Here is a 72,089-nt window from a genome sequence, read left to right as displayed (position 1 = left end):
CATATATAGTTGACGATTGACCAACACCAGGTTTGAACTAGTCTGGGTCTATTTATACATAGATTATCTTCAATAAACACATAACAATAGTATTACACAATCTATGTTTGGTTGAATCCTGTAGATACTGAAATTTCAAACTGGCTGCACCAGTCTACATTCTCACCAACAGTGTGTGAACTTTCCCTTTTTCCCACATGCTCACCAACACTAGTTATTTGATGATAGCCATTATAACAGGAGTCTTCTAAACATTCTAAAGGAACTTCCCTATACCTCAGATGGTAAAGAATCTGCCTGAAATGCAGGAGACCTTGGTTCAATCCCTGGGTCAGGAAGATCCCCTGGAGAAGGAAATGGCAATACACTCCAGTATTCTTGCCTGGAGAATCCCATGGACAGAGGAGCCTGGTGGGTTACAGTCTGTGAGGTCACAAAAAGTCTGGCATGACTAAGTGACTAACACAACATACACACACACGTTCTAACAGGTGTGAGAAGATACTTCATTTTGGTTTTGACTTGTGTCTTCCTGGTGATTATAGATGTTGTGCATCTCTTAACGTCTATGTCTTTGGAAAAATTCTATTCAGGTCTTCAGCCCATTTTAAAATCAGGTTGCTTGTTTTATTGCTAATGGGGTATGTGTGTGCATATGGTCAGTCATGTCTGATTGTGACTCCATGGACTGTAGCCCATGAGGCTCCTCTGTCCATGGAATTTTCTAGGCAAGAATACTGGAGTGAGTTCACATTTCCTACTCCAGGGGATCTTGCCAACCCAGGGATCGAACGTGTGTTTCTTGTGTCTCTTTATCACTGTGCCACCTGGGAAGCCCATTGGAGTATGAGTTCTTTATATATTTTTGAATATTAACTCCTTATTGGAGATACCATTTGCAAATATCTTCTTTAATTCAGTAGGTTGCCTTTTCATTTTATTGATGGCTTCCTCTGTGCAAAAGCTTTTAAGTTTGACTAGGTAGCATATTAAAAAGCAGAAACATTACTTTGCCAACAAAGGTCCATCTAGTCTAGGCTATGGTTTTTCCAGTGGTCATGTATGGATGAGAGAGTTGGACTGTGAAGAAAGCTGAGCACCGAAGAACTGATGCTTTTGAACTGTGGTGTTGGAGAAGACTCTTGAGAGTCCCTTGGACTGCAAGGAGATCCAGCCAGTCCATTCTAAAGGAGATCAGTCCTGGGTGTTCATTGGAAGGACTGATGCTGAAGCTGAAATTCCAATACTTTGGCCACCTCATGGGAAAGATTGAGGGCAAGAGAGGAAGCAGGAGACAGGATGAGATGTTGGATGACATCATTGACTCAATGAACATGAGTTTGAACAAACTCAGAGAGATAATGAAGGACAAGGAAGTCTGGTGTGCTGTAGTCCATGGGGTCACAAAGAATAGGACACAACTTAGCAACTGAACAACAGCAGCAACAACAACATACAAATCTCAGTGTTATTTGTTCTAATTCTGCCAAAAAAAAAAAAAAAAAAAAAGGACTATAGCCTTCCAGGCTCCTCTGTCCATGGGATTCTCCAGACAAGAATACTGGAGTGAGTTGCCATGCCTTCGTCCAGGAAGTCTTCTTGACCCAGGGATCAAACGCAGGTCTCTTATATCTCCTATATTGGCAGGACTGCAATGCAGGAGACCCAAGTTTGTTTCCTGGGTTGGGAAGATCTGCTAGGGAAGGGATAGCCTACCCACTCCAGTATTCTTGGACTTTCCCTTTTGGCTCAGCTGGTAAAGAATCTGCCTGCAATGAGGAGACCTGGGTTTGATTCCTGGGTTTGAAAGATCACCTGGAGAAAGGAAAGGCTACCCAATCCAATATTCTGGCCTAGAGAATTGCATGGGGTCACAAAGAGACACAACTGAGAAACTTTCACTTCCACTTTCTTTATCACTAGGACCACCTGGAAACTTTAGATAATATTGATACTTGCGATCCATGTCTCAATCATGTAGAATATCTTTCCATTTATTTGTACTATCTTCAGTTACATTCATCGATATAGTTTTCAGAGTATAGGTATTTTATTTATTAAGTTTGTTCCTATATATTTTATTCTTCTTAATGCAATTACAAATAAGATTGTTTCTTGCCTTATCTTTTTGAAGGTTCATTTTGAGTATATATAAATGAAACAGTTTTCTGTATATTAATCTTGTGTCCTTCAAATGTACTAAATTTATTTATTAGTTTGAATAGATTTTTGGTTGCGACTCTATGGTTTCTACATATAATACCCTATCATCAATAAATAGGAAGTTTTAGTTTTCTCTTCCTGTTTGGATGCCTTTTATTTATTTATTTTTGTAATATTACTGTGGATAGGACTTTCAGTAATATGTTAAATAGAAGTGGCAGAGTGGGCATCCTTGTCTTGCTCCTGCTTTTAGAGGAAAAACTTTCAACTTTTGGCCATTGAGTATGATGCTAGCTTTGGGTTTATCATAAATGGTCATTATGCTGAAATACATTTCCACTATTCCAACTATTCTGAGAGTTTTTTAAACATGAATGGTTGCTGAATTTTGTTGATTTTTATCCATCATTTTGTTAATGTAGTCTATCATATTTGTTGACTTACAGATATGGAATCATGTTGGATTAAATCCCACATGGTCATGATGTATGATTCTTTTTGTATATTGTTGAATTAGATTTTATAATATTTGCTGAGAATTTTTGCATTTATATTTATCAAAAATACTGGCCTGCAATTTTCCTTTTTTGTAGTGTCCTTTTCTGATTTGTGTATCAGAGTAATGATGTCCTGATAGAGTGAATTTGGGAGTGTTTCATTGTCTTCAATATTTTGGGGAATAATTTGAGAAAGATAGGCATTGACTTTCCTTTAAAAATTTGGTAGAATTCCCCTGTGAAACAATCTAGTCCTGGACTTTGTTTGTTTGAAGATTTTTTTCTAATTATTGATTCAATTTCAATACTAGCAGTCTGTTCAGAATATTTATTTCTTTCTGATTTACTCTTTTGTTTTAAGAATTTATCCATTTCTTCTGGGTTGTTCAATTTGTTGGAATATTACTGTTTGTTATGTTCTCTTATGATTATTGTACTCCTGTGCTATAGTTTGCAGTTTCAGTTTCTCCTTTCATTTCTGGCTTTGTTTATTTGAGCTCTTTCCTTTTTTTTTTTTTTTTCTTTATGAGTCTGACTAAAGGCTTGTCAATTTTGTTTATCTTTTTACAAAACCAGCTCTTGGTTCTATTAATCTTTTTTATTGATTGTATCATCTCTATTTTATTTATTTCTTTTCTGAGCTTTATTATTTCCTTCTGCTGACTTCGGGCTTTGCCCATTCTCTTTTCCTAATTCCTTTAGATGGTAGGTTAGGCTGTTTATTTGAATTTTTGTTGTTTGTTGAAGTAGGCCTGCAATGCTAAAATTTCCCTCTTAGAACTGTTTTTGTTGCATATCATAGATTTTGAAAAGATGTGTTTTTACTTTAATTTGTTTCAATATGTTTTCTGATTTCTTCTTTGATTTATTCATAGACCCATTGGTTTTTTTTCATTTTTTTTTAATTTAAAATTTTATTTTATTTTTAAACTTTACAAAATTGTATTAGTTTTGCCAAATATCAAAATGAATCCGCCACAGGTATACATTTGTTCCCCATCCTGAACCCTCCTCCCTCCTCCCTCTGCATATCATCCCTCTGGGTCATCCCAGTGCACTAGCCCCAAGCATCCAGTATCGTGCATCGAACCTGGTCTGACAACTCGTTTCATACATGATATTATACATGTTTCAATACCATTCTCCCAAATCTTCCCACCCTCTCCCTCTCCAACAGAGTCCGTAAGACTGTTCTTACATCAGTGTCTCTTTTGCTGGTTTTTAAATAACATGTTGTTTAGTCTCTACATGTTTGTGTGGTCCTAACTGGGTTGATTTTCTTCCCTTCCTACTAGATTCTGTGTCATTCCTTCTTTACAACCTCAGTTGTAGAAGAGCCATTCTGCAAGACTTTAGGTCAATTTTAGGGAAAGTTGTTCTATATATATTTGTAATTTTGATGTGCTTGTGAGGGGAAAGGAGCTCAGTATCTTCCTACTCCACCATTTTGATCCCTACTTTATTTCCTTTACATTTTTTTGTGTGTACCTGACCTCACAGAAATTAATTGATAAGTTCTGAGTCAATATTTAAAATATTTATTAAGATTTTATTCTTCTGGTTTATATAAACAACTTGTGGTGATTAGCACTGTGTTCAAATTTCACTATGCCTAAAACTACTTCTTCCCTACGGAAATTCTCTACTTCCACTGAATGGATGAATCTACTGAAGAATGTATTGCACAAAAATGTTTTACAATCTCGATTTCAGGATAGGAAATTCTACTTCACTTTTCCCTGCTACAGTAAGACTTCAGCACTAGCATAGACATTAGATGTATATGCTCCATGATGTCTATTGTATTCTGTATAACAACCACATGTAATGTTTTGTAAAAAGAAGCTTCTTATTTCTTGGATCTTTAATTATATGATAATTTCAACTTAAAAAATTCTATTCTGTTAGAATACGGCAAATATACTCCCTTAAATAGTGTTAGTTACTCAGTCATGTCTGACCCTTTGCAACCCATGGACTGTAGCCCAGCAGGCTCCTCTGTTCATGGGATTTTCCAGGCAAGAATACTGGAATGGGTTGCCATTTCCTCCTCCAGGGAATCTTCCCAACCCAGGGATCAAACTAGTGTCTCCTGTGTCTCCTGCATTGCAGGTGGATTCTTTACCTGCTAAGCCATCTGGGAAGCCCCCTTAAATGGACTATACGCTTTATGAGAGAAAGAACTTTTATGTCTTATTCACCATTGACTTCTCAGTGCCTAGAATAATGTCCAGCACTTAGTTGCTCTTCAGTAAAGTGCTGCTAACTAAATGAATATTGTTCGACTATTGTATTACTATTTTGAGAGGGATCATGATTTCAAGGAAAGAGCAGTTTTTAACTGTGTAACATAATGAATAATGAGTTATTTATAATAGTCATTTACTTTCTCAAATTCTCAATATCTTCGTCTTTAAAACACTAATGCTATTTATTTCATTTCATTTGATAAGGTATTTGAGGTAGCTTTAAACATCTATGGTGTTACTCATCATAAGTAAATGTAAAAATTAAGGAAAAGAAATAAACATAAATGGGTTGAATGCCCCAACCAAAAGACAAAGACTGGCTGAATGGATACAAAAACAAGACCCCTACATATGTTGTCTACAAGAGACCCACCTCAAAACAGGGGACACACACAGACTGAAAGTGAAGGGCTGGAAAAAGATTTTCCATGCAAATAGGGACCAAAAGAAAGCAGGAGTAGCAATACTCATATCAGATAAAATAGACTTTAAAACAAAGGCTGTGAAAAGAGACAAAGAAGGTCACTACATAATGATCAAAGGATCAATCCAAGAAGAAGATATAACAATTATAAATATATATGCACCCAACATAGGAGCACCGCAATATGTAAGACAAATGCTAACAAGTATGAAAGGAGAAATTAACAATAACACAATAATAGTGGGAGACTTTAATACCCCACCCACAACTATGGATAAATCAACTAAACAGAAAATTAACAAAGAAACACAAATTTTAAATGATACAATAGACCAATTAGACCTAATTGATATCTATAGGACATTTCATCCCAAAACAATGAATTTCACCTTTTTCTCAAGTGCACACGGAACCTTCTCCAGGATAGATCACATCCTGGGCCATAAATCTAGCCTTGGTAAATTCAAAAAAATTGAAATCATTCCAAGCATCTTTTCTGACCACAATGCAGTAAGATTAGATTTCAATTACAGGAGAAAAACTAAAAATTCCAACATATGGAGGCTGAAAAACACGCTGCTGAATAACCAACAAATCACAGAAGAAATCAAAAAAGAAATCAAAATTTGCATAGAAACGAATGAAAATGAAAACACAACAACCCAAAACCTGTGGGACACTGTAAAAGCAGTCCTACAGGGAAAGTTCATAGCAATACAGGCATACCTCAAGAAACAAGAAAAAAGTCAAATAAATAATCTAACTCTACACCTAAAGCAACTAGAAAAGGAAGAAATGAAGAACCCCAGGGTTAGTAGAAGGAAAGAAATCTTAAAAATTAGGGCAGAAATAAATGCAAAAGAAACAAAAGAGACCATAGCAAAAATCAACAAAGCCAAAAGCTGGTTCTTTGAAAGGATAAATAAAATTGACAAACCATTAGCCAGACTCATCAAGAAACAAAGGGAGAAAAATCAAATCAATAAAATTAGAAATGAAAATGGAGAGATCACAACAGACAACACAGAAACACAAAGGATCATAAGAGACTACTATCAGCAATTATATGCCAATAAAATGGACAATGTGGAAGAAATGGACAAATTCTTAGAAAAGTACAACTTTCCAAAAGTGGACCAGGAAGAAATATAAAATCTTAACAGACCCATCACGAGCATGGAAATTGAAACTGTAATCAGAAATCTTCCAGCAAACAAAAGCCCAGGTCCAGACGGCTTCACAGCTGAATTCTACCAAAAATTTAGAGAAGAGCTAACACCTATCCTGCTCAAACTCTTCCAGAAAATTGCAGAGGAAGGTAAACTTCCAAACTCATTCTATGAGGCCACCATCACCCTAATACCAAAACCTGACAAAGATCCCACAAAAAAAGAAAACTACAGGCCAATATCACTGATGAACATAGATGCAAAAATCCTTAACAAAATTCTAGCAATCAGAATCCAACAACACATTAAAAAGATCATACACCATGACCAAGTGGGCTTTATCCCAGGGATGCAAGGATTCTTCAATATCCACAAATCAATCAATGTAACACACCACATTAACAAATTGAAAAATAAAAACCATATGATTATCTCAATAGATGCAGAGAAAGCCTTTGACAAAATTCAACATCCATTTATGATGAAAACTCTCCAGAAAGCAGGAATAGAAGGAACATACCTCAACATAATAAAAGCTATATATGACAAACCCACAGCAAACATTATCCTCAATGGTGAAAAATTGAAAGCATTTCCTCTAAAGTCAGGAACAAGACAAGGGTGCCCATTTTCACCATTACTATTCAACATAGTTTTGGAAGTTTTGGCCACAGCAATCAGAGCAGAAAAAGAAATAAACGGAATCCAAATTGGAAAAGAAGAAGTAAAACTCTCACTGTTTGCAGATGACATGATCCTCTACAAAGAAAACCCTAAAGACTCCACCAGAAAATTACTAGAACTAATCAATGATTATAGTAAAGTTGCAGGATATAAAATCAACACACAGAAATCCCTTGCATTCCTATACACTAATAATGAGAAAATAGAAAGAGAAATTAAGGAAACAATTCCATTCACCATTGCAATGGAAAGAATAAAATACTTAGGAATATATCTACCTAAAGAAACTAAAGACCTATATATAGCAAACTATAAAACACTGGTGAAAGAAATCAAAGAGGACACTAATAGATGGAGAAATATACCATGTTCATGGATTGGAAGAATCAATATAGTGAAAATGAGTATACTACCCAAAGCAATTTATAGATTCAATGCAATCCCTATCAGGCTACCAACGGTATTCTTCACAGAGCTAGAAAAAATAATTTCACAATTTGTATGGAAATACAAAAAACCTCGAATAGCCAAAGCTATCTTGAGAAAGAAGAATGGAACTGGAGGAATCAACCTGCCTGACTTCAGGCTCTGCTACAAAGCCACAGTCATCAAGACAGTATGGTACTGGCACAAAGGCAGAAATATAGATCAATGGAACAAAATAGAAAGCCCAGAGATAAATCCACGCACATATGGACACCTTATCTTTGACAAAGGGGGCAAGAATATACAATGGATTAAAGACAATCTCTTTAACAAGTAGTACTGGGAAAACTGGTCAACCACTTTAAAAGAATGAAACTAGAACACTTTCTAACACCATACACAAAAATAAACTCAAAACGGATTAAAGATCTAAACGTAAGACCAGACTATAAAACTCATGGAGGAGAACATAGGCAAAACACTCTTTGACATACATCACAGCAGGATCCTCTATGACCCACCTCCCAGAATATTGGAAATAAAAGCAAAAATAAACAAATGGGACCTAACTAAACTTAAAAGCTTCTGCACAACAAAGAAAACTATAAGCACGGTGAAAAGACAGCCTTCAGAATGGGAGAAAATAGCAAGTGAAGCAACTGACAAACAACTAATCTCAAAAATATACAAGCAACTTCTACAGCTCAATTCCAGAAAAATAAATGACCTAATCAAAAACTGGGCCAAAGAACTAGACATTTCTCCAAAGAAGACATACAGATGGCTAACAAACACATGAAAAGATGCTCAACATCACTCATTATCAGAGAAATGCAAATCAAAACCACTATGAGGTACCATTACACGCCAGTCAGAATGACTGCGATCCAAAAGTCTACAAGCAATAAATGCTGGAGAGGGTGTGGAGAAAAGGGAACCCTCTTACACTGTTGGTGGGAATGCAAACTAGTACAGCCACTATGGAGAACAGTGTGGAAATTCCTTAAAAAACTGAAAATAGAACTGCCTTATGATCCAGCAATCCCACTGCTGGGCATACACACTGAGGAAACCATAACTGAAAGAGACATGTGTACCCCAATGTTCATCACATCACTGTGTATAATAGCCAGGACATGGAAGCAACCTAGATGTCCATCAGCAGATGAATGGATAAGAAAGCTGTGGTACATATACACAATGGAGTATTCAAATCAGATCAGATCAGATCAGTCGCTCAGTCGTGTCCAACTCTTTGTGACCCCATGAATCGCAGCACGCCAGGCCTCCCTGTTCATCACCAACTCCCGGAGTTCACCCAGACTCATGTCTATCGAGTCAGTGATACCATCCAGCCATCTCACCCTCTGTTGTCCCCTTCTCCTCTTGCCCCCAATCCCTCCCAGCATCAGAGTCTTTTCCAATGAGTCAATTCTTCACATGAGGTGGCCAAAGTACTGGAATTTCAGCTTTAGCATCATTCCTTCCAAAGAAATCCCAGGGCTGATCTCCTTCAGAATGGACTGGTTGGATCTCCTTGCAGTCCAAGGGACTCTCAAGAGTCTTCTCCAACACCACACTTCAAAAACATCAATTCTTCGGCGCTCAGCCTTCTTCACAGTCCAACTCTCACATCCATACATGACCACAGGAAAAACCATAGCCTTGACTAGACAGACCTTTGTTGGCAAAGTAATGTCTCTGCTGTTGAATATGCTATCTAGGTTGGTCATAACTTTCCTTCCAAGGAGTAAGCGTCTTTTAATTTCATGGCTGCACTCACCATCTGCAGTGATTTTGGAGCCCAGAAAAATAAAGTCTGACACTGTTTCCACTGTTTCCCCATCTATTTCCCATGAAGTGGTGGGACTGGATGCCATGATCTTCATTTTCTGAATGTTGAGCTTTAAGTCAACTTTTTCACTCTCCACTTTCACTTTCATCAAGAGGCTTTTGAGTTCCTCTTCACTTTCTGCCTTAAGGGTGGTGTCATCTGCATATCTGAGGTTATTGATATTTCTCCTGGCAATCTTGACTCCAGCTTGTGTTTCTTCCAGTCCAGCATTTCTCATGATGTAGTCTGCATATAAGTTAAACAAGCAGGGTGCCAATATACAGCCTTGACGAACTCCTTTTCCTATTTGGAACCAGTCTATTGTTCCATGTCCAGTTCAAACTGTTGCTTCCTGACCTGCATACAGATTTCTCAAGAGGCAGATCAGGTGGTCTGGTATTCCCATCTCTTTCAGAATTTTCCACAGTTTATTGTGATCCACACAATCAAAGGCTTTGGCATAGTCAATAAAGCAGAAATAGATGTTTTTCTGGAACTCTCTTGCTTTTTTCATGATCCAGTGGATGTTGGCAATTTGATCTCTGGTCCCTCTGCCTTTTCTAAAACCAGTTTGAATATCAGGAAGTTGACGGTTCGCATACTGCTGAAGCCTGGCTTGGAGAATTTTGAGCATTACTTTACTAGTGTGTGAGATGAGTGCAATTGTGCAGTAGTTTGAGCATTCTTTGGCATTGCCTTTCTTTGGGATTGGAATGAAAACGGACCTTTTCCAGTCCTGTGGCCACTGCTGAGTTTTCCAAATTTGCTGGCATATTGAGTGCAGCACTTTCACAGCATCATCTTTCAGAATTTGGAATAGCTCAACTGGAATTCCATCACCTCCACTAGCTTTGTTGGTAATGATGCTTTCTAAGGCCCACTTGTTTTCACATTCCGGGATGTCTGGCTCTAGGTCAGTGATCACACCATTGTGATTATCTGGGTCGTGAAGATCTTTTTGTACAGTTCTTCTGTGTATTCTTGCCATCTCTTCTTACTCAGCCATTAAAAGGAATACATTTGAATCAGTTCTAATGAGGTGGATGAAACCGGAGCCTATTATACAGAGTGAAGTAAGCCAAAAAGAAAAACACCAATACAGTATACTAATGCATATATATGGAATTTAGAAAGATGGTAACAATAACCCTGTATACGAGACAGCAAAAGAGACACTGATGTATAGAACAGTCTTTTGGACTCTGTGGGAGAGGGAGAGGGTGGGATGATTTGGGAGAATGGCATTGAAATATGTATAATATCATATATGAAACGAGTCGCCAGTCCAGGTTCGATGCACGATACTGGATGCTTGGGGCTGGTGCACTGGGACGACCCAGAGGGATGGTATGGGGAGGGAGGAGGGAGGAGAGTTCAGAATGGGGAACACATGCATACCTGTGGGAGATTCATTTTGATATATGGCAAAACCAATACATTATTGTAAAGTTAAATAAAATTAAATTAAAAAAAAAGAAATAAAACATGCAATCTAGGAAGAGGTAAAATGAAGATAAATTTGGAAAATTCTAAGTTTAGTAACTACTTAAAAAATATATTTTTAAAAAACTCATTTTATTTTTGTCTTTAAAATACCTCACATATATATGTGTGTGTGTGTGTATACATACATATATATATATATATATATATATGTTAAACTAAATAACAGTAGTAATCTATCCCATGATATTCATAGGTTTTGGGGGTGAGTGAGTCAGTGAGGAAAACTGAAAAATTCATTTATTTGAACGGGCTCTGCAAACAATGAATATACATTTACTATTATTCAGTCAGTTCAGTTCAGTCGCTCAGTCATGTCCTACTCTTTGCAACCCCATGGACTGCAGCATGCCAGGCTTTCCTGTCCAACACAACTCCCAGAGATTGCTTAAACTCATGTCCATCGAGTTGGTGATGCCATCCAACCATCTCATCCTCCGTCATCCCCTTCTCCTCCTGCCTTCAAACTTTCCCATCATGGAGGTCTTTTCCAGTGAGTCAGTTCTTCACATCAGGTGACCAAAGTATTGGAGTTTCAGCTTTAGCGTCAGACCTTCCAATGAATGTTCAGGATTGATTTACTTTAGCATTGACTGGTTGGATCTTCTTGTAGTCCAAGGGACTCTCAAGATTGTTCTCCAACATCACAATTCAAAAGCACCAACTCTTCAACGCCCAGCTTTCTTTATAGTTCAACTCTCACATCCATACAGGACTACTGGAAAAACCATAGCTTTGACTATAAGGACCTTTGTTGGCAAAGTAATGTCTTTGCTTTTTAATATGCTGTCTAGGTTGGTCATAACTTTTCTTCCAAGGAGCAAGCATCTTAATGTCATGGCTGTGGTCACCATCTGCAGTGATTTTGGAGCCCCCCAAAACAAAGTCTCTCACTCTTTCCATTATTTCCCCATCTATTTTCTTTGAAGTGATGGAACTGGATGCCATGATCTTAGTTTTCTGAATGTTGGGTTTCAAGCCAACTTTTCACTCTTCTCTTTCATTTTCATCAAGGCTTTTTAGTTCTTCTTCACTTTCTGCCATAAGGTTGGTATCACCTGCATATCTGAGGTTATTGATATTTCTCCTGGCAATCTTGATTTCAGCTTGTGCTTCACCCAACCTGGCATTTGACATGATGTACTCTATATATAAGTTAAATAAACAGGGTAACAATATACAGTCGCGATGTACTCCTTTCCTGATTTGGAACCAGTCTGTTGTTCCATGTCCAGTTCTAACTGTTGCTTCTTGAGCTGCATACAGGTCTCTCAGGAGGAAGGTAAGGTGGTCTGTTATTCCCACCTCTTTAAGAATTTCCCACAGTTTGTTGTGATGCACATAATAAAAGGCTTTGGCATAGTCAATAGAGCAGAAGTATATGTATTTCTGGTACTCTTTTTCTTTTTCGATGATCCAACAGATGTTGGCAGTTTGATCTCTGGTTCCTGGTTACTATTACTAGTATTACTTATATTCTTTTGTATACCCTTCTCCCTAAACATTTTCTTACTTTATGTTACTTTAAATATTTTATTATTTTATTTTAGCCATAATCTCTTTTTCATATCTGGTTGTGCTATCTCCCTAAGGAGATTATAAGATGCTTGAAAACAGGGTTCCTTTTTTTTTGTTTGTTTGTTTTTAACTTGCTGCAAATGTTTTCTGTACCACAGTTTTCTTTTCTGAGCCAAACTTCATGCTAACCATGTAATAGATAAAACCTGGGAGCTGGTGGTTTAAGAGCTAAGTGGCACACTTAGAACTCAAAATGCCTAAAAACTAAAGAGACATTGTATGTTTTTAAATACAAAAGACAGATTTTACAGCCTTGAGAGAATCCTTCACTTTTCAGAACTGACTTTTCTGGTTTGTTGCAGTATACTGATTTTTATCTTGCTTTTAATGAGCTCTTTAGATGTTACTAATGATGAGTGTGTGGTTTCCTAGGTGGCTCAGTGGGTAAAGAATCTGTGTTCAGTACAGGAGAAGTGAGTTCAGTCTCTGGGCTGGGAAGACCTCCTGGAGAAGAGCATGGCGACCGCTCCAGTATTCCTGCCTGGAGAATCCCATGGACAGAGGAGCCTGACAGGCTACAGTTCATGGCAAAGAGTTGGACCTGACCAAGAGATAGTAAATGTGTACCCTGAACTTCAGCCAAGACTGCTGAATAATTGGATAAAACATGAGGAATTTTTTAAACATTTAAAGATTACTTTTTTAATATTAAAATAAAGAACTACTGAAAACAAATCAGAGTTATCTAACTTGTTAAAAATATAAGAAAGTATGTCAGTGTCTTTTAGTTCAAGGTCAGGGTCACAAACATTCTAATATGACTGAAATGACTGAGCACTCAGGCACACACATGATGAGCACAAAGCTGTGTCCATAGAAATATCCTCCTGCCACAATGAGATAATTTTTGCACAGTCTCCCCCTCTAGAATTGGTTTGCTATCTCATGACTCAGAGGCTATCATCAATATAAGACCAAAAAACTTGAAACATGTATCCATGTGTTTAACACATAACACACAGCACATTTAATGTGACTTATCTGATTTAAAGGAAAGGAAGGAAAATCTATCATGAAATTTCACAATATAACAAATGAATTTATCATATCTGCAAATGATAGAGGTAAAAATAATGTGTAAGTAAATAAAATGTATAAGTAAAGAAATCTTGTCTATATTAGTGAGAAAAGTAAAGTTCATCTCATACTAAAAACTAAGAAGAAAAATTTGGGATAATAAGTAAGAAAGACAGTTCTGATATTTTGTATGTGACTGGAAAGTGACATTATGAATGCAAACCATGGATTTTTTTCTGTCACCCCCGCCTTGGCAACTAATCTTCAGTGAACAAATGGAGATATCTTCATGGAATTTCTTCCAATATTTTCCAGAAGAAAACATTTTTCTCTATAGATATAGCAGTTAATTAAGAAAAACTATTATAATGTTTAACAAAGTATACCTAGTAAAAGAACCAAAGTTTAAAAAACACGAACAATTTGACATATTACAGCAGCATAAACAGAACCTTAAAAACACTAGCAAAAAAATTTTTTTTTGTATAAATGTTATAAACAGGAAAAAGGCCCAGTCTATTTGGAGTAATTATGGGAATACACATTTAAAACTAACAACATTAAAATCAACTAACAATCTATAAAGAATTTATAGCTGCATTTAACATAATAGATCTTTTTAGTCTTCCAAAACTGTTTCTTTATTGGATTACTTTTGGATAAGCTGTTAGAAAAAACAATCCAAATTAAACTTTATATTAAAGACAAATGTCTCAACTATTTTTAATTGTTTTTATTATGGGTAAAAGAGAACTTTGGTGTACTTTGAAAGGACTTTGAAGGTTATTGTTAGAAAAGAGTTACCACTGTGAACAAGATGATTTTAAGCTGAGATTCTTCTTTAAAAAAGTCCCATGAAATTCTTTCTTTGAAATAATGAAAATTACTTTGCGGTTGTGAAAAGCTATAATTCTTCTGTGAGAAATCAAAGTAAATATCTGATGGCAAAATTCAGAAAACAATAATTTTTCGTGCATTTCCCTTGACTTCACACTTTGTTTATATAGTAGTGTGACGGTTTCAGTTATTTTTCTATCTGTGTTTAGACTTTTTTCAGGGGGTGTGAGAACTTTTAAGATCTACTATTTTAACAACTTTCAAGTGTATAATGCAATATTGTTACTTATATTCATCATGTTGTACATTAGATTCCCATAACTTAATCATCTTGTTACCTGAAGTTTGTATGCTTTGTTCAACATTTCCCCACTCCTTCTAATTATAGAACAATGGTTATATGCAAAGGTAATAATAATGAAATATTTTATATAAGTAAACATTTCCAAAAATGTTATTTTAATTTCTGTATATAGCAAATACATTTGGCATAAAATTCAGATATATGCATATATACTCTTGCTGTTTAGTTGCTAAGTCATGTCTGACTCTTTGTGACCCCTTGGTTTATAGCTTGCCAGGCTCCTCTGTCCATGGGATTTCCCAGGCAAGAATACTGGAATAGGTTCTCATTTCCTTCTCTAATATATATATGTGTGTGTGTGTATGTGTGTGTGTTTGTGTGTGTGTGTGTGTACATACACAAAAATGTACTTTTTATATCATGTTTAAAGGAAAATTGAGTAAAAAGTGTAGTTTCTGCCTGTGGCTTGCTCTCTATTTCTCCTATTATTAACATTTTTGTATTAGTAGGGTAAATGTCTTAGAACTAACCAGCCGATACTGATATAATATCAGTAACTAAAATCCATAGAAAATTCTTCAAGTGATTGGAATACTAGACCACCTGACAGGCATCCTGAGAAATCTGCATGCAGGTCAAGAAGCAACAGTTAGAACTGTACATGGAACAACAGACTGGTTCCAAATCAGGAAAGGAGTACGTCAAGGCTGCATATTGTCACCCTGCTTATTTAACTTGTATACAGAGTACATCATGCGAAATGCCAGGTTGAGTGAAGCACAAGCTGAAATCAAGATTGCCAGGAGAAATATCAATAACCTCAGATATGCAGATAATACCACCCTTATGGCAGAAAGTGAAGAAGAGCTAAAGAGCCTTTTGAAGAAAGTAAAAGAGGAGAGTGAAAAAGTTGGCTTAAAACTCAGCCAAAAACTAAGATCATAGCATCCTGTCCCATCATTTCATGGCAAATAGTTGGGGAAACAAAGGAAACAGTGAGAGACTTTATTTTTTAAAAGATGCTTGCTCCTTGGAAGAAAAGTTATGACCAACCTAGACAGCATATTAAAAATCAGAGACATTACTTTGCCAACAAAGGGAAATCTAGTCAAAGCTATGGTTTTTCCAGTAGTCCTATATGGATGTGAGAGTTGGACTATAAAGAAAGCTGGGTGCTGAAGAATTGATGTTTTTGAACTGTGGTGCTAGAGAAGACTCTTGAGAGTCCCTTGGTCTGCAGGGAGATCCAACCAGTCAATTCTAAAGGAAATTGGTCCTAAATATTCATTGGAAGGTCTGATGCGGAAGTTGAAACTCTAATACTTTGGCCACCTAGTGTGAAGAACTGACTCACTGGAAAAGACCCTGATTCTGGGAAAGACTGAAGGTGGGAGGAGAAGGAGACAACAGAGGATGAGATGGTTGGATGGCATCACTAACTCTATGGACATGAGTTTGAGTAAGCTCTGGAAGTTGGTTGATGGACAGGGAAGCCTGGCGTGCTGCAGACCATGGGGTCACAAAGAGTAGGACATGATTGAGCAACTGAACTGAACTGAAAATCCATAGGCTACATTAGGGTTGACTTTTTGTGCTGTACATTCTAGAGTCTTGACAAATATTTAAAGACACATAACCACCATTACAGGAGAAGGCAATGGCACCCCACTCCAGTACTCTTGCCTGGAAAATCCCATGGATGGAGGAGCCTGGTAGGCTGCGGTCCATGGGATCGCTAGGAGTCGGACACAACTGATTGACTTCACTATCACTTTTCACTTTCATGCATTGGAGAAGGAAATGGCAACCCACTCCAGTGTTCTTGCCTGGAGAATCCCAGGGATGGGGGAGCGTGGTAGGCTGCCATCTATGGGGTTGCACAGAGTTGGACACGACTGAAGCGACTTAGCAGCAGCAGCAACCACCATTACAAGGCTTCTCTGGTGGCTTAGTGGCAAAGAATCTGCCTGCCAAGCAGAAGACACCAGTTCAATCCCTGGAGAAGGAAATGGCAATCCACTCTCCTAGTCTTGCCTGGGAAATTCCATGGACAGAGAGCCTGAGGAGCTAAAGTCCATAGGGTTGCAAGAGTCAGACTTGACTTAGCGATTAAAACAACAAACGAACCACCATTACACCATCAGACAGAATAGTTTCACTGTCTTCTATTTGCCCAAACTGTTGAGAGTGAGATTACTATATATATGTTAATGGTTTACTAATTTATAACTGTAGTCCAGACTTCTCCTTCATCATGTAGATTCATATATTCAACTACTCCTTTGATGTCTCAACTTGGATATTTAATAGACATTTTAAATTAAAATGATAAATGTTGTTCATCCTGTTGTTCATCTCTTTCCAGTGTTTTACCAATTCAGTTAGATGGGCAATCCATTCTACTGACTGATCAGTCCAAAAAGTTTGCAGTCATTCTTGATTCTTCCATTCCATCATATCCTACATTCAATTCATTTGGAAATCTTACCAGTTTTAACTTTAAAATACATCCAGAATTCAATCAATTTTGACTTCCTTTGTTCCTATCACCTTGGTCTGAGCCACCAGAGTACGTAGACTAAATTATTGCAGAAACCTTATAACCGTCCCACCCCCCACCTGAGCTTTACATGGTTGTTGCCAAACTGTCTTTTATTATAGAAGTACCAAAATAATTCTTTTTAAAAACATGACTAGATATTTTTAAGCTTATGTAGGAATCCAGTGATATTTGGTTACTTATTTTTAAATAGATACAAAAAGTTAGCTAAGTTTATAAATTATGTCTTCAAACAGCCTGGTTGAATATTACAAACTCTTAATTTAATTAGATATTCTGCTTCTTCAGCTTACTGAAAAGAGGTAAAAAACTTCAAATCATTCTACTCTACTAAACAGCAGGTATCAGCTCCAATTGCCTCTGAAAATATTTAATATACTCAATCAAATTCTTTAGAGAAAGTTACAATTCTGTTCATTTGTCCTTGTAGTAGATTTTCTTCTTTATTTACTGTGCTCCTTTACATTCCATAATAAAATTATATTTCAGATTTTTCTGGATTCCTGGTAAACTTTGTTTTAGACTTCTTTAGCCTTTCAATCACGGAAAAGGCAATGGCAACCCACTCCAGTTCTCTTGCCTGGAAAATCCTATGGACAGAGGAGGCTGGTAGGCTGCAGTCCGTGAGGTCATGAAGAGTCAGACACCACTGAGCGACTTCACTTTCACTTTTCACTTTCACGCATTGGAGAAGGAAATGGTAACCCACTCCAGTGTTCTTGCCTGGAGAATCCCAGGGACAGCAGAGCCTGGTGGGCTGCCGTCTATGGGGTCACACAGAGTCAGACACGACTGAAGCGACTTAGCAGCAGCAGCAGCAACCTTTCAATCAATAAACTGAGCATCCCATTAGCTCCATATCCTGACTTCTAGAAACACAGATTTTCATTCTAAGAATCCTAAGACGAACTCCGCAGTTTTGGAAATTTTAGTTATCTCAAATTAACAGACAGTATGCTGTGATTCATGGGGTTGCAAAGAGTCGGACATGACTGAGCGACTGATCTGATCTGATCTGATTGTCAAATATCTTAAAGTTCCATACATTGGTATACATCAAAACAAGTAATTTTTTTTTTCATAAGGCTATGCAGTAGTTTGAAATTCTTCCACTGGAGAAAGTGCTACGGGTTACAGAATTTGGTCTGTGTCAGTATTTAATTGAACAGTTAGAGGCAAGTGGTCAACTTTTTTTATGCTTGCAAGCCCAGTTAGGCAGATTCAATTTGAGATAATTTATTTAAAGAGTGTTTTGTACTTAGTGTTATCTTATATCACATTTTTTAGTTTTTCTATGAGAAGTCATGTTGTTCAACAGTCGTAAAATGTGAATCAGTTCTTTTCTTGAAGGTAGCCACCATGGGGCAACTAAGCGCATGCACCACAACTATTGAGCCTGTGCTCTAGAGCCCGGGTGGAAAGAGAAATTTTTATTTCTTTATTATTGCTAGGAAAATCACATGGACAGAGGAGCCTGGTAGGTTACAGTTCATGGAGTCGCAAAAGAGTTGTACACAATTGAGTGACTGAGTATGCTAGAATCCAGGAGTAGCAATTATTGAGCCCGTGTGCCACAACTACCGAAGCCCTTGCACCCTAGAGCCTGTGCTCCACAACTACTAGAGAAACCATCTCCATAAGAAACCAGTGAACCGCAACTAGAGAGTAGTCCCCACTAACCACAGTTAGGGAAAAGCCTTCACAGCAATGAAGACCAAGCACAGCCAGAAATAAATAAATAAATAAAACGGGGGTAGTGGTGGTTTCATTTAGCAGATTTCATTTACTAGAGTTGAGCTTTAATAATTTTGGTGGTCATTCATGAAGTTACTTACCTAGAGTGTAAGTGAGCTGGTTTGCCCAACTAACAAAATCTGGATGGACATAGTTTTCTATTCCTTCTTGGACCTTTTTACTAGGAGAGAATTTGTTCAGTCAATTAATAAACAGAGTTAAAAGCTACCTGGGAGAAATCAGTATCTAAAGGAAGACCAAAATTTTTCTCTAAAAATAATCTGATGTCATTTATAATATTCATGAACAGGTATATCAGATTTTTGTATGCAAGCCTGAGTTTTGTCCCAATAAAAAGACTTTGGAATAGTCCTAGGAATTGTTTGATGAAGTCACCTAGTGAAGGTGAAGAAAGTCGGGAGAGCTGGAGTCAACAAAGTCCATGACTTTTCAGTGGCTGAGTCCTTCTCAAGAAAACTGAAGTCTCTTCTTCCTGTTGGGCTCTGCTGTCATTGCAGGGTATAAAAGTTTTCTCTTCTGGTCTCCACACTTTATTTAATTAAGATTTCTGTGTATTAATTTTTCATATGAGAAACATAATTTAAGATGTATGGTATATTTATGTTAGTCAAGAAAAAAAGCAGTTTCATATATCTAAGTATAATGCAAATGGAACACATTCATGAAAAAATAAACTTTTCATAAATCATCATTCCAAAAATAATTAAGCAATTTTTGTCTTTTGTTTTCTTTTCACTGAGATTTGAAAACTCTTATAATTCAAATTCTAAGTGAATCTTCCCATTTTAATTAATTGATAATATGTTCAAGCTGGCAAAGATTTGTTTAACATATATTCAATCAAAATACTAATTGATTTGGATATATGTGAGTGTGATATGTTTGCTGTATGTGTGTTTGTTTAAATATTGTAATGAGGAACAGTTGGAGGTCAAATCTTAGTGCTGAAAAAATTAGGTTCAGAGAAATATTATAAATACTAAACATCATTTTGTTTTACAAAGTAAAAAAAAATATTGGCAAGTTATTTTAATTAATTCACTTATTTCCACCATAGTATACAACTTAATTGTGACTGGGTCTTAAATTTCTCAGTAAATATTTTTGTTGTTTTTGTTATATTTTACCTTGCTATAATACTTTCCATTTTATTCTGCAGAAATTTTATAATTGATTACAGTGATCAATAAGTATTATATAAACTAAGTAGCAAGAAAATATACAACAGCAGTTTGAATATTTTCCTATACATATTCTGCATCTCACCCTTTATGTACATTTCTATTTCTAATATGCTAGACGATTAAATGCTAGAAGCGTCACTATGAACAAAGCTAGTGGAGGTGACTGAATTATAGTTGAGCTATTTCAAATCCTAAAAGGTGATGCTGTGAAAATGCTGCACTCAACATGCCAGCAAATTTGGAAAACTCAACAGTGGTATTGGATTGGAAAAGGTCAGTTTTCATTCCAATCCCAAAGAAAAGCAACACCAAATGTTCACACTACCACAAATTGCACTCATTTCACATGCTAGCTAGTCAGCCAGTTCAGTCACTCAGTTGTGTCCAACTCATTGCAACCCCATGAAATGCAGCATGCCAGGCATCCCTGTCCATCACCAACTCCCGGAGTTCACCCAGACTGTGTCCATCGAGTCAGTGATGCCATCCAGCCATCTCATCCTCTGTCGTCCCCTTCTCCTCCTGCCCTCAATCTTTCCCAGCATCAGGGTCTTTTCAAATGAGTGAGTTCTCTGCATCAGGTGGCCAAAGTATTGGAATTTCAGCTTTAGCATCAGTCCTTACCGTGAACACCCACGACTGATCTCCTTTAGGATGCACTGGTTGGATCTCCTTGCAATCCAAGGGACTCTCAAGAGGCTTCTCCAACACCACAGTTCAAAAGCATCAATTCTCCAGAGCTCAGCTTTCTTTATAGTCCAACTCTCACATCCATACATGACTACTGGAAAAACCATAGCCTTGACTAGACGGACCTTTGTTGACAAAGTAATGTCTCTGTTTTTTAATATGCTGTCTAGGTTGGTCATAACTTTCCTTCCAAGGAGTGAGCGTCTTTTAATTTCATGGCTCCAATCACCATCTGGAGTGATTTTGGAGCCAAAAAAAAAAAAAAAAAATAAAGTCAGCCACTGTTTCCACTGTTTCCCCATCTATTTGCCATGAAGTGATGGGACCAGATGCCATGATCGTTTTCTGAATGTTGAGCTTTAAGCCAACATTTTCACTCTCCTCTTTGACTTTCGTCAAGAGGCTCTTTAGTTCTTCTTCACTTTCTGCCATAAGGGTGGTGTCATCTGCATATCTGAGGTTATTGATATTTCTCCTGGAAATCTTGATTCCAGTTTGTGCTTCCTTCAGCCCAGCATTTCTCATGATGTACTCTGTATATGAAAGTTAAATAAGCAGGGTGACAATATACAGCCTTGATGTACTTCTTTTCCTATTTGGAACCAGTCTTTTGTTCCATGTCCAGTTCTAATTGTTGCTTCCTGACTTGCATACAGGTTTCTCAAGAGGCAGGTCAGGTGGTCTGATATTCCCATCTCTTTCAGAATTTTCCACAGTTTATTGTGATCCACACAGTCAAAGGCTTGACATAGTCAATAAAGGAGAAATAGATGTTTTTCTGGAACTCTCTTGCTTTTTCGATGATCCAACGGATGTTGGCAATTTGATCTCTGGTTCTTATGCCTTTTCTAAAACCAGCTTGAACATCTGGAAGTTCACGGTTCACATACTGCTGAAGCCTGGCTTGGAGAATTTTGAGCATTACTTTACTAGCGTGTGAGATAGTGCAATTGTGTGGTAATTTGAGCATTCTTTGGCATTGCCTTTCTTTGGGATTAGAATGAAAACTCACCTTTTCTAGTCTTGTGGCCACTGCTGAGTTTTCCAAATTTGCTGACATTGAGTGCAGCACTTTCACAGGATCATCTTTTAGGATTTGAAACATGCTAGCTAGGTTGTGGTCAAATTCTCTAAGCTAGGCTTCAATAGTACCTGTATCAAAAAATTCCAGATGCAAAAATTACATTTTGAACAGGTAGAGGAGCAAGAGATCAAATTGCCAACATTGTTGGATCAAAGAAAAAACAAGAGAATTCCAGAAAAACATTTACTTCTGCTTCATTGACTATGCTAAAGCCTTTGATTGTGAGGATCACAGAAAACTGGAAAATTCTTGAAGAGATGGGAATACCAGACCACCTTACCTGCATCCTGAGATACCTATATGCAGGTCAAGAAGCAACAGTTAGAACTGGACATGGAACAATGGACTGGTTCAAAATTGGGAAAGAGCAACCTTCTTATTTAACTTCTATGCAGAGTACATCATGTGAAATGCTAGAGTAGATGAAACTCAAGCTTGAATCAAGATTGCCAGGAGAAACATCAATAACCTCAATTATGCAGATGATACCACCCTTATGACAGGAAGTGAAAAGGAGCTAAAAAGCCTCTGTATGAAAGTGGAGAAGGAGAGTGAATAAGCTGGCTTAAAAAAAGAACAAAAAACCCTCAATGTTCAAAAAACTAAGATCATGCATCCAGTCCCATCATTTCATGGGAAATAGATGAAGAAACAATAGAAACAGTGACAAATTTTATTTTCTTGATCTCCAAGATCACTGCAGACAGTGACTGTAGCCATGAAATTAAAAGACACTTGCTCCTTGGAAGAGAAGGAGCAAAGAAAAGAAAATGATCAACCTAGACAGCATACTAAAAGCAGAGACATTACCTTGCCAACAAAGATCCATTTAGTCAAAGCTATCGTTTTTCCAGTAGTCATGTATGGATGTGAGAATTGGACCATAAAGAAGGCTGAGTGCTGAAGAATTGATACTTTTGAACTGTGATGTTGAAGAAGCCTCTTGAGAGTCCCTTGGACTGCAAGGAGATCCAACCAGTTCATCCTAAAGGAAATCAGTCCTGAATATTCATCAGAAGGACTGATGCTGATGCTGAAGCTCCAATACTTTGGCCACCTGATGTGAGGAGCCAACTCATTGGGAAAGAGGTTGATTCTGGGAAAGACAGAAGGCAGAAGGAGAAGGGGACGGCAGAGGATAAGATGGTTGGATGACATCATCAACTCAATGCACATGAATTTGAGCAAGCTCTGGGAGATGGTGAAGGGCAGAGAAGCCTGATGTGTTGCAGTCCATGGGGTTGCAAAAAGTTGGACAGGACTGAATGACTGAACAACAACAGATGATTACATTTTTCATTAACTATTTGAATGTTGTGTGTGTGTGTGTGTGTGTATTTTAATCATCCCTGGATAATATTTTTGCATTTTTTCAGTCCTTCACATTAACATGGATGCAATCCATTTCTACCATAGATGTTTAACCCTCCACCTCAGCCTAAAGCAATCTTTTGCTATTGTTCAGTCACCAAGTCATGTCCAACTCTTTGCAACCCCATGACTGCAGCATCCTTCCTGTCCCTAACCATCTGTTGGAGTTTGCCCAACTTCATGTCCATTGAATCGGTAATGCCATCCAACTATCTCAGCCTCGTTTGCCTTCTTCTCATCCTGCCAGCAATCTTTCCCAGCATCAGGGTCTTTTCCAGTGAGTCAGCTCTTCGCATCAGGTGGCCAAAGTATTGGAGCTTCAGCTTCAGCATCAGTTCTAATTATCTCATATGAAATTCTACATTGATTCTTGTATTATTTTTCAGCCTGATTATAACGAATAGTGTTGTATCATCTTCTCCACCATCCTTTTGATTAAGACTTTATTTTTTCAAAATTTGTTTTCTCTTCTAAATTAAATTGTAAGTTCACTGAGGGCAGGGTCTAGTAAATATCTCCTGATAATGTTTAGCAAAATGTCTTACATGTAGTGGAAGTTCAATCCGTAGTTCTTGCTAATTTCACATTCAAAACAGTTTAGTGTGTGTGTGTGCTCAGTCATTCAATCATGCCCAAATCTTTACAGTCCCATGGACTGTAGCCCACCAGGCTCCTCTGTCTGTGGAATTTTCCAGGAAAGAATTCTGGAGCTGGCTACCATTTCATATTCCAGGGGATCTTCCCAACCCAGGGATTGAACTTGCATCTCTTGCATCTCCTGCTCTGGTATATGGATTCTTTACCACTTTGAAACAAGATCCATTGCACTGAAAATTTACCATGTGTTCTGTACATTATTAAGACTGATTATCATTTTGCACCTGATGTTTCTTCAGAAAAATTTTGGCTGATGCACAAATTCACCCAAAAGGACTTTCTTTACATTAATTTATTTTTTATTAAAGGGTAATTGATTTACAGAATTTTGCTGTTTTCTGTCAAACCTCAACATGAATCATTCGTAAGTATACATATATCCCCTCCATTTTGAAACTCCCTCCCATCTCCCTCCCCATCCCATTCCTCTAGGTTGATACTGAGCCCCTGTTTGAGTTTTTTGAACCATACAGCAAATTCCTGTTGGCTATCTACTTTACATACGGTAATGTAAGTTTCCATGTTATTCTTTACATACATTTCGCCTTTTCCTCCCCTCTCCCCATGTCCATAAGTCTATTCTGTATGTCTGTTTCTCCACTGTTGCCTTGTAAGTAAATTCTTCAGTACCATTCTTCTAGATTCTGCATATATGTGTTAGAATATGTTATTTATCTTTCTCTTTCTGACTCACTTCACCCTGTATAATAGGTTCTAGGTTCATCCACCTCATTAGAACTGACTCAAATGTGTTCCTTTTTATGGCTGAGTAATATTCCATTGTGTATATTTACCAAAACTTCTTTATCCATTCATCTGTAGCTGGACATTTAGGTTGCTTCCATATTCTAGCTGTTGTAAATAGTGCTGGAATGAACAATGGAATACATATATCTCTTTCAATTTTGGTTTCCTCAGGGTATATGCCTAGGATTGGGATTGCTGGGTCATATTTTATTCTTAGTTTTTTAAGGAATCTCTGTATCATCTTCCATAGTGGCTGTATCAATTTACATTCCCATCAAGAGTGTAAGAGTGTTCCCTTTTCTCCACACCCATTCCAGCATTCATTGTTTGTAAACTTTTTGATAAGGGCCATTCTGACCAGTGTGAGGTAATATCTCATTGTAGTTTTGATTTACATTTCTCTAATAATGAGTGGTATTGAGCATCTTTTCTTGTGTTTGTTAATAATGAGTGGTACTGAGCATCTTTTCATGAGTGGGTTGCATTTCCTTCTCAGGAAATGGCAACCCACTCCAGTATCTTTGCGCAGAAAATCCCATGGACAGAGGAGCCCGGTAGGCTACAGTCCATGGGGTCACAAAGAGTCGGACACGACTGAGCTATTCACTTTCACTTTCAATAATGAGTGGTATTGAGCATCTTTTCATGTGTTTGTTAGCCATCTGTATGTCTTCTTTGGAGAAATATCTGTTTAGGTCTTTTCCCCACTTTTTGATTGGGTTCTTTGTTTTTCTGGTATTGAGTTATATGAGCTGTTTGTATATTTTGGGAATTAATCCTTTGTCAGTTGTTTCATTTGCTATTATTTTCTCCCATTCTGAGGGCTCTCTTTTCACCTTGCTTGTAGTTTCCTTTGCTGTGTAAAAGCTTTTTAGCTTATTCAGGTCCAAACTGTTTACTTTTATTTTTATTTCTGTTACTCTAGGAGGTGGGTCATAGAGGATCTTGCTTTGATTTATGTCTTCCAGTGTTCTGCCTATGTTTTCCTCTAAGAGTTTTATAGTGTCTAGTCTTACATTTAGGTCTTTAATCCATTTTGAGTTTATCTTTGTGTATGGTGTTAGGAATTATTCTAATTTCATTCTTTAACATGTAGTTTCAGTTTTCCCAGCACTATTTATTAAAGAGGCGGTCTTTGCCCCATTGTATATTCTTGCCTCCTTTGTCAAAAATAAGGTACCCATAGGTGCATGGGTTTATTTCTGGGCTTTTTATCTTGTTCCATTGGTCTGTATTTCAGTTTTTGTGCAAGTACCATGCTGTCCTGATGACTGTAGCTTTGTAGTATAACCTGAAGTCAGGAAACTTGATTCTTCCAGGTCCATTCTTCTTTCTCAAGACTGCTTTGGCTGTTTGGGGTCTTTTGTGTTTCCATATGAATTGTGAAATTTTTTGTTCTAGTTCTGTGGAAAATGCCACTGGTAATTTGATAGAGATTGCATTAAATCTGTAGATTGCATTTGATAGTATATTCATTTTCACAATATTGATTCTTCCTACCCAGGAACACAAAATATCTCTCCATCTGCTTATGCCATCTTTGATTTCTTTCATTAATGTCTTATACTTTTCTGTGTACAGTTCTTTTGTCTCCTTAGGTAAGTTTATTCCTAAATATTTAATTATTTTGTTGTAATGGTGAAGGGGATTTATTCCTTTATTGCTTTTTCTGACTTTTCATTGTTAGTATATAGAAATGCAAGTGATTTCTGTGTACTGATTTTGTATCCTGCAACTTTGCTAAATTCACTGATTAGTAGTTTTCTGATAATATCCTTACGGTTTTCTATGTACAGTATCATGTCATCTGCAAACAGTGAGAGCTTTACTTCTTTTTTTCCAATCTGGATTCCTTTTATATCTTTTTCTTCTCTGATTGCTGTAGCTAGGACTTCCAGAACTATGTTGAATAATAGCAGTGAAAGTGGACATCCTTGTCTTGTTCCTGATGTTAGGAGGAATGCTTTCAGTTTTTCACAATTGAGAATAATGTTTGCTGTAGACTTATCATATATGGCCTTTACTATGTTGAGGTAGGTTCCTTCTATGCCCATTTTTTGAAGAGTTTTCATCATAAATAGGTGTTGAACTTTGTCAAAGGCTTTTTCTGCATCTCTTGAGGTGATCGTATAGTTTTCATCTTTCAATTTGTTAATGTGGTGTATCACATTGATTGATTTCTGTATATTGAAGAATCCATGAATTCCTGGAATAAACCCAACTTGATCATGGTGTATGAGCTTTTTGATGTGTTGTTGAATTCTGTTTGCTAAAATTTTGTTGAGGATTTTTGCATCTACGTTCATCAGTGATCAGTTCAGTTCAGTTCAGTCGCTCAGTCATGTCCGACTCTTCGCGACCCCGTGGAACAGAACACGCCAGGCCTCCCTGTCCATCACCAACTCCCGGAGTTCACTCAAACTCATGTCCATTGAGTCAGTGATGCCATTCAACCATCTCATCCTCTGTCATCCCCTTCTCCTCCTGCCTTCGATCTTTCCCAGCATCAGGGTCTTTTCCAATGAGTCAGCTCTTCGCATCAGGTGGCCAAAGTACTGGAGTTTCAGCTTCAACATCAGTCCTTCCAATGAACACTCAGGACTGATCTCCTTTAGGGTGGACTGGTTGGATCTCCTTGCAGCCCAAGGGATTCCCAAGAGTCTTCTCCAATACCATAGTTCAAAAGCATCAATTCTGCAGTGCTCAGCTTTCTTTATAGTTCAACTCTCACATCCATACATGACCACTGGAAAAACCATAGCCTTGACTAGACAGATCTTTGTTGACAAAGTAATGTCTCTGTTTTTTAATATGCTGTCTAAGTGATTTTGGCCTGTAATTTTCTTTTTTTCTGTTGTCTTTGTCTGATTTTGGTATCAGGGTGATGGTGGCCTTGTAGAATGAATTTGAAAGTGTTCCTTCCTCTGCAATTTTGTGAAAGAGCTTTAGAAGGATAGGCATTAGCTCTTCTCTAAATGTTTGATAGAATTCTCCTGTGAGGCTATCTGATCCTTGGCTTCTGTTTTTTTGGAGATTTTTGATCACAGCTTCGATTTCAGTTCTTGTAATTGGGCTGTTCATAATTTCTATTTCTTCCTCATTCAGTCTGAAAGATTGAACTTTTCTAAGAATCTGTCCATTTCTTCCAGGTTGTCTATTTTATTGCCATATAGTTGTTCATAATAGTCTCTTATAATCCTTTGTATTTCTGCATTGTCTGTTGTAACCTTTCCTTTTTCATTTCTTATTTTGTTGATTTGATTCTTCTCTCTTTTTTGCTTGATGAATCTGACTAAAGTTTGTCAATTTTGTTTATCTTCTCAAAGAATCAGCTTTTAGTTTTGTTAATCTTTACTATTGTTTCTTTCATTTCTTCTTCATTTACTTCTGCTCAGATCTTTATGATTTCTTTCATTTGACTAATTTTGTTTTTTTTTTCTTCTTCTTTTTCCAGTTGCTTTAGGTGTAAAGTTAGGTTGTCTTTCAATGTTTTTCTTATTTCTTGAGGTAGAATTGTATTGTTATAAACTTCCTTCTTAGAACTGCTTTTTGGTGCATCCCATTGGTTTTGAGTTGTCGTGTTTTCATTGTCATTTGTTTCTAGAAATGTTTTAATTTCACTTTTGATGTCTTCAGTAACCTGTTGGTTATTTAGAAACATGTTGTTTAATCTCCATGTGTTTATGTTTCTTACAGTTTTTTTTCCCCTTTAATTGATATCTAATCTCATAGCATTGTGGTCAGAGAAGATGTTTGATACGATTTCAATTTTCGTAAATTTACTGAGATTTGATTTGTGACCCAAAATGTGGTTTATCCTGGAGAATGTTCCATGTGCACTTAAGAAGAGGTGTATTCTTCTGCATTTGGATGGAATGTCCTGAAGAAAACAATGAGATCTATCTCATCTAATGTATCATTTAAGATGTATTTCCTTATTAATATTCTGTGATGATGACCTGTCCATTGGTGTGAGTGGGGTGTTAAAGTCTCCTATTGTTATTGTGTTACTGTCAATATCTCCTTTTATATCTGTTAGTGTTTGTCTTACGTATGCGGTGCTCCTATGTTGGGTGCATAGATATTTACAATTGTGATGTCTTCCTCTTGGATTAATGCCTTGATCAGTATATAGTGTCTTTCCTTATCTCATGTAATCTTCTTTATTTTAAGGTCTTTTTTGTCTTATATGAGGATTGTTACTCTGGCTTTCTTTTGCTTCCCATTTGTATGGAGCATATATCTCCATCCTCTCACTTTCAGTCCATGTGTGTTTTGATATCTGAAGTGGGTTTCTTGTAGACAGCATATATATGGATCTTGTTTTTGTATCCATTCAGCCAGTCTGTGTCTTTTGGTTGGAGCATTTAATCCATTTACATTTAAAGTAATTATTGATATATATGTTCCTAATGCCATTGTCTCATTGTTTGGGGGTGATTTTGTACATCTTTTTTCTTCTCTCATATTTCTTGACTATATAAGTCCGTTTTACATTTGTTGTAAAGCTGGTTTTGTGGTACTGACTTCTCTTAACTTTTACTTGTCTGAAAAGCTGTTTATTTCTCCATCAATTTTCAATGAGATCCTTGCTGGGCACAGTAATCTTGGTTGTAGATTTTTTTCCCTTTCAGTACTTTAAACATATCCTCCCATTCCCTTCTGGCCTGCAGAGTTTCTGCTGAAAGATCAGCTGTTAAGAGTATGGGATTTCCCTTTTATGTTACTTGTTGCTTCTCCCTTGCCCAAAAGGATTTTTAAAAGAAGCAGTTCACACAATGTGTTACAGCTCTTCTGATTTCCTGTATGCATGCATGCTAAGTTAATTCAGTCATGTCTTCTTTATTTTCAAGATAATGTTGTATCCTCCTAAAATTGCTAATGCTGCTATGACTGATGATAATAAAAATATTTTTCATTGATAATGTGTGGCTTCCAAAAAGTTATGTAATTAAACTACTCTGATTCTCAAAACAATCCTGAAGAATACAAAGATGTTATTCTAAAGTACATCACTTAAATGAGGAAATTGGGGTTGAAAGTTATTATGGAACTTACACAATTATGCATATTAGCACTGTGAAAAATGCCTTAAAGTTGTTCTAATCCAGTGATCTCACTTACGGTTGAGAAAATTGCAACTTAAATAGGTTAAGTGACTTATTCAAGGTCCTGTAGAGAATGAACGGATACAGCAAAATTAGGGCTCCTTAAGTCCAGTGATATTTAGACTGCACTATTCTGTGTTTTATTTAATTAAGTACAGCCCAAAATATGCATTGTTTTAAAAAGCTATTTAAAGCAGCATCTACCTGAAATGGACTAACTGTCAAAAGCACTTCATAAGTCACAGGTTTTTAATATATTTGCTTCTCCTCATTAAATGGGAAAAATCTTTGGGAAGAAAGGAGAGAAAGAGAGAGAGGGAGAGAGTTCTCTTAGGTAAGAGTGTTCAGTTTAAATCTTGAACCTTAATTATATTTAATTTTAAATTAGGTATGCAGAAAATATGTGAAGTTAACTATAATCTTCAATTTTATTCAATGTTTTAACACAGGAAATATAGCAAATGGAAAGACAACATGAGATATTTAGAATTCTTCTTAATATAGAATTGATGCAACCACATTTGGTAATATTTAGTATCATTTACTTTAAACTAGTAACTGCAATTCTACTATGAATTATTTCTGCCATTATTTTAGAACTAGAATACTGTTGATAGTATTTAATATTAACACTCTCTATGTCTTAGATTCTGTAAGAAACAAGTAAAATATGTAGTTCTGTTTCCAGGACAGTTTCATTTGCATTTCATTACACTTTTAACCCTCAATTTTTATTCTTTTAGAGGCTATTACAGGGGCTGGTAATCATACCTTATATATTATAAACAACACTTCAGTCATCAAAGAGATCATGTGGTCCATTCTTCTGATTCTGAGCATAACAGCCTTAGATCATTCAAATCTATTCTTACTTTTCTAATTTTTCAAGACACCAGGTGTAAAGATCAAATCAATCAAAAAAAAAAAGTATATTTCCTCAGAGGCAAATATGTGAAATAAATTGAGTTATATCTTGTGAGGAATAAAATGATTAGCATTTGGTCTCAAGCTCAGAATCAAAGGATAAACTAAAACACAGTACCATAGGTAGAATAACATTTTAATAAAGCAATAACAATGTCATAAAGTGATATTCAATTTATTCTCAAATGATTGATTCAGGCAATACATGCTGGTAGATTTCAGAGGAGGGAAGAAATACATCCTAACATTTGATAGAAATTATCTCTTGCTGTAACTAAATGGCATTTTGACTGAGTCTTTTGTAATCACTAGAACTGGCAAGTTACAAGTCTGCTTATTTTTTTGAGCCTTTATCATCCATAACTTCTTGGATGTCTTTGGAACTTTTCCTCTAGGGTTGAGTCGACTATCTGTTAAATAATCTATAATTATTGGCATGCATGTGTGTGTGTGTGTTAGTCATTCAGTCGTGTTCAACTCTTTGTGACCCCATGGACTGTAGCCCGCCAAGGGCCTCTGTCCATGGGATTCTCCAGGCAAGAATACTGGAGTGGCTTGCTATTCCCTTCTCCTGAGGATCTTTTCAACCCAGGGATTGAACCCTGGTCTCCTGCCTTGCAAGCAGATTCTTTCCTGTTTGAGCTACAGGGGAGTCCTTATATACAATGCTTTCTTGAAATAATACAGTATTGTAGAGTTAAAAAATAAAATTAAATTTAAAAAAAAGAAATAATATGTACTCTGATCCCATTACTATATCTTATTTTTTAAAGCAACTTGATTCAATTCAGTTCAAATGTACTAATATTGCCATTGCAAATAATTCATTTGGTGAGGACAAAGAAGTTCTTGTGTCAATGTGATTAGAAGAGAGGGTGAGGCACTAGAATAAGTGAGATAGGCAGTTTGGAATTAATCAAGATAAGAGTACCATCTCATTACATCTCATATTTTACCCAAACAAAAGCATTGGGTGTATGCAATGTATACTCTTCCTTGGCCTTATTATTGTACTTTGCCCTGTAATTGATAAATCATTCCTTTAATTAATCATTTCTACTTCTAGACAAAATATTAGATAGAGTGTTGTTGTTGTTGTTGTTTTCTTGCAGTGTAAATTTCTGAATCAGGAATAGAAATTGCTTATTTGGGGCAGAAGGCAGATATTAAAGACCACAGTGTAAAAGGGAAAAAAATATTTAGTTATAAGGTAAAATACAACACACACAAATCTGAAATATCCTTGAAATGATTTGAGGGGATTTTCTTTTACAGTGATGAAATGTCTGTGGACTCAGTAATGTATGACACTGTGTTCATGATTGGTAGATGCAAAATGCCTATTCTTTTTCAACTTCTTTAAGTCACTGTTATAATATAAAATTACCAGTAGGTAATAACACAACAAAATCTTCTGTAGCACTGCTTCCTAGGTAGATATATTGCTGGAGGTTTTCTTTCAATGAATACATGAGGGTGAAAGAGTGAAAAACAGCCCTCTCTACCCAAACTTTCCTTCATGTTTATTGCACCTTGCAAAGAGGGAGGAGATCTGAGTATGGAACAGAGAATAAGTAACATAAAGCCATACAGAGCAGTGAATCTTACATGCTTCATACTCACAGGTCTGATATACTTTCTCCCCAGAGGAAATAGTATCTTGCTTGTGAACACTGAAGATTGTAAACTAACAATTTACACAAGAGAAAACATAAACAAGCAAATGTGACATCAATCTTTAGGGAAAATTTTATTTCCACTTGATTATCCTCAATGTTTTTAATAACACTCAAAATGGGCAAGAGTGCAGACAAACTGGAAGAAATTTAAACCCAGGCTCCAGTTGAAAATATTTAATACAAATACTCTGGTGCCAGAGGTCAATCAAATTACTATATACCAATAATTATATCCTTTGCCCTAGTTACTCAAATCATTTCACTGAGTAAGTTTCCTGGAAGTCAAACTGGGTATAACAAGTGCTTTCCCAAGAGTTCAGTCTATAGTTGTTGCTGGGAAACAACAGAACAATTGTTGATAATAAATCAGAATCTGAACCACTCACACTCACCTATACTGATATTGCACTGTGTTCATATATTCTGTGTATTTCCAATGTTTTATAGAGCCATCTATAATAATAATAGATCATTCATTCAGCCAAGAGTTAAATGGCATTCTTTTAATGTCAATCATTATGCCAAATGATGAGTTTTCAAAAAAATTGAAATCTGTTGCAAATGTCAATTCCTTTCTTTGTGTTTGTATAAAAACAGACTGAGGTTCAGACCCATTACATCTCTAAGTTACGACTGCATGGACACCACAAGTACAGATTGCATTAAGTTAGGAAGAAATGGTATACTTATCACAAAAGCATGTGTTTGTTTAAATAAAGACTACTTTGAGAGTGTAAAAGTGTTGTTCCATATTACTATCCCATGATCACAATGAAGATTCCCTTAAGTCAGGAGGGGATAAAAAGGAACACATTGAAAAACCCACAGCTTCCTGTAGCTTAACAATTGACAATGTAATTGGACCAAAGAATTTTTTTTGATTTATTATTCATATTCTTTATGAGCCACATCACCACCTCTCAGCAACATGAGTACTGAGTGTAAGGTTGTTGCTATATGTGTGTGTATGTGTGTGTTATACACACACAAAAGCTATAGAAATATGCATTATATGTATATTTATATATACACATATGTATTTAGAAAATATATTACAACCACAATTATTCAGAAAAAAATAGAAATGATAGCAAAATGTCTACTTTACAAAGCATAAAACTTTGATAATGAACTCACATATCAGAAAATTCCACATTTAAAAAATATATTTCAAAAGCGTATTGTCAGAACCATATGTTACTGCTATTACTTCTAGAGAACCAAGCTTAGAAGTCATTTCATTGGGTTTCACTTTAAGGTTTCAATTCTTAGTCAGAAAGAATATATGAGAGGATATGAAAGGTCTTGTCACTATGATGATATTCTTGCAAGAAAAAATTAAAGTTGAGCAAGTCTTCTTAGTCTAGAAATAAACTTCAATATGGCTTTCACCTTTCTAGACCCATAGAAAGTTGCTCTTGGTTATCTGCATAATTCTCACTGATTCCAAGAAAATATTTAATTGGATAGGAAAAATAAGAAGCTAATTTGTTCATTACATTTTTTATATGAACTTTGATTCTTCCAGGGTTATTTCTTTTGCTGTTTTTATGTGACCCCTTTTCATAATATAGCACTGGTATAGTGAATGGCGTAATTTGACATAGGCAGAATCAATCCTTTTTTTCTAAGTGGAGTATCTTATAAGGAAACGTTTGGAATCAGAGATAGAGGCTTAGTTAAAAATCCTCATAATAAACACACACACACACACACACACACACTAACCTAGTTTTCCATATGCTTCTTTGAGTGATTGTTCCTGACCACATACACTGAATGACTGTGCTGATTAAATTCTGTGATCTTTTCTCCACATTTAACTCATCTTGTCAGGTATGGAAGACCAATGGCTTCATTTAAAAAAAAAAAAAGGAAGACAAAACCACAAGGCTTTGTTCCTTGACCTTTAGTTCTGAGAAAAACACAGAAACACTGAAACACGCCCATCTCACTGACCAACGTTTATAGCTAATTTCTATTTTATAAAAGAGAGCGGAGGAATTTTTCAGCTTTAAAAGGAGACTGCTTTTTGGAGTCAAGGAAGTGTTTCTCCTCTGTCTTGGGCAACTGGTAGAGAAAGGCCGTTTGGGTTTTCTGTTGGATTCCCACACACAGCCTGTGAAGTTTCCCCGAGTCCGGGCTGGTTATCTCACAACTCTGTGCAGAGCTCCAGTGAATAATTTATACCAGGCAGGAGGTGACAAGTTAAACACGCCCATTTTGTCTAAAATGCTATGAAGGCATCAAGATGGGAGCCGAGCTGCAGGGTAAGGGGAGCGAGGGTGATGGGAACCCGGGTCCATCTAGAAGTGAGGACGCCAATGTAAAGAAAATGAAATGTAATGAGATCCGCTTTCATGCATAATTCATAGGTGAAAACATGACTGCATAAAGAGCTATGGATTTTAACAAGGCAAGCCTGCAATCATGCACATTATCTTCCCAGAGGAACTTTATATAATATTGGTCAAAAAGGGGATTCTGAATCCCAGTACAAAATAAAGCTGACAGGTTTTTGAATGCAGCAGAATTTACTCTAGTGTACAATGCCTGTGAAAGAAACAATTTCTGTTTACTCCTGAAAAACTACTGCTTAGCCAAAATTTTACTTTAAAACATCTGCTATCTCTTCTTTAAATAATAAAAAAAAATTGAGGTGAACAGAAGATTCACATTGACAAACATAACAAAAATGCATAAACTGTATTTACTGAATGTTATGGGGTTAGGTAAAAGCTGACTTGGTAGGCATTTTTACTCCACTGGCAACAAAACTTTAGATAGAAATGTAGGCAATGAAGAAGCTTTAAGAGTGATAACGTGTTAGCTATTGTCAGTGGAAATTTAATCAGGATGCGTTGTTGGAGCAAATACTGTAATTCAGTTTTCAAGGCCAGTTTAGGGGCTAACACATGCCTAATGTGAAATGGTGTTTAACACATGAGGTTCTCAGTTGTGAGATTTAAGAAGAACATTGATTAAACTTGGGATGCCTTAAATTTTATCACCATCAAACCCTAAAGATGTCTTAACTTAAAGAATGGGTGGGATAGAAATCAGGGATGGAGACAGTTCTTGATTGTCCAGACTTAGGATGTACACAGGGATACAAGGAAAACAACAGAAGGGGTCAGAGGCATCTTCAAAATATACAAGGTGGAGAGCTATGTGGGCTAGTTTTCTTGGCTTATTCTGTGTCATATGTGAAAGAAAAGCATGTTTCAATGCCATTCTCCCAAATCATGTAAGAAACGAGTTGCCAGACCAGGTTTGATGCATGATACTGGATGCTTGGGGCTAGTGCACTAGGACGACCCAGAGGGATGGTATGGGGAGGGAGGAGGGAGGAGGGAGGAGGGTTCAGGATGGGGAACACATGTATACCTGTGGCAGATTCATTTTGATATTTTGCAAAACTAATACAATTATGTAAAGTTTAAAAATAAAATTAAATTAAAAAAAATTATTAACTTATGAAAGAAAAGCAAAGTAGTTACGTGGCATTCAGTTACGCTCTGGTATTTGACTGAAGAAAGTAGTAAATATTGAAAAAGTTTGGCATATAATATCAAGGTGGTTGTTTATTGTGGGGATTTTTTTTTAAGGTTCCTAAGAAACAGAGATACTCTATAAAGCAGTTTGAAGTGGCTTAGATTTCGAATAATCTATCCCGCTTAAAACTGTTTCATTAAACTCTTTTTGATGTTCCTCAGTTGTGCTTCAGGTTTTGACAATATTTGGAAAACATAAACTTTGGGAGATAGTCAATGATTTAATTTCTTAAGTGGGAATCACAGTTTTTGTGATTCAGTGGCAGAACAAAGCACAATCATGCCTGGAGCTGGTCACAAAGGAAGCTCTTCCAGGATTCTAGTCTTTCTATTGTACTGATATATCCAGGTTCCCCCTGGAGGAGGGCGTGACAATGCTTTCCAGTATTTTTGCCTGGAGAATCCCATGGACAAAGGAGCCTGGTGGGCTACAGTCCACAGGATCACAAAGAGTTGGACACAACTGAAGCTACGGAGCATGCACACATCCAGGTTCCAGTGATAAATTTGGAGCCTAAGGTTTACTATTGCATTATGTTTTACTATTCTCTTTAATGCTACTTTGATATATTCCTGGCACTGTTTTACTTTTAAAGGATGTTTACAATCCCTTGCGCCCTATGTAGCCTAAGTGACATGAGCTTATCTCTCCAAGGCATCTAGAATTAACCAGCTAGTTACACTTGTTTAAACCTAACAATTGAGTTTAATACTTCACTGCTTGATTTTTCTTATTTTCTTCCTTATTCCATCCTTCCTTCCTCCCTCAGTTTCTTCTTTTCCTTCACAAAAACACACACAGAGTGACTTATCTCTGCCTTTAATAAACCCAGATTGGTAGTGTGGCTGGGAAACGACAGTTCAGGTTGACAATATCTATTCCCGACTCTACTGGAAGGTGAGAGAAGCCGATCACATCTCTTCCCTCTCTCTACCTGACAGCTGTGGGCTCCTCCCGCTCTTCCTGCCAGTGCAGCATGCTGCTGGGAAGTTTGCTACATGGAAGGATCAGTTTTCAAGCACAGAAAGAATTTGTTTGCTTGTACACCTGTGCTCTAAAGGAAGTCTTCCTATTGCTCCTGCCAGTTGGATGACTTGCTGAATTCTTTAGCATATATAAAAATGCAAAGTGCCTGAAATGGGAATGAAATGATAACATGATTAGAATTCTCTCCTGGGGTCAGATGAGACAGATGGTTGCAGTAGGAGGATTTTCCTAGGTACAGCTTCCCTTGTCTAAGTTTGTTTCCTATTTGTTTCCCTTTCTGTGGAAACAATGCACATATTAAATATCATACAGGACACAAAGCACATTTTAAATAAAAAGGTGACAGACTGAGACATGAATGTTAAAACTCCCGTTGACTTAGTCTCAGGCACAAACATTGGTAAAGGTCATTGAAGTTGGGACCCCACATCTCTCCTGCAACCTCCTGCATTCAGGAAATCTCATTGAAAACAAATCATGTGTGTATGTAGATGCAATCCCCAAACCAACTGAATTTGCTTTTTTCACTCATTCAAATAAAATAAGACTATATCATCATTTGTTTAAATTCTTTAAATGTCTTCTTACAAAGCTTAGAGCATATGTTCCTTTTGGGGTTTGGCCTCTGCCTGTCCCTCCGAATTCACTTCTCACCATTGTCCCATCTTATTCTGCTTTAACCACTTGGATTCCATGATAATAAGGAAGTTGATGGAGTCTAGAAAGAAGAATGAAAAAATATTGGCTTTTAGGGTAAGAGCCATACTCCTTCCATCATAATGAGAAAAAGATATAGAGAGACAGCAGAAAAACTAGGGAATTCTTCTTTAATGATGTATTTTTATGAGTGATACAAGATATTAAGAAAAATTTTAGAAAGAAATTCAGATTTCACATTTTCTTGTAAAATGACCTGTGGAAATTAGTGCCATTCTATGCATATAGATAAGGAAATGATGGTAACTAGAAACTAGTATGGCTTCACAAAGAGTAACGATTTGGGGCAAACTTTCTTTCTGGACAGTGTTATTAGATGAGAAGATTAGGGTATAGTGATAGCCTTTGACAAGGTCTCTTGTGATGAAAACCTTAATGCTATGATTATACATTTGATAGATTGGAAGCAATAAAAATGATTTTTCCCATAGCTGCCAACCATTAAGCAACCTGGAAAGAGGGATTTGGTTGTGTGTTACAGGGCTTTGTCCTCCTCCACTTTTTTTTTTTACAATGTATGAATAATTTGGATGAAAAATTCAAGACAATTTTATCAAACTGGTGGGTAACTTGAAATGGGAATGGAGAATGGATAGTTTGCATGCAAATTTCTTTTTTTGTATCATGGCAAGAAGAAGCATGTGCTAGATTCTTGAAGTCTTTAATATGTTGTGTTTCCTTTTCTTTGAAACACTTTAAAGATTGAAATGAAATCCATGATTTTAATAAGACTAGGTTTGGGATGGGGCTGAATAATAATTCTGAATGACTGAGAGTGCATGGTATGACCTGTTCATTCTAAAGGATATCAGTCCTGGGTGTTCTTTGGAAGAAATGATGCTAAAGCTGAAACTCCAACACTTTGGCCACCTCATGCGAAGAACTGACTCATTGGAAAAGACTCTGATGCTGGGAGGGATTGAGGGCAGGAGGAGAAGGGGACAACAGAGGATGAGATGGCTGGATGGCATCACTGACTCAATGGACATGAGTTTGAGTGAACTCCAGGAGTTGGTGATGGACAGAGAGGCCTGGCGTGCTGCAATTCATGGGGTGGCAAAGAGTCTGACACGACTGAGTGATTGAACTGAACTGAGAGCGCAGGGTAATGGCATCTCTCTAGTTCTAAACATGTTTGAAGGAAGGAAGAGATAGTCATCATTACTTCTGTTCTACCAGAGGAAGAAGATTTCTTTGTCTCTGCCCCTCTTTTTATCCTGATTGGTTTTTTTTTATTTTATTTATTTATTTTTATTTTATTTTTGGCTGTGCTGAGTCTTTGTTGTCACACACGGGCTTTCTGTAGTTGCGATGGTCTTGGGCTGCTCTTTTGTTGCAGTGCATGGGCTTCTCACTGTGGTGGTTTCTCTTGTTGCAGAAAACAGGCTTTAGGGCATGTGGGCTCACTTGTTGTGGCACATGGGCTTAGTTGACCCATGGTATGTGGAATCTTCCCAAAGCAGAGATCAAACCCGTGTTCCCCTCAATGGTAGGTGGACTCTTAACCTCTGAACTGCTAGGCAAATCCTCTGATTGCTTTTGGATTCATATTTCTAATCACTTCCTGATTCTCTCTTCTAATTTAATTCTATCCTGAAAGCCAGGAACAGCCAACATAAGTACCAGATTTTCTCCACTTTTTAGATTATTTTTTCTCCTAATAGGTTATAACTTCTTGGCCAGAAAGAACGTGACATATTTGGTCTAAACACGAAAAAGTTGAACTCATTTGCCACAAACAGACACTTGTAATTAAGTAATATATAAATGTGGAGTTTATGACTGTATTCAATTCAAAACGGAAGTTTCTATAAATGAAACTTATGCCGAGATGTTTGCGAGTCAGGTTCACTGCAAGAGGTAATATAGAAAACTTCTAAAGCCTCTGAATATTTTTGGTACATATGTTAATGTTTTAACTGTGCTTTTAACTGCTACCTATCTTTGATTTAAGAAGAACCAGAAGATGGGTATTTCGTTTATTTTAATATGCCAGATGACTAGTTCCTAGAAACCAACTGATGTTTACTTAGCTGCTTCCTCAGATCAAGGACTTTACACTTTCTTGTTCATCTAACATAATGCCTAAACATGCTGAATTATAATCTGTGAAGAAAAAAACAGGGGCATTGTAGATTGTTCAAGGAAGAGTAAGAGTTCATTTTAAGATGCATTTTATGGGAATGTGAGACCGCTCTCAATTACCATGGTTGAATGAATTAAATAGAATCTCAAAAACTGCAGAATTATTTGCTGAGAATTACAGAACTTGAGAAGAAATTTTGGAGAATCTGATGGCTGTCAGTAAGTCTTCTTGTCTGTTTTCCTTCTAAAGTGTGTTAATAGAATACAATTAAAAATTCCCTTCAGATATTTTCCAATTTTACTCAGTAGAATTGTTATGGAATTAACATATGTTTCTCATAATGTATGGATTTGAGCAACTTTCCACACAGTATACTAAATTTTAGTAGAGACACGAAGTATATAAACCAACTGGAAATGCACATCAGCATGTGATGGGTAAACCAATTATGGTATATAAGCATAATGGAATACGATTTGTCAATGAAAAGGACTAATAAATGCAATGACATGGGTGAAACAAAACAAAAATAGCTGAGTGAAAGAAGCCAGACATAGAAGTGTAAACACTGTATGATTTCATTTATATGAGTGTCTAGAACATGATCTTGATTATGCTGGTGGTTATACAGTGTCAAAATACATGTAACTGTATATTCAAAATTGGTGCAGTTTATTCTGTATAAATTATGCCTTGGTAAAGTTGATTTAAAAAACAAAATCCACAAAACAAAAAAACAACCTTATATATATGGATTTCTGATCATGCGGTCCACCATGAAAATGTGTGACATCTCTTTTTAAATCATCAATAAAAACATTGTTAATTTGTTGAAAATAATTCCTTCTTAAGTACAAAAAGTGTTTGTGGCCTGCAGTTCTACCAGAGTTTAAAGTGGAGGTTACCTTGGAGAAAAGTGAAGAGATAGCTAATTAAGCATCTTTCAGATCTGCATAAGGTACTTTCAAGGCCTGTGTTTTGTGTTGTGTTTGAGAATTTCTAGGGGAGAGACCTTCTGTTGTCAGGAAATTTCAAGATAAGCCAGGGGGTGGGAGCATCTGTTATTCAAGAGGCCTGAGTGTAATAGAACTACCCCACATGAGCCAAGGGCAGGAGTGTGTTAATTGCCATGGGAAATAATTTAGAAGGATGAATGTAGTAGGTCAAGTGGTCGAAATCAGTAGATAGGGTAGGTTTGTGGGACTCACAATGGAGCCCTGCCACATAATCTACAGTAGAGTCTGTAAATGTTTACAGCAGAGTTGGTGGCTTGACCCTGGGGTAACCCAGAGTAGAAAAGAAGTCAGAAAGGTGCAGGAATTGGACTACCAATGCCCAGTCCCTGGAAATTAGCTGACATTTTGCAAGGCTGAACAATGTCTGCATGCTTCCTACGTAAATCTGTAGAACTCACTTGGCTTTCTGGGTTACACATTTATACAATCTTAATTTTACAAATAAATGTAAAATTAAAAAACTTATCTCAGTGCAACAATTTTAAAAAGGCTAATCATGTCAGAGTTGAAAAAGGGGAATGAAATGTTAAGGGCTGGCTTTCATTTGGGTGAAATCCACAGACTCCAAAAGTCTGTTGACTATTTTATTGTGGCTTGTGGGTAAATTCCATAATATCAAATGTGTGTGTCAATACATATTCTGAAGACAAAATCTGTTTGTGTGGGATGTTGTTTTGGAATAATCTGTTATGTTACACTGTCACTTGAGGTGGAGAAAAAATTGAGAATAAATTTAAGTAAACATTTCAAGTATAACTGTTAAAACTTTGTTTTATAAATGTTATATGCACTATTGTAAAGTTTTAAAATGGATACCTTTTGCTTTTTCACTATAATTCCCTTTAGAGCTCTCTACTGCTAAATTTTTAAATACTTCTTTTCTTCATTCTAGAGGATAAATGAGAACGGGGGGCCAGAACAAAGAAAATCAGTTTTCTTGTAAGCAAAGATATTTTTTATATTACTTCATTAAATATAATCATTGCCATCCTAGCAAATGTAAAATTAGAGGCAAAGAAAAAGATAATTTTGTTTTTTCCCTCAACTTAGTGTTTGTCCAAATATTGTAGAACTATATATTTTTTTCCCTGAATGGGTAAATAACTTTTATTAGCTTATAGTAATTGGCCTACTTGTTTGTTTTTGTTTTTAATATATAGACTAGAGTGTGCATATTGCTGAATGGCTTTTGGAGCAATCTTTCAGATCTTTCAGTTGAGATCCATTGGTGGGTCAGGAAATCAGTTCAGAAAACCTTCAATAAGCATTTTTAAAATACCTAGAAATAATAAAAATACCTAGAAACCAAAAGCATTAGCCATATGTGCATGTGGGGTGTGTATGTGTGTGTGTGTGTGTGTGTGTGTAAGTATTGGGTTGCAAAATAAAGAGTATTTCTTACTGCGGGCTGAAACAGCAAAAAATATTTCTTAAATAGTTTGTAAAAACTATTTTAGAGAATTACCTAAAATGTGATAGCTGAAATAATTGAGCAACCTTCCTATGATGAAAGAGATAGTAAATGATAATTGAACTGAACACTCAGATTAACAAATTTGGTTACAGTGGGACCAAACAGGAAAATTGGATTCAAGATGGTTCTCCTATATTTTTTCTGGAGTCATTGGAAACCTCTTTTATTCCATAAATAGCTTAACCTAAAACACTAGATTCATATATTTTCAGAACATTTCAGAAATATAAATATCATCAAACCTTTGTGGGTTATATTTTGATGAAATATAAATATTTCAATACGTTGTTTTTCTTAGTTTTCTACTTTATATGGACAGGATTCATCAGAAAACATCTCTAATATCTCTTTTACAGATGGGTTTCCTGAACCAACCAAATCTAAAATGTATTCCATAAATATGTCACAATATTTTCTTTTTATAACACTTATCATTACCCTGAATTAGCTTGCATAATAAAAATATTTGTTTTCTTCTTCATTTTCCTACCTAAAACCCAATCTAATAGAAACTAGTTTCCTAACTAAAACTCAATCTAAAACCCACCCATCCATCTTTCTACAAGGTAAACTCCACAAAGCAAAGTCTTTGCCTCTCTTGTTCACTGCTTGCCTCAGAAAAGTGTCTGACACAAAGTCATTCTTCAACGAATACTTATTGGCTGTGGGTTAGTTGTTCAGTTGTCTCTGACTCTTGGCAACCCCATAGTGGGTAGCCCATCAGGCTCTTCCATCCATGGGATTTTCCAGGCAAGAATACTGGAGTGGATTTCTACTTCCTTCTCCAGAGGATCTTCCTGACCCAGGGATCGAACCCAGGTCTCCCGCATTGCAGGCAAATTCTTTACCATATGAGCCATGAGGGAAACCTATTGACTGAGTTACCGTAAAACACTTATTGACTAGATGACTGATTTAAGAAATGAAGACAAAAGCTGCCTACTGCTTTATAAAAACTTTCTAAGAGTGGAAATCAGAACTTCTATAGCAATATACCATTCATAATGATTTTGAGGGGTCTGCTTTGTCTTCATAGACTTCATATTTTCTTTATGAGTAGGAGTGTTTGGATTCTAAACCTTGACTAACTTGGAATAATCAGGAAAAAAAAAAAACTTATTACCAACTCCAACCAGCAATCACATTTAAAACTGGAATCAACAATTTTTAAGAAGCAATGTAAATACAATTTGTAACTAAGGTTGCTATGTTACTATATCACTCTATGTCCATCTGCTATTTAGGGGTCAATGTGAGCCCATTGTGCATTAAAATCTGTAAAATATACTCCCAAGAATTCTATTTTTCAGGCAGCAAATTAAGAGGAGTGGATGATAACTATCTCTATTATAGGCTGGGAAACTAATATATCTGCCTGAGTGCACTTATTTGAATGGAAAATAGGTGGATATAATGTATACTGAAAAGAAATATGATAAAGCCTTTGTTAACAGGCAGCTGACCCTATGTTGAAGGTTAAGTATTTAATACTTCAAAACTAATATTATTGGGGATAAATTTTGCCTCTAAGTGGTAATTAAATTTAGTCCTCAAAAATTTGGAGAGGTAAGACATTTAAATTAATAGATGAGTTTTTAGCAAAACTGTAGCACTGAGACCACATTTGTTTTGTACCTACCCTATTTAAAATATTACTGCGATGAGAAAACCATTATTTGAAATACAGTATTTGGCAGATAGATACTGCAATATATATGTTACATCTCTCTAACATACCATTCAATCCTAAAGGAAATCACATCTGAATAATCATTAGAAGGACTGATGCTGAAGCTGAAGCTCCAATACTTTGGCCACCTGACGGGAAGAGATGACTCATTGGAAAAGATCCTGATGCTGGGAATGATTTAGGGGAGGAGGAGAAGGGGATGACAAAGGATGAGATGGTTGGATGGCATAACCGATTCAATGGACTTGAGTTGGAGAAGGCTCTGGGAGTTAGTGACGGACAGGAAGTCCTGAAGTGCTGCAGTCCATGGCGTCGCAAAAAGTTGGACATGACTGAGTGACTGAACTGAGCTGAACACATGCTAGCAAAGTAATGCCCCAAATTTTTGCCCACAGTAGTAGTAGTAGTTTATAATAGTCATGTGAACTAAATTTGTCCATTTTAGTTCACTGATTCTTAAAACGTCAATGTTCACTCTTGCTATCTCCTGTTTGACTACTTCCAATTTGCCTCGACTCATGGACCTAAAATTCCAGGTTCCTATGCAATCTTGTTCTTTACAGCATTGGACTTCTAAAACTAGGTACAATTAATAACTTTCAAGTTGAAATTCAGTTTATTTATACACATCCTCCACCAAGTTCTCATCAAGTACTTTGTTTGTTATGTTAGAGCAGATGTAGCAAACAGAAAGAGGAAGTATGTCAAATCAAACAGTTTATTATTTGACCTTGTGGATAATCCAGAGAAGCATGTACAGTGTTTAAATTCTGAGGCTTAAGGTAAATATTTCAGAAAGACTCTCTACTTTGTTGATTGGTAAAATGCACCACAGAATATAATTTCCTCACTATTTGGTTCAATGTAAAGAAATATGGAACTTTTTGAAAAGAATTGCTTGTCTGGTAAAGATGGAAGGTCTACTGAAATAGGCATTAAAAAATAGATTGTGCTAGCTTTGGCAGCACATATGCTAAAATTGGAATGATGCAGAGAAGATTAACATGGCCCTGTACAGGATGACATGTACATTTGTGAAGGATTCCATATTTTTGGTATATTTGTAGGTTGTTAAGAGAATTGATCTTTCTCATCACAATAAAATATTTTTTTCTTTTTTTGTAATGATGAGATTATGGATCTGTATAAGACGATGTTAAACTTGTAGTAATCATATCATGATATATGTAAGTCAAATCATTATGCTATACACCTTAAACTTATACAGTGCTGTACATCCAGTGCATCTCAGTGAAACTGGAAAAAAATAGATTATGCCATTAAAGCATGAAATTGAAAGATAATAATAAGAATAGCAACAAAATAAGGTTAGTTTATTTTTTTGCATCCTGAGTAAGTGTCAGTTTCTGAATCAGGTTCTTTCTCACAAAAGCCTTAGGAAGCACTGGGTTAGCCAAAAGTTTTGTTCAGGTTTGGTCCACCGGCTAAGTTTGAAAGTGTTGGGAAGTAAGAAAGAATATTTCTGATAAATGCAGTGTCTTACTTTATGAAAACATGAAAACATTTAAACAGTGACTTTTATTAAAACATAATTTAAAAAATTAAGAGCACTGCTTTGGTGTTTTAATTCCATTGTGTCAATTTTGATTTCCCTCAAACAGTAGAGATTGAAGTCTTCAAAGGGATCCCACAAGGGTGTCTGTGCTAAACTGCCATTTCCAAAAGATCACAACTGATGCTCACAAGTTATTCTCACAAGTATCATATACAACAAATATAAGCTTTGCAATATACAATTTGAGGAAGATTAGTGAAGCCAAGGAGCCACAACTGTCACACTCACAGGATGGTAGTGTTAGTTGCTCAGTGGTGTCCAACTCTTTGGGACCCCACGGACTGGACTGTAACCCACCGGGTTCCTCTGTCCATGGAATTCTCCGAGCAAGAATGCTGGAGTAGATTGCCATTCCCTTCTCCAGGGCATCTTCCTGACCCAGGGATCAAACCCAGGTCTTCTTCACTGCAGGCAGACTCTTTACCATGTAAGCCACCAGGGAACCCCATATACTCACAGAAATACCACTCAAATATCCATGCCTTCCAATATAAGCACAGCAAATATGCGTATACAATTAAATTGTTTGACATTTGAAATGTGTGACATTGCCCTATGTAACTCTAACACATTAACCAGTACATGGTAATCCCCTGGTGGCAGTGATTGATTCAGGATGGCACAATCAAAGTGAAGCAATTTATTCATTGGTTGTGGGAAGCAGCCTCTTCCTGTATTGAAAAAGGAAGCTATGTAAGTCAGGCTGCAGCAACTATTTATGTCCACTATGAGGACAACTAGTTTGTAGGTGAAGCTGCAACACAGAAGAGGGTAGAAAAAAATGATTAACTGTAAATCATTTAGTTTAAATAAGTCATAAACACCTTCAGATATTTGACTGGTTACAAGGACTGCTTTTCTGGCTGAGTTTTAGTTATAGTTAGTTATGTAAACGATATAGGGACATATACGTTTATATACAATACAGACACCTCGTGGTATCAGGTGATTCCTATGATGGGTAAGATATTTAGAAAATTATTTAATACATACTAAGTGCAAGAGCTAGTATAGACTTTGAGAAGAAGAAATCATTATAAATTAATGGCTTTGAGAATGATTCTGAATCAAATAACTCCAACACTGTGAATTACAAATTATGTGCTAATATATCTATATATAAAGTGTTAGCAATGGTGAGAAAACTCATAGACTGTGATTCATATGAATTTCTGTTTCAAAGCAAGGCTTCTACATTCCATTTTGGATCTCATTCATACTATTATCTATGCAGAATGGGCTAGGGAAGAGTGGAATTGCTGCAGTCTATACAAAACAAGTGAACAGGATTGGCTTGGAGTTGTGCCGTCTTTGCAGAGGTAGTAATTTGTCTCAATGAAGATTGTTGCCTTGATTAATGATATAAAAATATAGGAGTTTGTAAGATTAGGTTCTCTCTAAGAAGGGCAAAATTTGATAGTATAAGCATACTTTTGAAATGACATTTTATTTTAAAGCTGACATTTTAGACTTTTATTTGTTGTCAGTAAAATAGAGCAAAATTGGTTATACATGTATTATTTCTTTTTCCTCCAACTTCTCTAGCCACACTCTCCACAGCACACAGACATATTCACGCACAAGAAGATATATGACTAAAATTGAAGGAACGTCACACACAGTGCGAAGGGGATGTTGTGGTAGTTAGTATGAAATATTAAGTAAAAGCTAAACGAGTGACTGGGGAAAAAGGTCTTTATTAAATAACTAGTTTTTTGTGAGATTCAGACTATGTAATCTAGCATGTAACAATTTGGTACAGATATAAACCATGTATAAGGAGAAGTTAGTAATAAAAGTAAGTGATTGATTCAAAATAAGTGAGCTAAGAACAGTATTTTTACTGAGTATTAATACCTTTTCCTACTGTTATAGGATAAAGTGTTTTGATTCAATCAATTAATTTGGGATTGGAGTGTAAAGAGGATACTCAAAATAGGATTTTGAAGATTTTTACAATTTTGTTAAGTAAAGGACACATGGGAGCCATTTTATTCATGCAGTTATTCATGCAGTCTATAATTCATTTACTTAGTAAATTAGGATGTAAGAAAAGTTTTGAGCATCTAAGATGAACCTGTTTTAATTTTTTTCAATTTTTATTTTTTTACAGTATTTCCTTGTTGGTTATCTGTTTTAAATATAGCAGTGTGTACATGTCAGTCCCAAACTTCCAATCTATGCCTTCCTGGTAATCATAAATTCATTCTCTAAGTCTGTTCATCTGTTTCTGTTTTGTAAATAAGTTCATTTGTATAAAATGAACATCTAATTAGCAAGATGGGCTTGTCATTAAATAGATAAGTGAAAACCAATTAGATATGATCCCTGACCACAAGGAATTTCAAGTTTCATGATAAATGCGATGAAATAAATCTTCTCTAATATTAAATCTGATGACTTTAAATTTAGAATTTGTATAGGTCACAGAGACACTCCATTTTTGGAATAAATATTTAAGATGAGAAAAGTGAATGGAGACAGAGAGATCAGAGCTTCCACAGTGGCTCAGAGGTAAAGAATCTGCCTGCAATACAGAAGATATTAGAGACATGTGCTTGATCCCTGGGTCAGAAAAATTCCCTGAAGGAGGGCCTGCAATCTACTCCAATATTCTTGCCTGGAGAATCCCATGGACAGAGGAGCTTGCTAGGCTATAGTCCATAGGGTTGCATAGAGTCCAACAAGACTGAAGTGACTTAGCATGCACAGAGAGATCAACATACTATCTGAAAATTAACCTTAGGAGCTCTTTCTGGGTTGCCTGGCAACTGCTTCCCTTCCAATGGCCAAATTACACATCTGTCAGAAAGTTCCTATTTGTGGTCATAGAAGAAATTTCTCATTCATAGAATATTACACAACTTGACAATCCTCAAAACACAGGGTCAGAAGCAGGGGTACACGTCTGACCATTATTCCTTCAGTCTTTTGGGCCCTAGAATTATCTTTTAAATGGAAATAGGGGTTTCCCTGGTGGCTCAGTGGTAAATAAATTGCCTGTGGTGCAGGAGCTACAGGAGACGCAGTTCAATCTCTGAGTTAGGAGGATCTCCTGGAAAAGGGCATGGCAATTCACTCCAGTATTCTTGCCTGAAGAATTCCATGGACAGAGGACCCTAGTGGGCTACACAGTCCATGGGGTTGCAAAGAGTCAGATGCAACTGAAGTGATTTAACAGCGACAGCATTACCAATGGTATAGTATTTGCTTTCCTGATAGCTCAGTTGGTGAAGAATCCGCCTGCAATGCAGGAGAACCCAGTTCAATTCCTGGGCTGGGAAGATCCACAGAAGAAAGGATCAGCTACCCATTCTAGTATTCTCGGGCTTCCCTTGTAGCTCAGCTGGTCAGGAATCTGCCTGCCCATGCAGGAGACACAGGTTCAATCACTGAGTCAGAAAGATTCCCTGGAGAAGGAAATGGCAATCCACTCCAGTATTGTTGCCTTGGAAATCCCATGGACAGAGGAGCCTGGTGAGCTGCAGTCTACGGGGTTACAAAAGAGTCATACATAATTTAGTGACTATACAACAACAACACAACAACAACAAAAATGTTTCTACAAGATAAATTCAGACTTAAATTGAAGAAAGTGGGAAAACCACTAAACCATTCAGGTATGACCTAAAACAAATCCCTTATGATTATATAGTGGAAGTGAGAAATAGATTTAAGGTCCTAGATCTGATAGACAGGGGCCTGACGAACTATGGACAGAGGTTCGTGACATTGTACAGGAGGCAGGGACAACCGTCCCCAAGAAAAAGAAATGCAAAAAAGCAGAATGGCTGTCTGAGATGGCCTTACAAATAGCTGTGAAAAGAAGAGAAGTGAAAAGCAAAGGAGCAAAGGAAAGATATACCTACTTGAATGTAGAGTTCCAAAGAATAGCAAGAGATAAGAAAGCCTTCCTCAGCGATCAATGCAAAGCAATAGAGGAAAACAACAGAATGGGAAAGACTAGAGATCTCTTCAAGAAAATTAGAGATACCAAGGGAACAAATCATGCAAAGATGGGCTCAATAAAGGTAAGAAATGGTATGGAGCTGACAGAATCAGAAGATATTAAGAAGAGGTGGCAAGAATACACAGAAGAATTGTATAAAAAAGATCTTCACGACCCAGATAATCACGATGGTGTGATCACTCACCTAGAGCCAGACATCCTGGAATGTGAAGTTAAGTGGGCCTTAGGAAGCATCACTATGAACAAAGCTAGTGGAGGTTATGGAATCCTAGTTGAGCCATTTCAAATTCTAAAAGATGATGCTTTGAAAGTGCTGCACTCAATATGTCAGCAAATTTGGAAAACTCAGCAGTGGCCACAGAACTGGAAAAGGCCAGTTTTCATTCCAAGCCCAAAGAAAGGCCATGCCAAAGAATGCTCAAACTACCGCACAATTGCACTTATCTCACATGCTAGTAAAGTAAGGCTCAAAATTCTCCAAGCTAGGCTTCAGCAACACATGAACCGTGAACTTCCAGATGTTCAAGCTGGTTTTAGAAAAGGCAGAGGAACCAGAGATCGAATTGCCAACATCTGCTGGATCATTGAAAAAGCAAGAGAGTTTCAGAAAAACATCTGCTTTATTGACTATGCCAAAGCCTCTGACTGTGTGGTTCACAACAAATGGTGGAAAATTCTGAAAGAGATGGGAATACCAGACCACCTGACCTGCCTCTTAAGAAATCTGTATGCAGGTCAGGAAGCAACAGTTAGAACTGGACATGGAACAACAGACTGGTTCCAAATAGGAAAAGGAGTTCGTCAAGGCTGTATATTGTCACCCTGCTTATTTAATTTATATGTAGAATACATCATGAGCAACACTGGGCTGGAAGAAACACAAGCTGGAATCAAGATTGCCGGGAGAAATATCAATAACCTCAGATATGCAGATGACACTACCCTTATGGCAGAAAGTAAAGAGGAACTAAAAAGTCTCTTGATGGGAGTGAAAGAGGAGAGTGAAAAGGGCTTAAAGCTCAACATTCAGAAAACTAAGATCATGGCATTCGGTCCCATTACTTCATGGCAAATAGATTGGGGAAAAAGTGGAAACAGTGGCTGACTTTATTTTTGCGGGCTCCAAAATCACTGCAGATGGTGATTGCTGCCATGAAATTAAAAGATGCTTACTCCTTGGAAGGAAAGTTATGACCAACCTAGACAGCATATTAAAAAGCAGAGACATTACTTTGCCATCAGTGGTCTGTCTAGTCAAGGCTATGGTTTTTCCTGTGGTCATGTATGTATGTGAGAGTTGGACTATAAAGAAAGCTGAGTGCCAAAGAATTGATGCTTTTCAACTGTGGTATTGGAGAAGCCTCTTGAGAGTCCCTTGGACTGCAAGGAGATCCAGCCTGTCAATCCTAAAGGAGATCAGTCCTGGGAAGACTGATGTTGAAGCTGAAACTCCAATACTTTGGCCACCCTATGCAAACAACTGACTCATTGCAAAAGATCCTGATGTTGGGAAGGATTGAAGGCAAGAGGAGAAGGGGACGACAGAGGATGAGATGGTTGGATGGCATCACTGACTCAATGGACATGAGTTTGGGTAGACTCCAGGAGTTGGTGATAGACATGGAGGCCTGGTGTGCTGCAGTTCATGGGGTTGCAAAGAGTCCGGCATGACTGAGCAACTGAACTGAATTGAACTTTGTTATCCAATATATCCTTATTATGATATTTATCTATTTTACACTTAATAGTTTTTATCTTTTAATCTTACCCCTGTCCCTTTCTCCCAATTGGTAACTACTAGTTTGTTTTCTCTGTTTCTGGTTTACTCATATATTTTTGGGGCTTCCCTCATGGCTAGATGGTAAAGAATCTGCATGCAATGCCGGAGACTTGAGTTTGTATCCCTGGATTGGGAAAATCCCCTGGAGGAGGGTATGGCAACCCACTCCAGTATTCTTGCCTGGAGAATCCCCATGGACAGAAGAGCCTGGCAGGCTACAGTCCTTGGGGTCACAAAGTGTTGGTTTTCTCTATCTGTGAGTCTGTCTCTGTTTCACTTATATACATTTGACTGTTTTATTTTTTAGATTCCATATAAAAGTGAAGTCATATGATATATGTCTTCCTCTGTTCAACTTTTTCTAAGCATGATATTCTCTAGGTCCATGCACATTCCTGAAAATGGCATGGCTGAGTAATATCCCATTCCTTATCCATTCACATGTTCCTTCTGCATTCACCTGTTGATAGGCACTTGGGTTGCTTCAGTATCTTGGCTATTATAAATAGTGCTGCTATGAACACTGATGCTTTCATATTGTGGTGCTGGAGAAGACTTTTAAGAGTCCTTTGGATTGCAAGGAAATCAAGTCAGTCAGTCTTAAAGGAAATCAACCTTGACTATTCATTAGAAGGACTGTTGTTGAAATTAAATCTCCATACTTGGCCACCTGATGTGAAGAACTGACTCACTAGAAAAGGCTGATTATGGGGAAGATCGAAGACAAAAGGCAAATGGCATGGCCAGAGGATGAGATGGTTAGCATCACTGACTCAATGGGCATGAATTTGAACAAACTCCAGCAGATACTAGAGGACAGAAGAGCCTGGCATGCTACAGTGCACAGAATTGAAAAGAGGTGAACATGACTTAGTGACTGAACAATGTCAACAATGAACATTGAGCTGCATATAGCTTTTCAAATTAGTGTTTTCATTTTTTTTTTTCTGGATGTATACCCAGGGGTGCAATTGCTGGATCATGTAATAGTTATATTTTTAGTTTTCTGAGGGATTTCCATACTGTTTCCCATAGTGGTCACACCAATTTATATTCCCACCGATTCCAAGGAGAGAGGAGCCTGGGGGGCTACAGTCCATGGGGTCACAAAGGGTCAGACATGATAGCGACTGAACAGCAATAATGTACAAACACTCCCTTTTCTCCACATCCTTGATAATATTTATCATTTGTAGACTTGGTTGTGAAGTGATATATCAATGCCTTTTTGATTTACATTTCCCTAAAAATTAGTGATGTTGAGGGTTATCTCCATGTGCCTGTTAACCATCAGTATGTTAATTTTTAAAAATATCCACACAGAGCTTCTGCCCATTTAAAATTTTGTTTCTGCTTTTTTGATATTTAGTTGTATGAGCTGTTTTCATATTTTGGATATTAACCACTCCCCCGCTGTGCTGTGCTTAGTCTCTCAGTCGTGTCCAACTCTTTGTGACCTCGTGGACTGCAGCCCACCAGGCTTCTCTGTCCATGGGGATTCTCCAGGCAAGAATGTTGAAGTGGGTTGCTGTGCCTTCCTCCAGGGGATCTTCCCAACTCAGGGACTGAACGCAGGACTTCACACTGAAGGTGAATTCTTTACTGTCTGCGCCACCAGGGAAGCCCACTAACCCCCCAGAGACCTTATCATTTAGAAATATTTTCTCTTATTCCATAAGTTGTCTTTTCATTTTGTTAATGGTTTCCCTTGCTTTGCAAAAGATTTGAAGTTTAATTAGGTCCCATTTGTTTTTATTTTCTTTGTCTTAGGAGACAGATCAAAATATTGCTACATGTCAAAGAATGCTCTGCTTGTTTTCCTCTAGGAGTTTTGCAATCTCAGTTCTTACATGAAAGTCTTTAATACATTTTGAATTTGTTTATATTGTGTGAGAAAGTCTTCTAATCTCATTTTTTTCACATGTAATAACTGTCCAGTTTTCCCAGAACCCTTTATGGAAGAGACTGTCTTTTCTTTGCTGTATATTCTTGCCTCTGTTTTTGTAGATTAATTGATCCTAGGTATGTGTGTGTGTTTTCTGGCCCCTTGATTCTATTGTTAATCTATATGCCTATTTTTATGTCAGTACAATATTGTTTTGATTACTGTAGCTTTGCGTATTTTTTTTTTTTACTTTTGATTTTGTTTTATTTTATTATATTGACATAAAGTTGATTTACAATGTTCTGTTATTTTCAGGTATATAGAAAAGTGATTCAGTTATACATAAAAACATATCTTTTTTCAAATTTTATAAGTTATTACAAAATATTGAGTACAGTTCCCTTTGCTACACAGTAGGTAATTGTTGGTTATCTATATTATATGTAGTAATGTATATATATTAATCCCAGGCTCCTAATTTATCGCTCCCCTACTCTCCCTTTTTGGTAACCCATAAGCTTGTTTCCTGTGTCTGTAGATCTATTTCTGTTTTTTAGATAAGTTCATTTACCATTTGCAGCAAACATGAAAGCAACCTAAAAATTATCATACTAAGTGAATTAAACTATACCAGGAAAGACAAATATCATATGATACTATTTATATGTAAAATCTAGTTTTGTAGTTTAATATGAAGTTAGGGAGTATAATACTTCCAATTTTGTTCTTTTTCTCAAGATTGTCTTGTCAGTTAAAGACTTTTGTGGTTCCATATGAATTTTAGGATAGATTATTTTAGTTCTATGAAAAACATGAGTATTTTGATAGGGGTTGCATTTAATCTGTAGATTGCTTTGGATAGCATGACTATTTTGACAATATTAATATGTTCAATCCAAGATCATAGGGTATCTTTTGATTTTTTGGCATCATTTTAAATTTCCTTCATTAGTATTTCATAGTTTTCAGAGTATTTCCCCTCTTTGGTTAAATTTATTCCTTTGTATTTTATCCTTTTTGATTTAATTTTATTAAGTTTTTTTTCCTTTTCTCTTTCTGACAGTTCATTGTTAGTGTATAGAAAAGTAACATGTCTCTGTGTAGTAATCATGTATCTTGTAATTTGCTGAATTCATTTGTTAGTTCTAATAATTTTTGGTGAGACTAGAGTTTTCTTCATGGAGAATCATGTTATTTGCAAATACTGATAGTTTTATTTTTACCTTCCAATTTGGATGGCTTTTTTTTTTCTTACCTAATTGCTATTGTTAGGATTTCTAATACTATATTAAATTGTTCTTGATTTTAGAGGAAAAATTTTCAGCTTTTCATCATTTAGTGTTATTTTAGCTGTGAAACTGTCATAAACAGCCTTTATTATGTTGAGATATGTTCCTTCTATCCCAACTTTGATGAGAGTTTTGTAATGAGTAGATGTTGAATTCTGTCAAACGCTTTTTCTGAATCTATGGAAATAAACATATTTTTATTCTTCCTTTTGTTAATGCAAAATCATTTAATATGATTGACTTGTGACTATTGTATCATCCTTGAGTCCCTGGAATAAACCCAATTTGCTCCTGCTGTATGATGTTCTTTATATGTTGTTGGATTTTTTTCTATTTTCAGGTGAGGTTTAAGCCATGATTTTATCAAATATATTTTATATCCCTATCTCTCTTCTTCTGGGACACTGTAATGCAAATATTAGGATGCTTGATGTCTTCCCAGTTTAAACTATCCTCATATTTTAAAAGCATTGTTATTCTTTGTGCTTTTCTGACTAAGTGATTTCCATTATATTATCTTTCCGATTACTTATTGTTCTGTATCACCTAGTCTATTGTTAATTCCTTCTAGCGTATTTTTCCTTTCAATTATTATATTCTTCAGCTCTGTTTTTTTTTAATACCTTCTAGTCCTTTGTTGAAATTCTCATTATATTTGTCCATTATTTTCTCCTATTCAGTTAGCCTTTTTATTACTACTACTTTGAACTCATTATCAAGTAAATTATTTACCTCTGTTTTATCAAGATTCTTTTCAGGTTATTTCTTGATTTCTGAAATATATCCTTCTGTCTTCTCCTTTTGTTTAACTTTCTCTGTCTCTAGAAAATTAGAGGAGACCGATCTTGATCCTAAAGGAGTGCCCTTGTGTGATAACCTCCATATTCATTCTGTGACTACCACAGAATGGATAGGAAGAGTTGGATCTGAAGTGAGCATGGGCCACATCTTCCAGGGAGTGCTGACAGCCACCACTTTGATTCAGAAGTAGGACTGATGTTGGAAGGGTTAGAGCTAAATTCATGTACAAGCCTGGGCTCTGCCTATGCTAGTAATCATTACTGCCCTATGGTAACAGTCCCTGATGGAGCTGGGTTTCTCCCAAGTGTCTTGGTAGTCTCCACTTTGGCTGCAGTCATAGCCAACATGTGAGGCCTTGGGCCTACAGTTCTGTGCTGGCTGCACTTTTTCCTAATGTGAGGTCCTTGGTAAAGGCTGGGGGCACTGGAGGAGTTGATACCACACAACTGAGCTATTTTTGTTTTCATATGCAATGGCAGTACCTTTTCCGAAACTAGTTTCACTTCTCCTAAGTGTGAGTAGGGGCATGCTTGCTGTCAATGGCTGCCTCTGTCCTGGTAGAGGCAGGGTTGGGGCCCAATAATATCTAAGTGGCAACAGTAGCCCCCTCCTTAGTGAGGACCAGAAGAGGGGCTGGAGCAGGAGGTTGGGAGACAAACTGGGGTGGGTGAGCAAGCCAACCAGAGCACCAGGCAGTTTTCAGCGTGCCACCTCTGTGCTGTGATCAAGAAAAGCAAGACTATATGCACACTCTTCAAGAGCAGAATCTTGGTTTCATATAACCCTTTCGTAAACTCCACTGAGTTTCAAACCAGCTAAGAGGACTTGTCTCTCTGGTGTCATATTCCAAGGACTGAGGTGCCTAATATATAGCTCAAACCCTTTGCTCCCCAGGGAAGACCCTAGATCCCATCATATGCCCCTCCTCTTCTGGATACCCCTATAAAGGGTGTGGGTTCCTACCAGATAACTTTTTCTCCCTTCCTACCAAATTCTGTGTGCATCTCTTTTTACAGTTTTGGTTATAGAATTGTTCTGCCAGACTGAAGATTGTTTTCAGCAAGAATTGCTCCATGTGTAGTTGCTTTTTTGATGTGTTAAGAGAGGAGGTGAGCTTAGCATTCTCTTGCACCATCATCTTGATATCCACTTTCTAAGATCTTTAGCTGAGCAGAGCAATATTCTCACAAATTATTTTGCACACCCAAATTCTTTTTTTCATTTGATGCAAATAGGCCTTCATGCTAGAATGAGAGGCATATACCACTCTCCTTATCTTCTCTTTTCACATTCCCACAAAAAAAGTAAATCCATATATAAAGTTTACAAGTATCTACTCATACAAATATTTTAATATTTCCATCAAGTAGGAAATGTGCTAAATTATCTTGTAAAAACATTAGAAATTTATGATAACGATTTTAAAATATCCATTAGAGAAATTCCTTAAGGCATCCAAGGTGATAAAAACAGGTATGATACTGGCTGTTTAGTAGAGAACTCAGGTATTGACTATGACAAATATTTCCAAATACACTAGGCCTTTGTCCTGTCGAGTGTGGCACCAGTTCTAAGTAATCTAGGCGAGAACGATCAATTCTCAAATTTTCTTTACTTATATTATCAGTATCAGCAATCATAAAATTATACTTTGTTCTCCACTGTATAATATTAAAAAAAAAAACAAGAAAATGTGCGGTGGACTATGATTTACTTTCATAGACACAAAAATACATGATTACAGACAGTGAAAAAAATGTTGAAAGATGACATCAGCATGGTCCAAGTCCAGAGACAAAGTTTGCATTAACATTATTTTAGTTACTTTCAAAACCTCTGATTTAATTACAGACCTCTCAGAATATGTGTATGTAAGAATTTGTAGGATAAAAATGCATGCCTTGGAATTCTTTTAATTATACATTCTGTGCAGAAATAATTGTATGAATGAAATGCTGCTTCCATATCCTTCTCTACAATGCTTTGATGGAAAGATTTCCATATCTAAGTATAAGACATTATGCCCAATACAACCTAAAGAAAGCTATTGTCACAAAACATTACATGCAATCTCATCCTGACACATTTAACTCCTCAGGGAAAAACAAATGTCATAAAAACCTCACCAGTCTCACAATAGTAACAATCCAATATGGCTACCTACCTTTTAGCTTCAAATTACATTTTCTGTTTGGCTAACTCAGAGACTTTTTCCAATGCCTACATTTAATAATGTGCCTACTATACATGAATTAAAATATTTAATCTTAAAACAAATATGAAAAATTGGGAAAACAGATGAAAAATAGTGATGTTTGTTTCTGTGGCATTAATAGATGGTATGTAATGAAGCTAATTCTAGCCTAAGTACTATTATTACTATGTTTTGGTAAGTCTGGACTTTTGATTACTTGACATGACGTGTGTCAACATACTAGTCCCATGTCTCTATTTTCAGTTGTATTGTCTTTTGTTATATGTACATTGTCATCTTTTCTGTTAATATATTAATTTAATGGTAACCATGGAGAGCTTCTAACCTTTATGTCTCTGAATATAAACCTTAATGAAAATGTCCCCAGCAGTTTTGATTCTGTTTTCTGTTGTTTGGAACTGGCTGAAAGTTATGCATATTCAGTACAATTGACTCTTTCGAAAGGAATCCAGCAGAGACTGAATTAATATGTGAGAAAAGTTAATTGAAGTGGTTCTGCCTTAGGGATTTTCATGAGATTTCAAGATGTTGGCTGGAGTCACAGTTATGTGAAAGTTTGACTGTGGTTAGAAGATTTGCTTTCAAGGTAATTCACTCACATAGCAAGTTGATACTGGTGTCAGCAGAACTCAGTTTTTCCAAGTAGGATACTCTGAGGCAGAAGGTAGACAGTACTCCTCAGGGGAAAGCAATTGGAAATTTATTCTTTGGGAATAGAAACTTCAAAATATCAATAGCAGGACAATTGAGAGAGGAGGCTGGGCCTTGTTCAGATAGAAGACGAGAGACTACATATTTCTCATTTTCGAAGTAAAGAGACCTCACCAACTACACGTGCTCAGAAAAGCTCCTTGGGGGTCAAATGGTAGTGATGCTATCTGATGCCACTACCCATACGCCTCTTAGGTGGAATCCATCTTGGCCAAGGGATGCATGTAGTGATGCTATCTGATGCCACTACCCATATGCCTCTTAGGTGGAATCCATCTTGGCTAAGGGATGCATGTGCACACACGGGAGGAGACTGCAATATACCAAATATGGCTTCTGAATCAGGCAAATCAAAGTGATTGGGCAAAGGAAACCTGGAAGAAATGCCCATTAAAAGTAATTCAAACTATATTTGCAACTCAGCAGCTCTCCCTCTGAGGTTGCCTGTGTGTCTCCCTCCATGTACTATACTTTTTTTCTCTCCTAATAAATACTTTACTTGTTTCACTACTTTCTGCCTTTGTGGGAATTCTTTTTCAGCAAAGACAAAAGACCAGGGACTTTTCACTGATCACTGGTCTAGTGGATAGGATTCGGTATTCTCATAACCACAACCTGACCTCAATCTCTGTCAGGGGAACCAAAGCCCTGCTTCAAGCTGCTGCAGGCCAAAGCCATCCAAGATCAACTCCAGGGGACTTTTTGAAGTCTGACATCTGACTACTTCCAAAGAGCAATGTGTAAGTAGCAACATCATTTTAAGACAGCCTCAAAAGTCACACACCACCACTTCAGTAGGTCCTTTTCATCATACACATCAGCCCATTGCCCTGTGGGAGCTACCGCCAAGTGTATGAACACTAGGAGGCAGAAATTATTAAGGCCCATCATGCAGTCTTGTTACCAGAGAATATGTGATGGGAAAGAAGGTATTTAATATGCACTTCAGATAGTACAAGAAATGAAAGGCACTGCTACTTCAATCTAAGAGGGAGAAAAGTCACTTGCTTTTCACTTTCTATATTTTGATTGATTAATAATGGTGATGGATTATTTGATGTATTAACTTTACTCATATCAAATTGTCTGGCACTTTCAGTCTTCTTTCATAAAATCTAATTATTCCAACTCATGTATAATTTATTTCATTCTTCTTACAGCCTTACTATTTTATTTTTTTTTTAATTTATAATCACAAATGTTCAGTTGAATAGGTTTGAACTGATGCTGAACCAAAGGGAAGAAAGTAAAGATATTTTGCTACAAATTCATTACAAAGATATCATTAAAGTGTTATTTTGCAGTGCAATTCAATGCTGTTTTGCTAAGAAACATTAAAAATATATTTAAAAATAAATATAGTGTTGTAAAATTCACATAACTTTCTGACCTCTTGTTGTGATGCTGTTAAAGTAAAATTATTTTACTGAATGATACAATATGGCAGAGACCATGAAAGCAATAGTTGGCAGTAAGAGAGTATAAAATGGTTAAAAAAATTTTTTTTTCTAAAAAAGGTAAGAAGAACCTAAAGGAGGAAAAGTTTGAATACATAGACTAAGAATTACAAACTCAAGTATGTAAAGAAAACAGGCGGGTAACATAAATGGGTAAAGCAAGCCTAGTTAGACACTGACGGAGAAGGCAATGGCACCCCACTCCAGTACTCTTGCCTGGAAAATCCCATGGATGGAGGAGCCTGGTAGGCTCCAGTCCATGGGGTCGCTAAGAGTCGGACACGACTGAGCGACTTCACTTTCACTTTTCACTTTCATGCATTGGATAAGGAAATGGCAAACCACTCCAGTATTCTTGCCTGGAGAATCCCAGGGACAGGGGAGCCTAGTGTGCTGCCGTCTATGGGGTCGCACAGAGTCGGACACGACTGAAACGACTTAGTAGCAGTAGCAGCAGTTAGACACTGTAGAAAACTGAGAAGATGTCACACTTAAAGAGGTCATGAATGTGAAGTCCATGCCAATTTTTGGAATTACTATCCTGATACCAGCTTAAAAAAAAAAAAAAAACAAGAAAAAATTGAAATATGAACTTTTAAGAGAACTCTATGTAACAGTTTTATTGATACATAATTAACATATCATAAAATGCATTATTTTAAATTTCAAAATGCACTGTTTGGCAGTATATTTGGTTGTACTGCAGCCTGGTGGGCTACAGTCCATAGGGTTGCAAAGAGTCAGACATGACTGAGCAACCAGCACTTTGTTGTGCAACCATCACCACTATCAAATTTTAGAACATTTTCAATCACATTAAAATGAAACTGTGTGCCCATTAGAATCAATTCCCATTTCTCTCTCCACCCAGGTCATGGCAATGGCAACCACTAATATATTTTCTGTCTCTATGAACTTGATTATTATAGATATTTTATATAAATGGAATTATGTAATATATAGTCTTTTGTTAATGACTTTTTCTGTTTATGTTATATACATGAGCCAAAGACGGCTTCTGTAAATGATTCTTATGTTGTTGGCTTCTTCATAGCAGGCTAGCATCTGTTAGCTCAAAAGTTCCTTAACTTCAGACTCAAACTGTTACACATCCAGATTTTTAATCCGGTATTTCTTGTCTAAAGAATCTTCAGTCAACATCTACTAGCCTTAGATAAGATAAACTCCAGGGCTATGGTGACCTCAAACCATTGTTGCCCTTCAGAGATCCCTGATCCAGACTCTCCTCATCCCATGGTGCTGAGAGCAACATCACTTAGACTCATAAATGTCTCCTCTCTGATTCTTCTTTCCTCTGTGAGTTCCCCAGTCTGCTCCATTTATGGATATACCACTGTTTTTATCCATTCGTCAGTTCATAGACATTTGGATTGCTTCCACTTTGAACTATTTTACTGGTGTGTGTATTCTTATACAAGTTTTTGTATGGACAAATGTTTTAATGTTTCTTGGTTATATACCTAGGAGTAGAATTTCTGTGTAATATGATAACTCTGTGCTTAACATTTTGAAGAACTGCCAAACTCTTTTTCAAAATGTCTGCTTCATTTTACAATCCCACAAGCAATGTACTAAGGTTCCAATTTCTCTACATCTTGCCAACACTTGTTATTGTCATAGTTCTAATAGATTTTTGTTGCTGTTTTCCAGAAGAATAAGGAGTATTCTTAATTTAAGTGATCTTTGTCATGAAAATATTTTGGATTTTGCCAATTTTTCTTTCTGAATCTACTGAAATGATCATGACATTTTGCATACTTTATTTTATTATAGTATATTATATATATATATATACACACATACATATTGATTTTTCAGTGTTAAACTAATCTTGGATTCTAGGAATAAACCACACAATTTATCGAATGTATAATCCTTTCATATATGGCTTAATTTGGTTCCTGAGTATTCTATTGAGAATTTTTTGTTCTACATTCATAAACTATCAGCTCTTTTTCTTTTTCTTGCAGTGTGATTGTCTGGTTTTAGTATCAGAGCAATCCTAGTTTCATAGAACAAGTTATAAAGTGTTCCTTCCTCTATTTTTGGAAGAATTTAAAAATTATTCGTATTATTTATTTTTTGACTCTTTGATAGAATTTACCGGTGAAGCCATGGGCATAATTTTGTGGAAAGCATTTTGATTACTAATACAATCACTTATTATTCAGATTTTGTTCTTACTTTTAAATCCATTTTAGACATTGTGCGTTTCAAGAAATTTGTTTAGTTTGAATTGATGGCTATTAAATTGGAAATGTATGAAAAATTGTATCCAATTTACTTCCAATTCATTTACCAACTTTGTGTCATTTTTGTCATATGAAGAACATCTTTTTTCACTTTAAACCCACCACACAGATATATAGTTATTGCTTTATGTAGTTGTCAAGTTAAATTCTATGGAAGAAAAAAATTACTACAAACAAACATACATTTATATGTAGCATGTTTTATATTTTCCTATATAGTTATTTTTGCTGATGGTCATTACATATTTGTATGGCTTTAGTTACTGTTTAATGCTCTTTTATTTCTGCCTGAAGGATTCGCTAACATTTCTGGCTGGGCAAGAATGTTTGAAAAGAATTATCTGGAATTCATAAATTTATGTTTATTGTAGAAAAATAGTTTTTATGAAAATAAGACTTTTGACATCATTTGTGTTTTGTACTTTGAATGTGTTATTCCATTTCATTTTGACCTCCATAATTACTGATATTAAATCAATTGTTAATGTCATTGTGTGTAATAAATAACTTTTGCTGCTTTGAAGATTCTCTATTTGTCTTTTTTCTTTCAGTACTTCGACTGTCATTTGTCTACATGTGAATTTCTTTGAGTTTACCCTAACTGGAGTACATGGCGCTTCTTGCATGTTCTTTGCAACAGTTGGGGATATTTGGTTATTATTACTTTATATATTCTTTCTACTTCTTTATTTCCCCCCTCTCCTTCTGAGAATCTTATTATGCATATATTAGTGTGCTAGATGGTCCATTATATATCTCTGAAGCTCTTTAATTGTTTTTTTCTTTCTTTCTTTTTCCTGTTTCTCTGACTGAATTATCTCAGTTATCTTATATTCAAGTTTGTTGATTCTTTCTTCTTTCTCCAAATGTGTTGTTGAGCTGCTATAGCAAATTGTTCCCATCAATTAATTTTATTTTCAACTTTAGAGTTTTTTATTTTTAATAATTTGTATTTCTAGATTGATAATATATAATTGATGAGACATTGTACTTGTACACTTCTTTAATTCTTTAGCCATAGTTTCCTGGTTATTTTTATCATAGCCAATTAAAGTCACGTGTAGTAAGGTCATCATCTGGGCTTCCTCAAGGATTTCCATTGATCCTCGCCTCCCCTCACCCAGACATGGGCAATACTTTCTTATTTATTTGTATGTGTCATGTCTGCACTTGTTGAAACTGGAATTTTAAATAATATAATATGATAAATCTGGAGGTTAGTTTTCCTCCCCTCCTTAAAAGTTTTTGTTGTTCTATGCTCTTGATTTTTTATTCCCATTCGCTTTTATAATTGCTTCTTTAAACTGATTTCAAGCCTATATGTTTGCAATGTACAGACATTAAAAGCTCTGCTTAGATATCTTAGTAGTGATCTGATGTTTGACCGAGATTTTCTTAATGCCTTGAAACTTTAAGACTCTCAACCTATCACCAAGGACCTCTGTGTGTATTGGGGTACACCTCTGTCAGTCCAGCTGTTTAAAGTTCTTCTGTAACCTCATTTCCTGCTTGGGCAGAGTCTTGGGGCTTAGCCAGAAAAGAAAGATAAGGGCCTTCTCAGAGCTTTCTTGGGCATGCATATAGCCTTACATATTGGCAAGCGATTCTGTATCTACAAGAGTATGTCAAACTGTTCCAAAGACGTTTGTGGGTATCTCATTTCCTAGCAATTCTTTTTAAATGCTTTGGTCAGCCTCTTATTTCCCTTCTTATGTTGCCACTGCAGGCATCTGATGGTAAACTATTGCCTGTTTTGTTTTTACCAACTCTCTGTAAGAAGAATCTTTCCCTCTGAACAAGTTCTGCATTAGATCTGATAAAGATAGGTCCTGTGAATGGTGCTTTTGCAAGAAACTATAGAAATGCCAAATACTGACAATTTTCTGAAGATGTGGTTTTTTTGGCGGGGGGGGGGGGAGGAGCGTCTAGTCCTATTTCTTCCTGTGGTAACTAGTCAGTACTCACTTTCACATCTATCTTTGTTGAAAGGCTTGGTTTTCAAGACTCCCATGAAGTTAGGGAGAAAAAGGTGAAAACAGGACAAGTTAAAATGTCCCAATGCTCATCTTCTTACAGAGAGCCACCTGTTTTTCTTGAAAAAGCATTCTTAGAATTTTTGCAAACTTCTGGTAATTTTCAAGGTTCTAAAGAAGTTAATTTTGACAATTTTTCCACTGTTCGGATTGCTTCTGTGCAAGAGTGAATTTTTTAGAAGTCATTACTCCATCATTCCAGAAGTTCTTCCCCATTCTCTCATTTTGAAATTTTGAATATTCTGATTATTTATTCTGAATTTTTCAGTGTGGTTCAGAGGAAACATATCTGTGGGCAGCATATGACCACAGAAAGAGAAACAATTTGTGATTTCTTACATAAGCTCTTGTTATGAAGGTCTACAACATTAGCTGAATACTATTTGACTAAAGAAAAAAAAATACTGATGTGGAGAGTCTCCTAAAGTTATCTCTTTATTATGGTAATATGAATGAAATAGTATTATTTTATAGTCAGGCAAAAATTAAATTCTGTTTATTGTCATATTTTCAAGTCAGTAAAGTGAGTAGTGTATTTTTAAAATGTTTCAAAGAAGAAAATAACAGATTTAGACACAGAGATAATGAGATCATATCTGAATCTGCAAATGTTTTGGTTGAAGAGTGAGTCTTAGCATATCTGTAAAATTCATTCTATGGATTATTATTCTTCTTTACTGCAGATACATTCTTATTTTTGAATCACAAGTTACTTTTGACTCCCCATTCACTAGTTTAGACTGTACCACCTCCTTTTCCTTTCAAACAAGTGCCAGAATTTGTTTCTATATATCCATATATGCAGAGAAGACTTCTTTGGCAGCTAGATGAAGACAGATGATTTTCTTTCATGATAGCAGTGAGATATTGGGTTGAAAATAGGAAAAGAAGTAGAAAGTAGAAATCTTTTATAGCACTCTTGGAGTGGTTTTAAATTCACTATAGATTTGAAGTTAGAGGCAGATGCATATGAAATTGGTCAAGAGAATTCAGAAGTCAAAGCGTGATTTTTCTCTCTCTCTCCAGAACTTAGTTCAGTCATCCCTCAGTATCCGTGAAGAATTGGTTCTGGGAGATTCTGCAGATACCAAAGTCCCCAGATACACAAGTCCCTTATATAAAATGGCTTCATATGATGAGTACAGTCATATTCACACATACAAAACCTGGGTTTTACATCTTTGGATATGAAGTGAAGACTATCCTCTCCTGTTTTCTCTAATATATAGGACTCTGAGAGTATTAGAATATAACAGATATACACATTAAAGATCCCAAGATGTATTATGGCAGCATCTGGGGGTTCCATCTGGCTTTGCTCAAGAATATGCCAAGTAGGGCATGGCAATTCACTCCAGTATTCTTGCCTGGAGAATACCGTGGACAGACAAGAATGGCAGGCTACCATTCACAGGGTCACAGAAAGTCAGACACGACAAGTGACTTAAGACTCGTGCATCCATGCAGACAAATAGGAGAAAGAGTAGGAGAGGAAGAAAAAAAGTCACCAACACATGTAACTGCAAAGAGATTTTGAAAACTCCTCAGAACAACTAAGCAAAACCTGTGGGTAGAAACTGTGGGCTTATTTTAAATGGGTAGTTGTATACCCATGGCGGATGCATGTTGATGTATGGCAAAACCAATACAATATTGTAAAGTAAAAAAAAAAATGAAAAAAAAAATAAATGGGTAGTTGTATTTAAAACCAAAGACCTGTGGGCTACATTTAAATTTTATTTTCCTTTCATCTGGTAGGCTAGAGTCCATGGAGTCGCAAGAGTCGGACACGGCTGAACGACTAAACCACCACCACAACCACCACCACCTGGGAATCCCTTGTTGTTCAGCCACTAAATCGTGTCCTACTCTTTAAGACCCCATGGACTGAAGCATTCCAGGCTTCCCTGTCCTTTATTACCTGCCAGAGTTCGCTCAAATTCATCAACATTGAGTGGGTGATGCTATCCAACCATCCCATCCTCCGCAGCTCCCTTCTACTTTGCCTTCAGTCTTTCATAGCATCAGGATCTTTTCCAGTGCGTCAGCTCTTTTTATGAGGTGGCTGAAGAATTCAAGCTTCAGCTTCAGTATCAGTCCTTTCAACGAATATTCAGGATTGATTTCCTTTAGGATTGATTGACAAACTAACTCCTTGGTATTAAGATTCCAATGAGTTTACTTCAAAGGTGCCTTGGGGCATATTATACAAATAGATTGTTGTTAGAAATCTGAATACCCAGGTTGACATTGTTCAAATGTGTGAAGTTCAGTTTATCTGTTAGAAATGATTTATTATTTATATCTGCAAATAGATATGTTTCTGAAAGTTCTGTTTACTGTTCTCTCAGAGAAGCATACTTGTAAATTAGTGAATTGCTGATCTAAGCCTTAGGTTTTCTCTTAGGTGTTCTGGTCATTGACTGGAGGAAATCTGGCCAATATCTACTGGTTTAGCCAAACATTTCACAACCTCACACAAAGTTAGACTTCTAGATTCAACTTCTTGTCTTGAAAATTCCAGCACAAGTGGACAATTAGAGGTTTCCCTTGGGATGAGTGGCCTGTTCTATTCAGATACACAAGTAACTCAAGCAGCATTGGTCTACTTTATCCCATGTGAAATCTAACCTTTTATTTAGAGCCTGTCTCTATTTTGACTTGATTCAGCAGTCATTTATATTAGTCCTGATGTTCTACTTCAAAAGCTTTTAATGTTGATAAATGGCCTTTAAGTTCCACCTGCTAAATTACTTTCTTCATACAGAAATTATTTTTTAGTATTTTGCCTGATCTATGACTTTTTTTTTTTTTTGAGAAAGAATGAGGCCATTAACTGATGGGATGCTAGAATGATTAGTACAAACTGCATCAATAACCTCCTTACCTGTGAAGCACAAGAACAGGTATATAGGTTGATGAAAAATGTTGAGAGCCACAAGAACTCATCTTTGTGTATGTACATATATTTCTTCTTTACAGAAAGAGTTGAGAGACTCTAGGATGTGCCATTTTTCTTTATCTTCCATTCTCTCTCTCTCTCTCTTTCTCTCATATTCTCTGAGAGTAGAACAATGATAACTTTATTTGTGAAGAAAATAGATCATGAGAAAAGCTCTTTCATTAACTTGTCTTACTGCTTATTTGCTTCAAAAAAGAGCATACTCTGGAAGCATGCTTTTTGTGAAAGCACTGCATTTAAAATAAGTTTCAAGGCTCTACCTTTAAGTGCAGAGTTGCATCAGAGAAAATTCAACTAAAAGTGTTATAAATTAAATAAATGTTCAAATTAGCACAGGCTTAATTTTTAAATGAGTTTCCTTGGTAGCACAGCTGGTAAAGAGTCCACCTGCAATGTGGGAGACCTGGATTTGATCCCTGAGTTGGGAAGATCCCCTGGAGGAGGGCATGGCAATCCACTCTACTGTATTCTTGCCATGGGAGAATCCCCATGGACAAAGGAACCTGGCAGGCTATGATCCATGGGGTTGCAAAGAGTCAGACATGACTGAGTGAATAAGCACAACTTTTAAGGTAATAAGAACCCTGAAGATCCAGCTGAGAAACCGGGACATTGAAGAGATTGTCACAATCATGGGATTTTGTCCTGAAGTTTTCATTCCAATCCCAAAGAAAGGCAATGCCAAAGAATGCTCAAACTACCCCACAATTGCACTCATCTCACACGCTAGTAAAGTAATGCTCAAAATTCTCCAAGCCAGGCTTCAGCAATATGTGAACCGTGAACTTCCTGATGTTCAAGCTGATTTTAGAAAAGGCAGAGGAATCAGAGATCAAATTGCCAACATCCGCTGGATCATGGAAAAAGCAAGAGAGTTCCAGAAAAGCATCTATTTCTGCTTTATTAACTATGCCAAAGCCGTTGACTGTGTGGATCACAATAAACTGTGGAAAATTCTGAAAGAGATGGGAATACCAGACCACCTGATCTGCATCTTGAGAAATTTGTATGCAGGTCAGGAAGCAACACTTAGAACTGGACATGGAACAACAGACTGGTTCCAAATAGGAAAAGGAGTACATCAAGGCTGTATATTGTCACCCTGTTTATTTAACTTATATGCAGTGTACATCATGAGAAATGCTGGGCTGGAAGAAACACAAGCTGGAATCAAGATTGCCGGGAGAAATATCAATAACCTCAGATATGCAGATGACACCACCCTTATGGCAGAAAGTGAAGAAGAACTCAAAAGCCTCTTGATGCAAGTGAAAGTGGAGAGTGAAAAAATTGGCTTAAAGCTCAACATTCAGAAAACGAAGATCATGGCATCCGGTCCCATCACTTCATGGGAAATAGATGGAGAAACAGTGGAAACAGTGTCAGACTTTATTTTTCTGGGCTCCAAAATCACTATAGATGGTGACTGCAGCCATGAAATTAAAAGATGCTTACTCCTTGGAAGGAAAGTTATGACCAACCTAGATAGCATATTCAAAAGCAGAGACATTACTTTGCCAACAAAGGTCTGTCTAGTCAAGGCTATGGTTTTTCCAGTGGTCATGAATGGATGTGAGAGTTGGACTGTGAAGAAGGCTGAGCACCAAAGAATTGATGCTTTTGAACTGTGGTGTTGGAGAAGACTCTTGAGAGTCCCTTGGACTGCAAGGAGATCCAACCAGTCCATTCTGAAGGAGATCAGCCCTGGGATTTCTTTGGAAGGAATGATGCTAAAGCTGAAATTCCAGTACTTTGGCCATCTCATGCGAAGAGTTGACTCATTGGAAAAAACTGATGCTGGGAGGGATTGGGGGCAAGAAGAGAAGGGGACAACAGAGGATGAGATGTCTGGATGGCATCACCGACTCGATGGATGTTTGAGTCTGAGTGAACTCCGGGAGTTGGTGATGCACAGGGAGGCCTGGCGTGTTTCGATTTATGGGATCAAAAAGAGTCAGACACGCCTGAGCGACTGATCTGATCTGATCTGGTCTGAGTTCCTTTAGGTGAAGGTTTTGGGGAAAGGAACACATTAAAATCTTTAAGTCTGGTCTAACAGAGTCTGTCTCACATAATATCAGTGATGCTAACATGTGATAAATATTTGGTTTTTGACCTTCGGCAGAGGGACCAGAGATCAAATTGCCAACATCTGTTGTATCATCTAGAAAGCAAGAAGAGTTCCAGACAAACATCTACTTCTGCTTTATTGACTATGCCAAAGCCTTTGACTGTGTGGATCATTATAAACTGTGGAAAATTCTTAAAGAGATGGGAATAGCAGACCACCTGATCTGGAGAAATCTGGAGAAATCTGCATGCAGGTCAAGAAGCAACAGTTAGAACTGGGCATGAACAACAGATTTGTTCCAAATAGGGAAAGGAGGATGTTGAGGCTGTATATTGTCACGCTGCTTATTTAACTTACATGCAGAGTCCATCATGAGAAATGCTCTCTGGATGAAGCACAGGCTGAAATCAAGATTGCCAGGAGAAATATCAATAACCTCAGATATGCAGATGACACCACCCTTATGGCAGAAAGTGAAGAACTAAAGAGCCTTTTGATGAAAGTGAAAGAGGAGAGTGAAAAAGTTGGCTTAAAACTCAACATTAAAAGACAAAGATCATGGCATCTGGTCTCATCACTTCATGGCAGATAGATGGGGAGACAATAGAAACAGTAAGAGACTTTATTTTGGGGGCTCCAAAATTACTGCAGATGGTGACTGCAATCATTAAATTAAAAGACACTTGCTCCTTGGAAGAAAAGCTATGACCAACCCAGACAGCATATTAAACATCATAGACATTACTTTGCCAACAAAATTCTGCCTAGTCAAAGCTATGGTTTTTTCAGTAGTCATGTATGGATGTGAGAGTTGGACTATAAAGAAAGCTGAGTGCAAAGGAGAATTGATGCTTTTGAACTGAGTTTTGGAGAAGACTCTTGAGAGTCCCCTGGACTGCAAGGAGATCAAACCAGTCAATCTTAAAGGAAATCAATCCTGAATATTCATTGGAAGGCCTGATGCTGAAGCTGAAGCTCCGATACTTTGGCCACCTGATGCAAAGAACTGACTCACTAGAAAAGACCCTAATGCTGGGAAAGATTGAAGGCAGGAGGAGAAGGGGATGAAAAAGGGTAAGATAGCTGGATGGCATCACTGACTCAATGGACATGAGTTTGAGTAAGCTCCAGGAGTTGGTGATGGACAGGGAAGCCTGGTGTGCTGCAGTCCATGGGGTCACAAAGAGTTGGACACCATTGAGTGACTGAACTGAACTGATGCCAACCTCCTCTAATTTGTCTGTGTGTATGTTAGTTGCTCAGTCATGTCGGACTCTTCGCGACCCCATGGACTGTAGCCCACCAGGCTCCTCTGTCCATGGGCTTTCCCAGGCAAGAATACTGGAGTGTGTTGCCATTTGCCTACTTTCCACTTTTTTTTTTTAATGTTTCTCCTAATTGGTTGACTTGATTCCCACTCAAACTTACTTGGCCAAAGAAACAGGAAAAAACAAAAATGTTACAAATATCAAATGAATATATTTTTAAAATATTTAAGTTTTTCTATATAGATGCTTATTCATTATAATTGCTTGTTAAAAAAATTGTTTTTCTTAAGCTTGTTTAAATTGTTACAGAGTGGAATCTAGATAATATTATGGAAGGAAATAAAATATACTGGATATAATCAGAAATCTAGTCAGACTGAAAACAGATTGAAAACAATTCCTGGGTCAACATTTACCACCTTTATGATGTTGAACAAGTGATTTACTTTTGTGTGTGGTACATACTGTTACTATCACAGTTTCAGGGAAAAAACCTAAATTTCCTATTTTGGGTTTAACTCATATGTTTGAAACGGAGAAGGCAATGGCATCCCACTCCAGTACTCTTGCCTGGAAAATCCCATGGATGGAGGAGCCTGGTAGGCTGCAGTCCATGGTGTCGCTAAGAGTTGGAGACGACTGAGCGACTTCACTTTCACTTTTCACTTTCATGCATTGGAGAAGGAAATGGCAACCCACTCCAGTATTCTTGCCTGGAGAATCCCAGGGATGGGGAAGCTGGATGCTCTGCTGTCTGTGGGGTCGCACAGAGTCGGACACGACTGAAGCGACTTAGCCACAGCAGCAGCAGCAGCATATGCTTGAAAACCCATATAATAAAATGCTATTAATTGAAATTTTCCTTGAAATAATGGTATTTTACTTTGCAACAAAGTCAATATTTTAACATTAATTGCACAGTTGGTTGGGAAACAAAACTGATGATATATTTCATAGCAGTCCCTGCAGGCACCATACTTGAATTTTGAATGGGGCTCATAAAGTCCATATAGGGCCTTCTCACTTCCCTTCTTGATTAGAATTAGAAATCTCTGAGTCTGATAATTTCCCTTAGAAAATAAGCACCAAATAAGATTTAAATATATTAACATGATTCACTGCACAAATATTATAAAGCTGGAAGAATATAATATCTGATAGAATATGACATTAAATACTGAAATTGAAATTAGTGTGCAGTCAGCTTAGTTCCCCTTCCATCCTCCTTCTCTGCTGCTTCTTTCATACCCTGTTTCTCACTCACTCACCAACTTTTTCCCAGTTGTCCGAGTAGACCTTGCTGTGCTCTCTGTACCGGTTAGTACTCCAGACCTCAGCCATACAGAGAGCGACATATGCTAGGACATTTTTATGACTGTTGATCAACATATGTGATCATCCTCAGGGGCCAAGCACTTAATACTCTCACTATTTCATGATTTTTGAAAACAATTTAGTCATTTTAATAAAAATTAAAAGAAAAGGATTCTTATGTTTATGCAGGTTAATATTTTTAAGCTTTGCTGGTCTCAAGCAGATCCCTGATACACTCAATAAATATTCTTTCCAAAACCACGGAATCACGTCGTGTTTTAGTAAATGTGCTTTGGCATATCTACAACAAATAGATGTCAATATGAAAAGCATTATTATCACAATTAATAATAATTAGTAAAAGAAAGATAAGAAAGCTAGATGTGTAGTTCTCGATTTCCTGTTGAACAGGTTGACCCTACCACTTGTTTCTCTGGAACCCTGGGAAAAATGTTCACTTTTTAAACTTTGATTTTAAAAGGAGAGCTACTGTTCTCCCGAGGGAAATATTCTCA

The 72,089-nt window shown here is 36.7% G+C and overlaps 1 non-coding gene across 1 annotated transcript; it reads left to right on the top strand.

Annotated features, from left to right (window-relative positions):
- Positions 1-44,918: 44,918 nt before the first annotated feature.
- Positions 44,919-45,023, top strand: LOC133260855 (U6 spliceosomal RNA). Its single transcript, XR_009740996.1, has one exon. It is a non-coding gene; the product is annotated as a U6 spliceosomal RNA (small nuclear RNA).
- Positions 45,024-72,089: the final 27,066 nt, after the last annotated feature.

The sequence above is a fragment of the Bos javanicus genome, chromosome 14 (genome assembly GCF_032452875.1).
Source record: "Bos javanicus breed banteng chromosome 14, ARS-OSU_banteng_1.0, whole genome shotgun sequence".
NCBI classification, from domain to species: Eukaryota; Metazoa; Chordata; class Mammalia; order Artiodactyla; family Bovidae; genus Bos; species Bos javanicus.
The sequence above is the reverse complement of the archived record's forward strand: the minus strand, read 5'-3'. Positions and strand labels throughout refer to the sequence as shown.